Genomic DNA, 72,089 nt, shown 5'->3' on the forward strand with positions numbered 1-72,089 from the left:
AAAAATCTACCCACCTAAAATAAAATATTTATTTTACTATCATCTATTAAACTTACTTAAGGTTAGTCATGGCGTTAATTTAAATGACTTGAATTTTTTTTTTTAAAAATAAAGTTTGTTTTATTTTCAATTAAAAATACTATATATAAATATTGTATACTAAACTATTACATTTTGTAGGTATACATTATTTTAACATGAAATTAAAATTAGATAAAGTTTTTAAAAGTTGAACTAAAGTAATTTATTTTAACAGTATTTCTTATGGGGTTCTATTTTAAATCCATGCCTCCATTCATTTCCATGGAAGGGTGTTGCAGTACAAGTAGTTGGATGTGTTTGGTACTCAACCTATTTCATCACTGAGCTTGAGTAAATACACAACTGTTTTGGGTCTTTGGCCTTAGTAATTTTATAAGTACAGTTTGTGAATAGAAATAGGATTACTTTTAATTGGGTTGGAACATTACTTTTCGTAAAACCCCTCCTCACCCCTCTCCAATTCCCCCCCACTCCTCCCTAACTCCTCCATTTTTTAAATAAGTGTTCCCCATTTCCCAGCCAATCCCCCGTCGCTCGCATATTTTCTACTAAAGTATAGACTAAAGCACAGACTTATGGAGGTCTCCTCACATCTACAGTACTGTAGTACTGCTAACCATACTACAAAAGCAGTTTGTGAGTAGGTAGCTCAATATCTGTCACATTCGGGGGAGCTGCTCAATCCAGGTTAATCCTAACTTTCTTGTTTTCCATTTGGAGCCTTTTAGAGAAATGATAAAGCCTAAAAAATCCACAGTGGTATATTGAAAAGAACATTTCTCATATTTGGCATATAACAGGTTATTGCTCAGTGTCCCAATATAACATGATGGATCTGATTTTGTTTTCTGCCAGAAAAGATCAGCATGTCACTAGTAGGCCTGGGTGGAGCTTGCAGAGTTTCATTCAGTGAAATTCGGCAGAGTTAGGGAAAAACTCCTTCGAATTCTGTGGAATTCTGCAAGCAGGGAAGTATTGCTTGGCCAGCCATAAAATTGTTGACAGGAAATCAAGAAAAAGGTCAGTGTTGGAAAGTGGATTATGGGTAAGAGCAGGTAGGTACCTACACTTACCAATAGGTCACAATCCTCCACTAGGTCCAGTCAAGAACTCAATAAATTAATCCTTGGTAAACCCTTGATAGCTTGGCCCACAAGCAAGCAGTTCGGTTTAATTTAGGAGATAGTTGTGTAAAGCAATTTAATATCAACAAAACAGTAAATAAGTAAAACAGGACAATAAAAATCTGACACAAATTTATAAAAGTAGGATATATGTTTGTCTTTTAAATGACATCAAACTGACAAAAATCCAATGTAAGGGGCCTGAGAGAAATGCATTTTTAAAGATTAAAAGTAAAACTATTGCTTAGAAGCAAATAGCGCTTGAAGGGTTAAAAATAGGTAGCCACCCACAATGTAACACTTTTACATTTACTTTCATAAGTGTTTCTTGGTTCAGGAAAGTGGTCCACAGCACCAGACAAGAGTTCAGAGGATCTGGTTTGCCTCTCGGGGTGTAGGACTGCAGCTCTCACAATGCACCTCTTCAACTTAAGGTGTTGTTTACAACAGTTGTTCCAAACATCTCCAAATTTCTGGATCCTCTTCCGGAGGTCCTTTTCGGGTCCTTGAAGTGTTGACAAACTGTATTCAAGGTTAAAGAAGCTCTGTGCTGCTCCTTGGGAGTTGTGACTACAATTCCCAGAATTCACCTACTGAGGATCCTCAAATGGCCACGTGAAGCTGGTCAGCTGGTCTCTTTTTAGACATTGCCCTACATTCATATTGACAGAGGCGTGTTCCCAATCAATGACTGGATTATGTGTGATCAACCAAGGAAGTTCAAAAATAAATTGGAAATGTAGAGAGTCTATCAAATCAAAACTAAACATTTCCTTGTGAAATTTGAAACCAATCATGATTAAGTTTGGTGTGCAATGTGTAAGGGACCCGGAAATCAGTCTGTTGCCATCAACTGCTTTAACTTTTCAGGTTTATTTTTTTATTATGTATGTATTCCTGTTAGCATATTTCCAAATAATGAAATTCTCTGTAGCTCCTGAATCGACTAGAGCAGACAAATGAATATACACCTTTTGATTATCTGAGTGAGAAACAAGCAGACAACAAAAGCCATTGGAAAGCAAGGTTCCCCAGACTAAGCGATTTGATATATTAGAGTTAAAAGATGACCACCACATTTTAGTTTGCGTTTGTTCTCATTTGGAATGTGACTCTCACTATGTGCATGCCATCTTTATTCGCTAAAAATACACTAAGCACTCATTTTGTTCTATCTTAGACTCTGCTAATTATTACATTAAATTAACATTCAAGGTATACATTTTCTTAAATTAAAGACTACGGGTCTGATTTAGATATTGGGGAGGGATTATTCCATCACAATTGTGACGAACATCCCGTCCACCAAAATCTAAATCTCATTGGATATAATGGGAATAAAATTTCGGCAGACGAGATATCTGTCACCACTGTAATGGAGTAATCCCTCTGCCAATATCTAAATAAGGCCCTAAATGTAAGCCACCAACTCTTGCTTATGTCCATCGATCTTGACTGTCCCCTGTGACAAAGCCGTTCCAATTCTGACTTTGTTTTGATGTTGTTGATACACCCACAAGGTCTATTTTCCATCATATTTGGCTGGTCGAAAATGTCTACCCATGCACTTAAAACTCAGTCCATGACCAAGATCAAATAAACTAATAATGAATAAAACAGTGAAAGAGCTATTAACAAGACCAATGTTGAGAAATTATCATCAAAGGTAAATGCTTTATTATATAACCAGAAACATATTAAAATGACGAAGGCAAACACAATTCAGGGTTACTTGAAGGTTAAAATGAAATGAAATAGTCCACAAGTCCTTAATTTCCTAAATCAGGTTACCATAATCACGAAACCAAATTAAAGCCACTTCCAGGTAATCGAATGTTAAGAAGGTGGCTTACCACCAACGGTGTGTCGGGGTTTCCCCCACAGGCCTGCTTCTGGCATCACTCAGTGAGCACAGGAACTTTTGGCATTTATTTTTTGCAGACAATCCATATTTGTGTGCAGGGCTGGCTTGAGCGCGGTGCGAGCGGTGCGGCCGCACTGGGTGCTGACCTCATAGGGGCGCTGTGTTTAGCAATAACTTATGAAACCTGCGATTTCAAAACACCTGCTGAAATTTTTCTTGTGCCTCCAGCCTTTAGGAAGCAATTAAAATGTCAAGGTACCTCTTGCGATTAATGTTCTTCCTAGAGCGAGAGATTGGAGGTTAGTCTAGTGGCAGCTTTGACTCTCTATAAAGTAGCATAAAGGGTTAATATGCCTGCTGCAAAAAACAGAATTATGGGCCAGATGTATGAAAGGATTTTGCATTCGCAAACGGTGCGAATGCCCATTTGCAAATGCAAAATGCCATTTTAGAATGTATGAAATACATTCTGAACGCAATTTTAAGGAATCGCCAAAATAGCGATTCCTTAAAATTGCAACCCTGTTTAGAGAGTCGCAAATTGCAACTCTCTAAATCAGAAATTGCAAATAAGGATTCCTTATTTGCGATTCCTTAGCACACGTATGAAGCAATTCCTAAATGTGATTTTGGCATTTAGGAATCGCTAATTACCACCAAGTTGAACTTGGTGGTAACCATGTGCAAAATTTAAAAATGCATTTTAAAATTGTACATGTAAAGCACACATGCCCTTTTGGCATGTGTGCACCTTACATGTCCCCAAAATAAAAATTGGGGTGCAGCAGAGGGGGCCTTAGGCCCCCAGCACCCTGGGGTTTTGCATTTCCAAAATTGTGATTTCTGGTTCAGAAATCGCAGTTTTGGAAATGCAAAAAATTTGCAGATATGGCCAACAGGCCCATAGGTGTGAATGGGGCCAGTATCGCAATTTGCGAATCGGTAATAACATTTGTGATTTTTAAGAAATCTCTATTACTGATTGGCAAATGTGATACATGGCACTTTGCGAGTCGGAAATAGCGTTTTCTTAAAAATCGATATTTCCGCATCGCAAATGGTCTTGATGATACATCTGGCCCTATATTTTATGTGGATAGCTGAGTGGATTAGTAAAGCAAGCCTTTACAAGCGCTTTAAAACAAAATAATGACAGAGGGGCTAAGGAGAGATGAGGGCGTACATTTGCTGGGTGATAGTGAGTGAATCCGAGGAGACGGTCATGGGGTAGAGTCCGCCAAATAAGGCTGTCGCACATGGTGCCATCAGTGCTAAAGCCCGCCCTGTTCGTGAGTAACGCACAATGGCGACGTGTTGTTCTCGGTGTTCACCTACTCCGCGGATTATTGTTTTTATTCTTGAACCCCCATTTAATTTGAGATTATGCATGCAGCCTCTCTGAACGTCGCATGCATTCCTCACTGGCAATTTTGCTCTCTGACTATTTTATTTCAAGTTTTTCATCGCAGGTATTGAGCCTATTTTTCTATCATTCATTATTGTTTTTTACTTCCTGTTTATTTATAATTAAGGCAGTCTGTATGTATTGAGACCTGATGCATTGCAACTGTTCTTTGAGTTAATTACTTACCTGCTTGCTGTGTGCGTCATCGTCTGGTTCCAGTCCCGCAGTCCATTCATGACTTTCGGTGTGTTCCTTGGAAGGTTTATTTGTTTTGCTATTCTTCATCTGTTTCCCCTTCCAAAAACGTTTACTTTTTTGGGTAACTCCTAGTGCACAGTTTCAAGTTTGAACTGAAAATTGTCCCAAAGAGTGATTGTCCTTATTTGCCGACTGAAAGAACAACTAAGCCATTGCCAAGAGCATCTGCCCTTGACACCAAAAGTTATATACTACACAATAAAACAGGACATGACCCATATTTCTAGCTACTCGATCTTGCATGGGTGACCAATTGGTAGTCCTTGAAAAAAATAATCACAGTTTATCTTGATATCAATAAGAAACAGTCACAAGCCCCTTGTTTATTTGTTCTCAGTCAAGCCATTAAACCATGTAGGCTCGTTTTTATAATGATGTTATGATTTCTGCAAACTTAACAAAAAATGCACCAAAGAAATCTTACCCACCTTTCTCAAAAACTGAATTTCTTTTTCCCACGCATGAATGATTCAATTCTGTCTGAAAGATATAGGGGGTCATTCTGACCCCCGCCGGCGGCGGTAGCCGCCGGGCTGGCTGGGACCGCCAGAAGACCGTCCCGCGGTCAGAAGACCGTGGCGGTCATACTGGGTTTCCCACTGGGCTGGCGGGCGACCGCCAAAAGGCCGCCCGCCAGCCCAGAGGGAAACACCCTTCCACGAGGAAGCCGGCTCCGAATGGAGCCGGCGGAGTGGAAGGTGTGAGACGGGTGCAGTGGCACCCGTCGCGAATTTCAGTGTCTGCAAAGCAGACACTGAAATTCAAAGTGGGGCCCTCTTACGGGGGCCCCTGCAGTGCCCATGTCATTGGCATGGGCACTGCAGGGGCCCCCAGGGGCCCCACGACATCCCTCATCGCCATCCTGTTCCTGGCGGTCGGAACCGCCAGGAACAGGATGGCGGTGAGGGTGTCGGAATCCCCCATGGTGGCGCAGCAAGCTGCGCCGCCACGGGGGATTCCCAGGGCAGCGGAAAACCGGTGGGACACCGCCGGTTTTCCTGTTCTGACCGCGGCCAAACCGCTGCGGTCAGAATGCCCTGCGGGGCACCGCCAGCCTGTTGGCGGTGCTCCCGCCGACCCCGGCCCCGGCAGTCCTTGACCGCCGGGGTCGGAATGACCCCCATAGGGTCTCATTATGTCTTTGTTGGTCCATTACACGGACCACCAAAGCCGTGGGGATGAGACCTCCTGCAATATTACGATGTTTCCACCGGGCTGACAGGTGGAAACATCCTATTGACACATTTCTGCTGGTCAGCCTGGCATTGAACAACAGCATTCTCGGAATGTGCAGCCTGAACAGAAGACAGTGCACATTCTGAGGGTTTTGGCAGGGGACCGTGGGCATGGGAAGTGATAGAGCCCCCTGTGGCCCCCTGCACTGGCTTTCTGACAGCCTTTCCATTGCAGTTAAACCACCATGGAAAGGGTGACGGAAAAGGGACTCGTAATCAGCATGGCGGTGCTGCCATGGGTACCATTGTTGCTGCCAACAACTCTGGCCCGTCAACGCTCTGTCAGAATCCATGATCCCGGACTGTGGCGGCAGTCCCCTCGGGGTCCAACTGCCAGGGTTGTAATCTGGAAGTTGTACCACCAGATGTGCGACGGGCCAACCACCACTGTGAGTTTGGCAGTAGTAAGACAGCCAAACTCATAATGAGGCACTTAGGCCCATATTTATACTTTTTGACGCAAGCCTGCGCCAGCGCAGGTTTGCGTCAAAAAGTTTAACGCCGGCTAGCGGCATTCCAACGCACCAGCCTGGTGTCATATTTAAGGAATGACGGTAGCCGACTCTGCGGCCTGGTTAACGTCAAAATAAATTACTCTAACTGGGCAGCGGAGGCATAGGGAAGACTGGGGGTTGTGCTTCAAAGAATGGTGCAAGTCAGGTTAGAGTCAAAAAAATTACTCTAACCTGACTAGCGTAATTTCTTGACACACAAGCCCCATGGAAATGACTCGTGTCTCAGCAAAGACAGGAGTCATGCCCCCCTGCCCAAAGGCCATGCCCAGGGGAATTCTGTCCCCTGGGAATGGCATTGGGCACAGTGGCATGTAGTGGGGCCCAAGTTAGGTCCCCCTATGCCACCTAAAAGAAAAGAAAATTACTTACCTCTACTTACCGTAGATGGGTCCCCCCATCAATGGGTGTCCTCCAGGGGTCGGCGAGGGTGGCAGGGGGTGTCCCTGGGGGCAGGGAAGGGCACCTGTAGACTGCTTCCATGGTCAGAGACCATGGAAATTAGCCCACAGGTCCCTCAATACCTGCCCTGACCCAGGCGTTAAAAAACAGCCCAAATCCGGCAGGGCAAAATTTTTTAAGGCCCGCCTCCTCCTGTGCGTCAAAATGACGCAGGAGGATAAATAAGGCGCACATGCCTTAGAGTCATTTTTTGCACGGGAATGCCTACCTTGCATGTCATTAGCGTAAGGTAGGTTTTCACGTACAAAAAATGACTCAAACTCCATAACTTTGGTGCTGTACGGTTCTGGCGCCAAAGTATAAATATGGAGTTAAGTTTGTGCCGAATTTGCGTTAAAAAAATGACGCAAATTCGGCACAAACAGAGTATAAATATGGGCCCTAGTCTCTCTTCTGGTCACTTCAATCTGCTTCATATGGCAAAAATCTTCAGTTCACTTTTGACTCCATCTTCCAAATCCAACCACAGAAAGAATCTAGATGACACACCAAATCGTTCATTTTCAAAGTGGTTATCCAGTAAGTGGTTCTACACTGATCCTCTTCCACAAGGATGGTGGGAGGACAATAAGTGGGGGACCGTCAGACATATATATCTTCACTTGCATTAATTCAGCATGTTTGCTCTCTGGAGGGAAATGGCTGATCATGTTGTTCTAGTTCTCTCCAAAAATATGTTGTAGTTCATACAAAGACGTACACAAAACATAGAATAACCAAACTACCTGAAAGTAAATTGCTCTTTGGCAGGTGCATCAAGAAACACAAAGACTAAAGCAACCCGAATAGATATTGACGAGCAAAAAAGGAAAATATGTGAATATGTATTTTTATGTCTTTTATGCCCTTACCCAAGGTTTGGAACACTTTTAAAATACATACTTTCCTCCTACTGCAGCAACTTGTGAGTTGTAGAACTCTACTACTTTACATTCTGTTGGCCTGTAGTCCTGCTCAAAATAAAAGCTCTTATTCAGAGATATACTACCTGGACGTTTCACAGCCATTGTACCTGAGCCAGCACCTCCGTCACACTAGCCTTCGCTGGACTACATAATTTAAATATGTGTCTGACTGTCTGAAGTGCTTTGCTACTCAAGCGGCTAGACATGTGCTGAATAAATATTTAATTGATCAATAAATAAATGAATAAGGTTTGATCGAAATACACACATGCCCAGGTGCCGGAAAGCACAAGGACTCACACACACATACAACTAATGTGTGCGCGCACATACAATTATACACATACATGCCTATAATTTCTTACAACCAAAAAGTAACACAATAGTCACAAAGCAATAGAACTGGGCTCTAGTTGTCCAGACTAGCGTAGCCTGCTCGCCTTTTCACTTATTCATAGTGATCATAAAACATGCTGTTAGTAACTTTGGCCCGTATTTATGGGGGATTGGCATGGGGCAGAGCCGCAAGTTTTCTTGTTGCGCTGCCCTAAGCCAATGTGAAAAGGCTGAAATGCACCATATTTATGAAACGCGGTGCATCCCTTTCCTTATCCCCTGTTTTGGTGCACAATTGGCTGCCATGCACCATGGCAGGGTGCCTGCATGGCATGCAGGATTGTTTTTGTGCAGTAATGAGACCTTCCTGAAAAAACAGTCCAGAGAGGCATTTTTCTCTAGCAGCACACGTGAAAAAAGATAAAAAACAAGGAGAAATTAAAATATTTCTCCTCGATATGCCTGCTCTGGGGAGGGGTACGTTTTTGGCGCTATCCCAGCTTTAGATGATTAAGTTTGTTCTGGGGCAGCGTCAAAATCCATGGTTGTTGCATGGGAAAACCCACCGCAATGCTTATGGAACACCTCCTTGGTGCAGAGTAAGGCACCGCAGCAACTTGCACTGTGTTGTTTTACTCCATATCTATGAGGCCATGCAAAGTGGCTATGCGTGGCCTCATAGATATGGTTGAGAGGCTTGAGCCGCTGGAGTGTCTACAGAAGTAAAGCTCTGTGGGTGCAAGCCTCTCATAAATATGCCCCTTTATTCCCAGTCCAGGAATTCAATTTAAAACAACATGCAGGAGTGTTTTACACAGATACAATATCTGTATTCATGAGCGTCGTTCATGTTCACACCCTGGTATAATCCTTTTAACTGCAACAAGCATGTGTTTGTCTTATTCATGTAATACCTAACTAAAATAAGCTATGCACCAATGCATTATGACGGGATGAGAAGCAGATTGCAATCCTTTGGTGTTTTATGCCATGGGAATTTTATCATGCAGCTGCAAAACATCAACATAATAAAATAAACTGAGTGAAAAGCAGCTATCCTATGTATTGCTTGAAAATGAACCAAGTCCTTGGACGGTGTCAAGTGGCAACGTGCCACCACTGTGATGCTCAATCTAATTATCCTTTGCTTGCATCGTATACTCTTTCCCTTTGCACCATGCCCCCACCTTGCTCTCTGACCCACCCTGTTTCACCTTGAGCTCCCTTACTCTCTTTTGTACAGTACCTAGGAACCTGTCCTACCACAACTCTTTAACTGTGTTCTTGCACCGTGCAATTTCCATTTTCAGCAAGCACTCCCCCTTTCACAGTATTAATTTCCTTTCACACCATCCCTTCCCACCTTGCATTCTTTACCTAATAATCAATGCCAACCTTCTTGACACCTTTATTAGGTATAACAAGTAAGTAACAATGCTACAAAAAGTCTTCATCAGTGCAAGCATTCTTACACAAAGAAGCAGTATAAGACAGGTAACTGCTGTATATACTTCCTCACACACTTGGATTCTTTTCACTAAAATACTAAGGGTATCAGAACGTTTAAACCCCTGATGTTATCACCAGAAGTGGTACTATGTGAACTTTGACCCAGATGACATCATTTAAAAGTCAAATAACATGAGGTTTTGCTTGAAGACAAACTCAAAAAGACATACCTGAAGTTAAAAAAACAATTAATCCGATATTCATTAACAGGTAATAACATCTGCTTTACATATCACTCATATATTTGAATGGGTGGGTTTTCTCATGATGTGCTGTGAGTGCTTCAATGGTATTCCAGGGGTGCACATATAAAACATCGCAACTGTAGCCATCACATATACAGATATAGACCCTCATTATGGCCCTGGCGGCAAATCCCGCGTACTGCCACGCTGACGGCTGGCAACTTACTACGGCGGAGGCAGATATCCGTTCACTATAAAATGACACACACACTCCAATCCGACAGAATTCAGCCACAGTCATGAATCCGCCAGTCCAAAGGTCAGTGATAAAGTGGCGGTATCAAAACCCACACTGTTACGCCAACAGAACAACGCCCACCACATTATGACACACGAATCACCACGGCGGACATTCAACGGCAGTAAACCATTGCTGATACATAGCTTGGCAGGTTGGCGATACATACCTTCGGTGCCACAATGGACACCCAAAGACAAAATAACACCACATTGGACAATTCAAACAACACACACCTGACACCCATACACACACCACACCCACAACACTATAAAACACACACCCACGTTGCCCACAACCCCTTACGATTACAAATCATTGGCACAAGACTGACACCAAGACCACTGCAACAACTACGTACACACATCACATACACCCACACATCCATCACACATCCCACTTCACACACCTCAACACATTACCCAACACAACCTCCGCAAAACACATCACACAATACCCATGGCACCTCAAAGGCACCCCTGTTTCACTGATGAAGAGTTAAGGGTCATGGTGGAGGAAATCGTCAGGGTAGAGCAACAGCTATTTGGAGCACAGGTCCAGCAGATCTCAATAGCCAGGAAGATTGAGCTATGGCAGAGAATCGTGGACAGGGCAATGCCATGAGATAGCACCCGAGAACAAGGGACGACATCAGGAAGAGGTGGAATGACCTACCGGGGAAGGTACGTTCCATAGCATCAAGACACCAGCACGCTACACAGAGGACTGGCTGTGGACCCCCACCTCCTCCCCCACAACTCACAGCATGGGAGGAGCAAGTCTTGGCAATACTGGATCCTGAGGGCCTGGCCGGAGTAGGAGGAGGACTGGACTCTGTTAAGTCGACTTTCAACAATTTTCACCCCCTTACCTGCATGCCATCACATACCCTCACCCTCACTCCCATCACTCCACTACATCCAAAACACATCCCACCATCACATCTCACTAATCTCAATGCCAAGACCTGCATGCTATACCAATGCATGGACACCCCTCAAAGCCCTGCACGGACACTCATCACTAAAGCATGCACAGCATAGAGAACTAACAATCCCACCATACACCAACATACATAAGTCAAAGCTGGCAGGGCAACACCAACCATAGAGGAGAAGCCCGGGATGTACAATATGTCATACACATTAACCATACCACATCATTTACATCCCCACAGGTACCCCAGCCACTGTCACTGGAGCGGAGGTGCCAGCACTATCCAGTCCCACAACAGAAGAGGCTCACAGTGATGACAGTAACACTGTGCTTCAGGATCTGGACGATCTATCTGGCCCATCAGGAACCACTGGACATCCGGTTACCCAAGCTCAGTCACAGACCACCACAAAGCCTCCCCCATCAGGAAACAACACCACAGCACACACCCAGCATCCCCAAATGTTTAATCAGCAGTGTGCCCACCTGTACAGGGACCCCAGGCCACACCTCGCACACAAGACAATCAGGGACCTGGGGTCAGTGGCAGTGGTCACACAGTTCAGGGAACAGAGGCACAGGCCAATGAGGACACTAGGAGGACTGCTGTGTGCCAGGGGGAGGACAGTACCAGGGAACCGACTCTCCAGGAGGCATTCTCCAAGATCCTGGGAGCCTATCAACATTCCCAGGACACGATGGGCCAGATCCTAGACAACGTACAGGAGAACAGGCAGCTGCAGGAGGGACAGTATCAGGGAATCAAGGAGGACTTGCAGGCCGTCAGCAACAGCGTGATCTCCATAGCAGGGTTACTGGCAGACATGGCCAACATTATGAGGGAGGCAGTGTCACACCAACAGGACCCTGCCACTAAACAGTCATCTGAACAGGCTTCCACTTCCGCTACCGCTACCGCTACCGCTACCGCTAGTGTCCAGGTGGCCCTGCCACCGGACTCATAGGCCACCACCACCCCTTCCCCTGCAGATGGTGAAGCACCCCCACAAACATTTCCTGCGATCCAGACAGAAGCCAGAGACACTTGCCAAGACCACTGCCAAGAAATGAGACTCCCCTGATGGTCCCCCTTGTGTCCCACTCAGTCACCCTGTCCACCTTGAACTGCCATTGCTCCCCTTCCTATGTCCCCTTGGACAATGTACCTGCGCTACAAACATACTGGAACAATACCCTGGACTTGCCTCCATCATCACCCCATCTCATTGCACCTTCCCCTCTATATATTAGCACTTCAATAAACACCCTTTGATAGAAATCGATTTCGAGTATGTCATATATTTCAAATATGTAATGATTGAAACAGGTACAAACATTGCAAATGAACTGTACATAGAATGAGTATAGAATTAACGACCTGTAGCTGGCTGTTGTGATCACACCAGGAGTATTTGTCAAATCACCAACATCTGCAAAATGAATAGCCAGAGGGAACAGTAAGTGGGCATAGAAGTGGGAAATATCAGCATGCCAATGCCACACGGAATACAACCATATAATTGATATGTAAAGTTACACTGTCTCACCTGTGTGTCATTGAAAGTACTGACGGATTACAGATGTTCTGTTTTCCTCATCCTCATCCTCTGCTTCCTCATCCTCACTGTCCACAGTGTTCACTGCTGCTAAAGGGGCATCTCCAGTCTCATCCTCCTGCAGAAAAGGTACATGGCGTCTGAGGGCCAGGTTGTGCAGCATGCAGCATGCCACTACTATCTGGCAGACCTTTTTGGGTGAGTAGCAAACAGGTCCACCTGTTAGATAGAGGCACCAGAACCTGGCCTTCATGAGCCAAAGGCTCTCTCAATTATCCTTCTGGTTGGCCCATGTACCTCATTATAACGTTCTTCTGCCCTTGTCCTGGCATTCCTTATAGGGCTCAGCAGTCATGATAGGTTTGGGTAACCAGAGTCACCTGCAAATACTGAGGGACAACATTTAGCCACACTCTATCCTTCATGGCCAACACCATCGCCATACACCAACATGTACTGGGTGGGACCCAGGGCTCACCTGTTAGCCACACCCTGTGCCTCTTTAGTTGGCCCATCACATTTGGGATGCTGCTATTCCTCAGGACAAAGGCATCATGCGCCGACCCAGGATACTTAGCATTGACATGGGAGATGTACTGGTCCACCAAGCAGACCATCTGTAGATTCATGGAGTGGAAACTCTTACGATTCCTTAATACATGTTCATTCTGGGGGGAGGGGGCAAATGCAACATGTGTTCTGTCAATCACACCAATTATACTGGGGATATGTCCCATTGCATAAAACTCTGCCTTCACAGTGGCCAAATCCTCAACCTGGGGGAATGCAATGTGGCTGCACATGTGTTTGATCAGGGCAGACAACACTCTTGTCACACTATTTAGAACATTGGCTATGACATTCCTGCTGCCAAGCCCACTGTTACTTGGAAAGAAACAGTTGCCAGGAAATGGAAAGCTGATAGCACTTGCACAAGAGGGGGGCTCCCAGTGGGGTGACGGATAGCTGATAGCATGTCAGGCTCCAGTTGGGCACACAGCTGTGTGATTGTGGCCCTGTCCAGTCTAGGTTAGTATTATGTGTGTGTCCTCCACTGTAGCCAAGTCCACCAGGGGTCTGTACACAGGGGTATGTCCCTATCTCCTATTCATCCGCAGCGGTAGGAATCTAAGGGACAAAAGAGGGAGGAGGCTGTCACAAACTGAACAATGGAGCCACAACAGTAGCCTGCAATCTGTAAACATGTAATGTATCAGTGTGATTTGTCCAGTATGTGCCTATTTCTCCTGTGACACAGTATTATTCCAGAGGCCTGCCCCCCCCCCCGAAATGGCATTCACCTGTCCTGTGTCGAGGGACAGGTGGAAGTGAGGTAATGCCGCTGACATTGTGCGCCATGGCGGGAGGCAGTCGGGAACTGCAGTGCAATTCATCATTGGTTGAAATTAGGCCCTATGTGGGACAATGGCCAATAGTAATCTATGCCGGCAGTGACGGTATGCACCACTGCGGACGTGTTTGTTATTTTCTATCTGATTCCTCACTTGTTTTCTAACCTTCCATAGGAGAGGACCTACACTGCATGTGCTGCTGTGACCTGTGTCTGGAACCTACCATGGTCCGTGTGGCCAGGGAAAGGGCCCCAGCCTTCACTTCAGAGGTATTGGAGAGACTGGCGGATGGGGTCCTACCCCAGTACAGGCTGCTGTATGGGCCTGCAGACCAACAGGTGAGTACACTGTGGGCACGATGCATGTGGCATGAATGTATGGAGGTGTGTGTGTGAAAGCATCATGGAAGGGAGGAGGGATGCCCTCTTGGCTGGGTACACATTGAGTGCTGGGATACGTGTGTGCCAATAGTGATGGAAACGGGTATGGTGGGTCATTTGTGTTACTATCTGGACTGTTGGGCTAATGGCGTTCTTCTGTCTGTATTGCCTCTGCAGGTCAGCGCCCATCGAAAGATGGGTATATGGCGTGCCCTCGCCAAGGAGGTGCGGGCTCTCGGGGTCTATGGCAGGCGGAGCACCCACTGTCGGAAACGGTGGGAGGACCTGAGACGCTGGGCACGGAAGACCGCGGAGGCCCAGCTGGGGAGGGTCTCCCAACGAGGAAGGGGTGCCCGTCGAACCCTGACCCCCCTGATGGCCTACATACTGGCGGTGGCCTATCCAGAGCTGGATGGGTGCTTGAGGGCATCACAGCAGCCACAAGGGGATGAGTACAGTGGCCATCATTGAAGCTCACGGCTGGAGGGGTGGTATCCAGGTGGTGGTTGTGTGTCAGTGGGTGCCCTTAGGCCTGGCCAGACATAGCAGTGTAGGTCCTCTGGTGGCTAAGGTTCTGAAGAGGAAATACTGCCTATCTAGCTGGTTAGCATCCACTACTGGTCAGGGCTGCGTTGGTCCCAGGTGTGCTGCAGTTGGCAGCGTGCACAGCTCCTCATGCGTTGGTGGTTAGCGATATCACTGGTAGTGCAATGCATAGTGCGTAGGCCTGTCCCCTGTGTGTGAGGGTGCTGTGTACGCCAACGGTGGTGTTGGAGCAGTCATTGACACAGTGTATCCTTTGTCTCTCTCCCCACCTTTCTTGTTTTGTCATCATGTCCTTATGTGAATTAGCATCACCTGGAGAGAGTTGCATCCCACAGGACCCAGGAGGTAGAGTCCACCTACGCAGAGGGCACCAGTGGGACGGAGGGTGAGGAGAACACCACGGCAGAGACTGGAGGGGACCATACAGACTCTGATACCTCCTCCGATGGGAGCTCCCCGGTGGTGGCAGACACCTTGGTGACCACCCCAGCTACAGGTTCAGCCGCCACCCCCTGACCCAGCACCGCCCTCCCAGCAGCCCCTCAGCGAGTTGCCAGTGCCCGCTCACCCATGAGCGTGAGCATCTTCTTTGCCCCAGGCACCTCAGAGCCTTCCCCAGTGAGCCCTGCTGCCCTGAGTGAGGGGGCTATTGAACTCCTGAGATCCATCTCTGTATGGCAATCAACCATTGTGAATGCCATCCAGGGGCTGACAGCCCAGATGCAACAATCTAATGCATTTCTGGAGCGCATTCACAGTGGATTGGCGGCCCGACAGAGATCGATCCAGGCTCTGGCCCCCTCTCTGATGGCAGCCATTGTCCCTGTTTCTACTGTCCCCCCTCCAACTTCCACTTCCCAGTCCCATTCTCCTCAACCCCAACCCATCCCAAGCACACAGACAGACAAGCGTGCACATAAGACAACACCCAAGTGTCACAGGCACACACAAACACCACACTTCATCCCACAGGCACTCACACAAACACCATTCATTTGCAGACACCACAACATCCACTATTTCCACTGTCTCCCCCTCCTCCTCCTCCACATCCCACCCAGTTACCTCCACATTCACACCTGCATGCACTACATCATCATCCACTACCTGCAGCATCACCACACCAAGCAGACTACACACCTCACTGGCAGACACCTCCACAACATCCATGCACACGTCCCACCGTGTCTTCCCCCCCCCTAAAGTACACAAACGCAGGCACTCAGACACCCATCCACTTCACAACAGCATACAACCCATGCATCTGCACCCAAATCCAGCAAACATCTTCAACAGCCACTCCCTCACCCTCCACTCCCATTTCTTCTCCCTCCTCCCTCCCCAATGTCCCTAAAAGCCTTTCCCAACTTGACCTCCTCACCCTCACCCTCTCCCCCTTCCCACCCTGCACGTATGGCCAGGGTACCAAGAACCCAGCCAAGCACCTCAGCCAAACAGTCCATGGGCCCAGTTCCATCAGCACCTACTTGTGGTGGAAAGGATTCAAAGCCACACATACTGAAGGGGAAGGAGCTTGCACCAGCCAGCAGAAAGGGGAAGGAGCCTGCACCAGTCAGCAGAAAGGGGAAAGAGCCTGAACCAGCCAGCAAAAAGGTAAAGGAGCCTGCACCAGCCAGCAGAAAGGGGAAGGAGCATGCACCAGCCAGGGAAATGGGGAAGGAGCCTGCACCGGCAGCTGTCACAGAGCCCGCACCACCAGCCGTGGTTGTGCAGCCATCAGTGAGTGCAGGGGCTGAGCAGGTGCCTCCCACTACCACCATCATCACAGTGCAGCCATCGGAGGGTCAGGGGCTGAGCAGGAGCCTCCCACTAGCACCACCACCACAGTGCAGCCGTCACCACCGGCGGACGCTATATGATTCAGCCTCTGTGGGCTGCTGGGCAGCATGCCCCCTCCAGAACCAGTGGGGGAGACACCCACTCCAGAGACTGTGGCCTTGCACTCCCCAGGACCAAGCAATGGGCATGTTTCCCTCTCCAGAATTAGTGGGGAAGGCATCCACTCGAGAGACTGTGGCTTTGCACTCCCCAGGACCAAGCAATGGGCATGTTGCCCCCTCCAGAACCAGTGGTCTTGTTTCCACATCCGGCAGAGGTGCCCCCCTCCTTCTGAGGTGCCTGCCTATTTGCCAACTGATGCCCCTGCAGTGTTCTCTCCGTATTGGTGCAGTGAACAAGTGGGGCCTTGGGCTTAGCCATGTGCCCATGTGGCCCCTGTGAACTGAGGACTGGGCAGTGTCCCTTGTTATGTACATTTGTGCGTATCTGTTTCATTGCCAAATCAAATTATAAATTTTGATGTTGATCTTATTATAATCACTTTAGTCAATTCCTGTTGTCCTTGCTTTATTCAGCAGATTTACAGGGATAAATTGTTTTTGTAGTGCATCTGGTTGTGTGTATGGTGCATGTGTATGGGGTGTGTGTTTTGCGTATGTGTGTCACTATTGTTTTTCTCCCCCCATCCCTTGTGTGCTAGGTCGCTGTACTCGCCGTCGTCATCTTCGCCAGCCTTCGTGTTCGTGGTAGAGCATAACGTAGAAAATCATCCAAAAGACTTGCAGTTCTGGTTCCATGGCTGCATGGTTCTCCAATGGTCAGTCCTTTCACTTCTGTGCTCTGTTTCCACCAGCCTTTTGATGGCATTGGTACCGCCCCGGAAATGGTGGTGGATTGGCATGTCATAATATGGTAGGCGGTACTTTGTCTTCCACCTGGCTGTAGGCGGCTACTGCCATGGTGGCTGTTGTTTCTGCCCTGGCGGTCAATGTGATATATTGGCTGTCTTTTGGCAATATCAATGCCATGGTCATAATTTGGCGGTACTTACCGCTTGCCTGTTGCCGTTATTACTGCCACTTTATCACCGACTACCAGGTCCTAATGAGAGCCATAGTCAACTTATGCCAGAGAGTAAATTGCCCACCGCACCACATGCTCAAGCAAAGCATTTATGGATGGCTCCAAATGTATAAGCATAGTTCCAAGTAACAAGGCTCAACCGTTAACATCCAAACACAGTTGCCCAGTTCTCAGGAACTGGCATCCATGCATAACTATGCACAGCTTGATAGACCTGGCATCCTTGGCATGGTTTACATTAACTTTTTTGCCCTATGTTTCTGACTTCATTTTTAGTGGCTTTTAGGACTCTGGGCACTTTACTACTGCTGACCAGTGCTAAGCCTGACTTCTCTGTGCCAAGCTACTTGGGGGTCAGCACAGGTTAAATTAGGGTGTGTATTTGATTGACTAGGATTGTGGTCCCTACTTGGACAAGGTGCATACCTCTGCCAACTAGAGACCCAATTTCTAACACTGGTGGCAGCAGTGGGAATGGAACTTGTATCAGTGCAGTGCCTTACAGTAATTTGGTGTATACTAGTTCTCACACCTAGACCAATAATCCCTGATTCCCATTGGCATTGTTTCCTGCTCTCTTGAATTTGCTCTTTTGATTTTCAACTCTCCCTAATTTAGATTTTAATTTTTACCCCTACATCATGTCTCTGGTTGGAGGCTCTGCATCTGCCCTGCAAGGATGGAGTTTGAACTGGCCAAGCTAGAATATTACACAGTGGCCCAGCTATAGGAGTTCTGTAGGAGGTTCAGGCTGCCTGCGAGGCCCAAACAGGCAGAATTGCAAAAGGCACTAACAGCCTATTTGGAAGCCCATGCTGTAGCAAATGAGACATTAAAGGAGACTCTGGATGCAGTGGATGTGGAAGATGATTTGGAACAGGATCTGGATGGAGGCCTTGGGCTGCTGTCTGGAGGGGAGGAGAGACACATACTCCCAAGAATGAGAGCCCCCTCCAGGGCAGGAAGCAGTGTGTCATCCAAAGGCCTGTCCCCAGAGGGTTGAGGGACAGTAGAAGGAGAGAAAGTTTGCACTGGAGCTGGCCAAGCTCAAATTGGAGGCACAACAAAGGCAACATGCCTTAGAGGAGAAAAGACTTGGCATGGGGATAGAGGAAAGCCAAAATAGATTGACTATTGAAGAGAAAAAGTTGGTGTTGGCTCAGGAGGTGAACCTGAAAGAGCTAGACATCAAGGCCAAGCAGGTGGAGTCCAGCAAAGATGGTGTCAGCAATTCTATTGTATCTTCTAAGGTCCACATGCCTAAGAATCTGCTATCTGATTTTGTGTTGGTGATGACACAGAAAGATGGTTGGAGGCCTGTGAGATTGCCCTACAAATGCACAAGGTCCCTTAAGCATATTGGAGGGCTGGGTTGTGGGGACACATCCCTAGTGAAGGGAGGCTGCTCTCTATGCCCTGTCAGGAGTGACAAGATGAGGTATCCCTCCATGAAGGATGCTCTGATCAGGAAGTTTGGTCTGACCTCAGAGAGATACAGGCAAAAGTTCAAGGAAAGTCAAAAGCTTTCACACCAGACCTGGGTAGATTGTGTAGATTATTTTTGCAAGGCACTGGATGGTTGGGTGAGCGGCAGTGAGGTACAAGATTATCAAGGGTTGTACAATTTGTTTGCAACACAACACCTGTTCAGTCTTTGCTTTCCAGGTCTGTGCCAGCACCATTTTGATAGCAAACTTACTGATCCCAGACAGCTTGCCAAGGACGTGGACCGCTGGGGTAGCACTTGGGTACCTAAGTTGGTACCTGGGGAAATCACGGCAAGGGTGGGCAGGGTCCTCACCAGATGAAGGCTGGGGGCAGGGGCAAAAAGAGTAAAGAGTTCTCCAAAGGGCCCCAAACAAGTTCTGTGGGACAGGGTTCCTCTTTCTCTCCTGAGAAGAAGAAAAATTTGCTCCCTGAGAGTAGGTCTGCTGGAAGGCTCCCGTGAAGTGCTTTGAATGTCATCAGGCAGGGCACTACAAGGGAGATACCAAGTGTTCCAAGCGGGCACAACCCCCCACCAATGGGCAGTTGTGAAATACATTTACAAGTCTCTTCTAGTAAGAGGCTGAATTTCTACAAGCTAGAATACAAGGATTCAGATTATGCTTCAAGATAGCATTTTATTGGCTGCAGTGGTCACTTCCAAAGAGTATCCAAATGGAACTCTTTGGCCAAAGCAACTGACTTTTCCCTTAGCCTTTGATGTATTTTATTGCAAAAAAAACCTCCCTACTTTACCACCCTATACATGAGTCACAATTTCCAGACACCTTCAAGCAAGCATTTCCTGTAGCACCTTTAAACCACAAGGACAGGATGTTAAAACACAGAGATAACATTTCTAGAACATAGGGCGGTTTAACACATCTACAAAGTTTCACATCTGCAACAAATGAAATTAAACAGGTGATGAAGGCATACAATTTTTGTTCGTAGCACAGAACAGATGGACAAATGGAGCCCTCACGCCAAGTTAAGAAATCCATTTTTCACACAGTCACTGAGATTGACTAGTGTAGCACTTGGGGAAGAGATGTCCATAGATAGTGCTGGGGAGGCAGTGCGGTTAACTCTAGTGTCCCTTGGTGATGGAGAGATGGTCCAGAAGGCCCACATGCCTGACAATACTAAAATGTACAAACAGTGGGTGATCACCAATGAACAGAGGGTGGAGGCTCTGATGGACACAGGAGCCAGTATGACCACCATTAGGTGTCACCTGGTGTCCTCAGAGAAGGAATGCCCTAACACATTCCACCAAGTTGTTGCTGCTGACAAGCATGACAGCCACTAGCCAGTAGCTTAGGTTCACTTTGAGTGGGGGCAGGGTTTTCAGGTCTGCTGAAGGTAGTTGTGAGTCCATCTAGACCTGTGGATTGTCTGTTGGGCAATGACCTTGAACACACCATCTGGAAAGAGGTGGAGCTCAGGTTACAGTTGGAGATGATGGGGTTACCTGAGTGGGTGTGCCTGACCACACCATTCATGGCAGTCAGAGAGGTTGGTAAGAGGGGTCTGGAGCCTGAAACTATGGCCCTGGATACTGTCAAAAAGAGGAAGGGCAAGGGGCATGGGAAATCTTCACCTGAAATTCCCATAGGCTGACCTTGAGGGTGACACCCTAGTACCTACAGAGGAAGATATAGCTGAACTGGAGAACCTGTCTGAGTTGTCCAACTAGCAGCATGAAGGGAGGCCCACCAGGGAGGGGTGCTGCAAGGTGAAGAGGGAGTGCCCTTCTCTTGTCGGTCTTCGGCAGCAGGTTAAGGCCCAGGCAGCAAGTGACGCCTCTGGCAAGCACCTCATTTATTGGGACAAGGGTCTCCTGTATAGCGAGCCTACGGATCCTGAGCCTGATGCAACAAGTGTGATGCGGTCCCCCAGTGCTACAGATCCTTCCTACTGGGTCTAGCTCATGTTGTGCACTGTAAGGTCATTTGGGGCAGGGCAAGACCTTTGACAGGCTTGTCAACCACTTTTACTGGCCTCAAATGAGGTAAATTATAGCTGCATACTGTAGATCCTGTCATACCTGCCAGGTGAGTGGAAAGTCATGGGGGAAGTGCAAGGCTTCCCTGCAACCTTTACCTGTCATTGGTACTCCTTTAGAGGGGGTTGGCATTGACACTGTGGAGCCTCTGGATCCCAAGACAGCCATGGGCAACAAATTTGTTCTGGTTTTAGTGGACCACTCCATTTGGTACCCTGAAGCTATCCCTCTAAGGACAGTGAGTGTGCCCTTCATGGCCAAGGCACTGATGGGGATCTTCAGCCATGTGAGTTTCTCCAAGGCTGTGGTATTTGACCGGGGTGCCAACTTCATGTCCCATTACATGAAAGTCATGTGAAAGGAGTGTGCCTTATAGGTCCACCACTTCTTACCAACCCCAGACCATTGGGTTGGTTGAAAGGTTCAACTGCCTCCTGAAAGGCACTATTAAGGGTCTACTCAAACCCACGAGGCATAAGTGGGACTCCCCCCGCCAGGCCTGTTGTTCGACTTCTACTTTGATTTTTGTTATTTTGGTCTTCTTTTGTTCATTAAATTAAGTTCTATTTTCCTAACCAGGTGTGTTATCTTTTTATGTGGAGTTTTTACCCTTTAAAGTTTGCAGAAATCCTTTACACATTGCTTCTTAACTGAAGCCTGACTGCTCTGTACCAAGCTACCAGAGGGTGAGCGCAGGTTAATTTAGCTTGTGTATCTGACTTACCCTGTCTTGGACTGCGGTCCCCACTTGGACAAGATGCAAAATCTGCCAACTAGAGACCCAATTTTTAACACAGTTTCAAACACAGGGGCAAACAATTGTGACAAAAAGACATTACCAATAAGTTGGTACTTGCATGATGACTTAGAATAGCTTGGTTTGCACACAAAATAATGTATTTTCAAAAAGTACTTGTCAGGAATAGGGCTATTAATTTGGGGTGGAGGTACCCCTATAAAGGTAACAAATCCACTCAGGGTAGGTCAAAACACATTTCTGAAAAAATCTCTGATCAACTTCTGGCAGCTATGGCACACAAAGAAGGCAGTTCCCAGAGAACCTTAAGCACTACCGACCTATGGGAAGGGATTTCCCAAGGGGCCAACAACACCCTTTCAGATTTTGAGTCCATCCTAAATGGGATTGTAAACTCTCCAGCTCCCTTAGAACCTACATTCATGAAGCCCAAATAGGTACCCTGTCCTTTTTAAAACCATTGTTCCTCTGGTAAGACAAATAATGGCTCCTTTAATGAAGGAATTGCCTCACTCTCAGCACTAAAAGCTATAAAAAAGACTTATCTTTAAAAAAACTAAACTGAGCTCTCATGACCCTGTCAGCTGTAGGCCTACCTCACTTTTGCCTTATATAATCAACTAGCTATAAAAATAGTGACTAGACAATTATAACTCTTTGAGGAAAAAAACATCCACCCAGAATCCACCTAAGCGAGTTTCAGACCAGGTTTTTGTATTGAACATGTCAGACTTTGCTTATCTAAGATGGTTGATTATTAGCTTATCCACTGCTTTTGACACCACCTATCATCCTCTTCTCCAATGGCACCTTCAAACTTTACATTTCAAATGCAAATCACTGCCTAGCTTAACTCTTTCTTGTTAGGCCAATACCAACAAGTTCAAGAGGCACATTGAAAGTCCAATGACATCCCCTTTCAATGGGTGTGCTACTGGGCCCTGGTCACTCCTTACTGTTTTTTAATTTATATATTACACCACTTGAAACTCTACCTTACCAGTTCTAGGCTAAAACCTTTCTTTTATGCACATAAGACACAACTAGTCATCATTGTGAATGAAGATCCCTTCAATCCAACCATTGGTGTCCAAGCTATGTTAAACTTGTTGCTTCCCGTAAGAACCACAATTTCCTCAAACTCAAACCATCCAAGACTGGCACTGGCATGATACTTAACAGCATCAATCTGTGGAAAGTCCTGGTGATTGTCCCATTGAGGCATATTCAGTGTGCAACCTAAGGGTCTTGACTTACTCTAAACTAAACGTGGAGAATTAAATTGATTTCATCCTTAAACCATGTTCATATTATGCACTTCCTTGCCTTCCCATACAGGCTTATGTTAGCTAATGCTTTTATCCAAAAATGTCTGGGTTAGAGTAGTTGTCCATATTTGTGTATTTCTTGAAAATCAATGAGCAGGTTACAAAAAATCCAAAATTCCCTGGTTAGAGCGATATTTTACATAAAATTAACTCACTCTCAGACTACTTGTGGCAGCTTCATTGGCTCTCTTGGAGGAACCCTATTATCTTCAAACCAGCCTGCTTGATGTTTAACCTCTTTCATAGTATTGCCCCAAATACTTGTCTTGCAAATTTGCAAACCTTATTCCATCTACAAATAGCCACTTCCTTCACAAAACACATTTGACATTCCGAGTATCAAGTTCCAAAAATGGGGCGGTAAGGCTTTCAAACTACAAGGAGACAAGTTTTCAAAACACATTCCTCTGGAAATTAGAGCCCATAGAACAATCTTAAATGAAAACTTAAAAACAGGGCTCTTTACAGTCTATTCCACTATGAATACCTGAAAAAGCACAGCCAAGTTACAATGGGCCATGAGACTCCTCTCTGAGTGATAGCTGCACCATATATGCTACCAAAAACAAAATAATTAAATACATTTTGAAGTAAACAACACAAAACAATAATAAGCAACAAAATAAAAAAAATTAGATAAAAATACCAAGATCATCAGAATAAGTTAAGGGGAACCAGAACTAAGAATTTTTAAAGTTGCATGTCAAAAAGTGTCAATAAAACATAAAGAACTAGTCAAATGTTATTGTTCCCAGTTGGCCAAGACCTACTTCCAATTTCGAGCTCACTGTAATAGATCAGAGTTCAGCTAAACCAAATGGGCCATCCCAGTCATTTTTTACCTTAGGGTATGGCTTAGAGTTTGGCATACACGGTACTCCACAAAAGTCTGCCTGCTCTATTGCAATATTTGAGTCATCGGGACCATGGTGGTGGAGCCCTCATTATCTCTGCTCAGAAAAAACTTGGCTATCAGAGTAAGGGCAGCAGCTCACCCATCCTGTTTGAGTGGACAGATTAATGTCCTTTATTGTCGTACTTCATGAAATAAAAAAAATAATGAACTCCACACCCTGGGGATAACTCCCAAGGTGGGGCAGCATTAGTTTTTTTTGTTTAATGTAAATAAACTCCTGCTTTGAAAATGTGTCTCAGAAAAACGAGAACGTGTGGTGTGATGCTGCCTAAAAGACAATAGGTGTTCACCAAACTTTCAGTGTACCTTAAGAGGAGCCACCAGGGCGGTGACATCCATGGAGGCATAGAGATCACTACAGGGCTGGCAGGGATCTTATACTTTGGCAGGAGGTAGTCCACCCCGGGTGGCGAAGGAGATTACTTCAGCCATGATGATGGAAGTTTAAATCTGATTTAAATTAGTTTCTTGAATTGAAGTCAAAATCGTTCAGCAGAGCTGATGAGGGTTACTCAAAGTTGGATATGCTGCCAGCTAGCTCCCTCTGATGCTGTTGAGTTTGGTACAAAAAGCTCCAAGCAAAACAAACATGGAATTCGTGGACACCGAGGGTGCTTACTGCCCCACCCTCCTGTCCAAGGGTTCACCATCAGATTAGGGCCTGATGTGCAAACTTTCTGGTTGCAAAAAGTGGTAATAATTTGTGACTCATCATTTAGTGATAGAAATTTAGGAACATATTAAAGAGCTCCTAACACCATTTGAACTCCACATTAGTGTAATTTTGTTACACTAATGTGGCGATAGACAAAAAAAGCGTGCCATATTTACAAAGAGGTGCAATGCATGCATTGTGCCACTTTGTAACCCTTTGTGATACACTATGCCTGTGCTAGGCAGAATGTATACAAAGGGGCATTCCCCCATTGGGGGGGGGCCTAAAAAATGGCACAAAGAAATCTAAAAGATTTCTTTGTGTCATTTTGTTTGGCATTTTTAATGCTTGCTCAGAGCAGGCATTAAAACAAGGCTTCCATTTCTTACAATGGGCCTCTGGGTGCTTTGCAGGATTAGCATCAGAATTTTTTACGCTAATCCTGCAAAACTCTGGACTAGCATAAAAAATTCAGAATCTAGTCCCCTAACTATCGCCATGTTGCACCATTTTTAAATACGGCGCACACATGGTGGCATTAGGGGGTCGCTAAGGAGCGGAAGAAAAGTGGTGCTGCACAGAGTGCAGTGCAATTTTTCTTAAATATGCAATCCTTTCTGTGCCACTAAATAAGGAATCATATGTTGAAGCCTTTCCCTGGTTTACTGCTAAACCTGCCTCCAAGCTTTTACCAAAGAAATAAAAACCAGTGTTACAAATTGGAGTTTGATCAAACATGCTGGCTTTCTGAGAGAGGGACTTTTATATTTCCTCCCTTTGCTATTTCCTGGTGCTGGCGTGTGTTCTCTGAGCCATAGATCGCAAGTGCAAAGCCACAGGTCGCAAATGGAAACCAGACATAGTAGCTGCTACACCTGGTGATCCCTAAAGGATGTCAATGCAGACACAGGGAATAGACAAAATGTGCAAGAGAAATGCAAGAAGACCCATTTGTGGGAAATAAGCAACTGCTACCGCTACACGTACTACCTGTTAAATGTATTTTTTCAAATTAGCAAACATATTATCAACAAATGGAAAATGAAATAATAAGATATTCCAACAATGGTTCAGGTCTGATTTCATAAGGTGCTATTTTCCGTGGCTTCTTGACAGTAGAATACAAATAATGGATTTCAGGAATGGTTTAAACAGGGCTCTGCCCTGTTAAGGTTCAGTGAGTCTGCTATTTTTCACACGCCCGATTACAATGAATTATTGAATATAATGGTGAATGCTTTATTTGATAAGTAAACACTGTCTTTAGAACAGAATTTGGGAATAAAATAAACAAGCATTTTCAATGCAACGGGGCTCGCATTTGCTCGAGTTGGAGCTATTTGCGTTGTAAACCTCTAACCTAACTTTTCTTCCCAAACAAATTAAAAGAAAAAAAAACAGCGCGATTGCGCTATGTAAAATGCAGCGCGATTGCGCTGAAATTGAAAACGAAAAAACAGAGCGCGATCGCGAATTGTAAACCCCAGCGCGATCGCACTGCGCAGAAAATTAACAGATAAAGTAGTCCAGAAACCAGGCTCAAAACATCGAGACTCGTATTTTTCTAGTAGTTTACCGGTGCTGTGTAGGCGGGCTAAACACCGGAAAAGGCATGACGTATGCATGCCTTTCACAAATGAAAGCAAGCAGATTTTAAAGAGCAAGCCCAGGAACCAATGAAAGAGACTGACGTGACCTGGGCGTGGTTTGAAGCCCAAAGAGAGATTACTTTATGGACGGAGCGCTTTGCGCTCGCCCATAATAAAACCAGTTGAAACTGCTCATATCCATCCGTCCATGTCTAGCAGCTATGTCGGTTGTATGACATGTGACACTATTAGCCAGTTATATAATTATAGCCACAGACTATTACATTGCCAACCCTCCAGGAGGCCCTAACCTTTTACGTGGGCCCAGCCAAGAGACAATGAATATCTCTAAGATATAGGATACTCAGGGGGCTCTTGCCACATTCTGCAAAGGAGGCCTGTCATTTTGTGTTACGCCACTGCATTCTGGGACTTGAGATTTTTCTTTTACTTTTATATATATTGCAGGCAGGGGCGGAGTTAACAAAACTTGAAAGGAACACACTGAGGAAGAGCTCCTTTCACCGAATATGTATTCTATATCCTGGTGAAAAAGGGGCGGGAAAGATCCTCAGCATAAGTACACAGTGGCCAGAAATAATACTGCACCGAGGTTTCCTGAAAGAGGGTCAGGTACAAGATAGAACAGTGCCAGAGGCAAGCACCAGTGCACAACAACCAGACCTTCCTGGGGTTCCCGGATAAAGGGAGCTTCGGCCTCGAGGTCAAGAGGCATGGCCACTTTGAAAAGCTGGGGCCCACTGTGCTGCAAGTGTGCACGTGGACGTGTGGCTGCGAGGGACATCCGTAGGCCGGGGCTCTCTGGGCTGGGTGTGGAGGTGAGAGAGTGCAACTGCCAGAATCGAAGATGAAATTGATCCAGGAAGAAGAGAATCCGATATCTGTGGCTGAGATGAGGCACAAGGGATGAGGCTACCATGTACAGAAGGGGCTAACCAGTCCTTGCCAAAATATTTGAACCAAATGCCGGTGCCTACCTGGCCTGACTCCAAAGACACTCAATTGAATCTGGCCTTCATTCAGAAAACACATTTTACAATCCCAATCTGAAAAGAGTGAAACAGAAAGGATTGAAGCTACGTGCATATGTGTCGAATAGAGTTTACTTACAAGAGAAGTACTCGTATGTATTAGTGGAAGAAGTTGCATGCACATAACTAAAACTATATTGGACCGAAATTATATAGGTGGCCCAAAATATAATACCCCACTCTATTACAGTGACCTTGATCAGGTTTAGAGTGCACTGGATAATAGAGTGGTAATATGGGTGCAAATGTAACCCCTTAGCTGCCAGGCCTTTTCCCCCTCAGGTGCCAAGCCTTTTTTTGGCTATTTGGGGCAGTTCGCGCTTAGGCCCTGATAACTTTTTGTCCACATAAGCTACCCACACCAAATTTGCGTCCTTTTTTTCCAACATCCTAGGGATTCTAGAGGTACCCAGACTTTGTGGGTTACCCTGAAGGAGACTAATAAATTAGCCAAAATACAGTGAAAATTTCGTTTTTTTTTTAACAAATGGGAAAAAATGGCTGCGGAAGAAGTCTTGTGGTTTTTTCCCTGAAAATGGCATCAACAATGGGTTTGCGGTGCTAAAATCACCAGCTTCCCAGCTTTCAGGAACAGGCAGACTTGAATCAGAAAACCCAATTTTTCAACACAATTTTGGCATTTTACTGGGACATACCCCGTTCTTATGACTTTTTGTGCTTTCAGACTCCTTCCAGTCAGTGACAGAAATGGGTGTGAAACCAATGCTGGATCCCAGAAACCTAAACATTTCCGAAAAGTAGACAAAATTCTGAATTCAGCAATGGGTAGTTTGTGTAGATCCTACAGAAAATAACAACTGAAATAAAAAAAAATTGAAATTGAGGTAAAAAAAAAGCAATTTTTCCCTACATTTTACTCTGTAACTTTTTCCTGAAATGTCAGATTTTTAAAATAAATATACTGTTACGTCTGCTGGACTCTTCCGGTTGCAGGGATATATAGGGCTTGTAGGTTCATCAAGAAACCTAGGTACCCAAAGCCAATAAATGAGCTTCACCTTGCAATGGGTTTTCATTCTATACAGGGTATACAGCAATTCATTTGCTGAAATATGAAGAGTGAAAAATAGGTATCAAGAAAACCTTTGTATTTCCAAAATGAGCACAAGATAAGGTGTTGAGAAGCAGTGGTTATTTGCACATCTCTGAATTCCGGGGTGCCCATACTAGCATGTAAATTACAGGGCATTTCTCAATTACATGTCTTTTTTACACACTGTCTTACATTTGGAAGGAAAAAATGAAGAGAAAGACAGGGGCAATAACACTTGTTTTGCTATTCTGTGTTTCCCGAAGTCTTCCAATAAAAATGGTACCTCACTTGAGTGGATAGGCCTGATACTCTTGACAGGAAAGGCAACATGGACCCATCACATTTTTACATTGAAATCTGATGTGTTTTTTGCAAAGTGCCTAGATGTAGATTTTGGCCTCTAGCTCAGCCGGCACTTAGGGAAACCTAGCAAACCTGCACATTTTTTAAAACTCGACACCTAGGGGAATCCAAGATGGGGTGACTTGTGGGGCTCTGACCAGGTTCTGTTTCCCAAAATCCTTTGAAAACTTCAACATTTGGCTAAAAAAACATTTTCTCCTCACATTTAAGTGACAGAAAGTTCTGGAATCTGAGAGGAGCCACAAATTTCCTTCCACCCAGCGTTCCCCCAAGTCTCCAGATAAAAATTATACCTCACTTGTGTCGGTAGGCCTAGCGTCCTCAACAGGAAATGCCCCAAAACACAACGTGGACACATCACATTTTCCCAAAGAAAACAGAGGTGTTTTTTGCAAAGTGCCTACCTGTGGATTTTGGCCTGTAGCTCAGCTGGCACCTAGGGAAACCTACCAAACTTGTGCATTTTTCAAAACTAGACACCCAGGGGAATCCGAGATGGGGTGACTTGTGGGGCTCTCACCAGGTTTTGTTACCCACAATCCTTTGCAAACCTCAAACTTTGGCTAAAAAAACACTTTCTCCTCACATTTCGGTGACAGAAAGTTCTGGAATCTGAGAGGAGCCATAAATTTCCTTCTAACCAACGCTCCCCCAAGTCTCCCGATAAAAATTATACTTCACTTGTGTGGGTAGGCCTAGCGCCCTCAACAGGAAAGGCCCCAAAACACAACGTGGACACATCACATTTTCCAAAAGAAAACAGAGGTGTTTTTTGCAAAGTGCCTACCTGTGTATTTAGGCCTCTAGCTCAGCTGGCACCGAGGGAAACCTACCAAACCTGTGCATTTTTTTAAACTAGACACCTAGGGGAATCCAAGATGGGGAGACTTGTGGGACTCTGACTAGGTTCTGTGACCCAGAATCCTTTGCAAACCTCAAAATCTGGCTAAAAAAAAACACTTTCTCCTCACATTTCGGTGACAGAAAGTTCTGGAATCATAGAGGAGCCACAGATTTCCTTCCACCCTGCGTTCCCCCAAGTCGCCCAAGAAAAATGATACCTAGCTTGTGTGGGTAGGCCTAGCGCCCGCAACAGGAAATGCCCCAAAACACAACGTTGACACATCAAAATTATCAAATACAGAACTACCTCTTTTTGGGGGAGAGGCAACCTGCGTTTTTGGTCCTGGGGTCAGCAGAATCTAGGGAAGCCTACCAAACCCAGACATTTCTGAAAACTAGACACCCGAGGGAGTCCAGGGAGGTGTGACTTGCATAGATCCCCCAATGATTTCTTACCCAGAATCCTCAGAAAACCTCAAATTTAGCTAAAAAAATCACTTTTTTCCCACATTTCTGTGTGGGATCACCGCACCGAGACTAATTTCCTACCACCTAACGTTGCACTCAGTCTCCCAGTAAAAATGATACCTCACTTGTGTAGGTGGGCCAAGTGCCTGTGACAAGGAAGAGCCAAAAACATGTCGAAATTGAGGGGGAACCAAAGCGGGTCCAAAAGGGCAGTTTGAAAAAAAAAAAAATTTTAGGGTGACAAGTGCAGCAGAATTTTTATTGTTATAGATGGGACAATGTTGGGTGGTAGGAATGTTGTGGATTCCTGCAGATTCTGGAAGGTTCCATCACAAAAATGTGGCAAAAATGTGTGATTTTCAACAACGTTGGAGGTTTGCAGGGCATTGTGGGTAAGAAAATGGTGTGGGGTGCATGTGAAGCACACCACCCTGGCATCAACCAGATGTTTAGTTTTCAGATGTGTCTGGGTCTTGTGGATTTTTCTACAAGACAGCGTCCCAAAGTCAAAAAAGTGCACCCGTCACCATTCCAAGTTGCACGATTTTGAGAGTTACCAAGCTCTCATGGCCCAAATGTAAAACCAAACCCCAAAATAATTAAATGTCTTCTTGCTTGCCGTTGTATAAAATGTTTTACTGTGCAGGGGACAGCTGAAAGACTGTTACCCTCTTCAGTTGGGGTGGGGACATAACCAGGCCCATACTGGTTGGTAGCCACCACCCAACTATTTTTTTTAATTCCATGCCATCTAGTAGACTTTCTACCCCCCCCCGGGTGTGGATCGGGGGTAATTGCCCCATCTGCCCACTGGTGGGCAGAACAGCTTTGGCCCCATTTATTTGGGGTGGTGGTATGGCCATACCCCAAACCTCTTCTTTTGTAAAAAAAAAATCTTCCCTGTTCTCTGGTGGGCTTTCTGCCCCCCTTGGGGGCAGATGAGCCTTCCAAAAATAGGTCTATCTTCCCCCAAGGAGGGCGATCTGGCCAACAGTATTGTGCCCCAATGGGGAGCGACCCTTGCCCAAGGGGCAGCCCCCTCAAACAAAACACACACATACACACACCAATCCCTGGTGTCTAGTGGTTTCTGCCCCCGGGGGGGCATAAATGGCCTAAAAACAATTTGGCCCCCTAGGGTTCGCTCCCTACACATAAAGGAAAAAAAAATAATGATCACTGGTGTCTTGGGGTTTTCTGCCACCCGGGGGCAGATCGGTCTAATTATATTAGGCCAATCTGCCCCCGGGGGGGCAGAAATGGCCTAAAAATTATTTTCCCCCCTGGGGAGCGGCCCTTGGGCAAGGGTCCGCTCCCCTTATGTTCATTCCCCCCCAAAAAAAAACCCTGGTGTCTAGTGGTTTCTGTCCCCAGGTCGGGCAGAAATGGCCTAGAAACAACTTGCTCCCCCTCAGGGAGCGACCCTTGCTGAAGGGGTCACACCCTAAACATAAAAGAAAAAAAATCCTTAGTGTCTAGGGGGTTGTCTGCCCCCGGGGTGAGCAGAAATGGCCTAAAAACAATTTGCCCCCCCCAGGGAGTGACCCTTGCTGAAGGGGTTGCTCCCTATACATAAAAGAAAGAAAAAAGTTTTTTAAAAATCCCCGGTGTCTAGGGGGTTTTCTGTTCCGCCTGGGGGCAGATCGGCCTAATTATAGTAGGTCGATCTGCCCCCGGGGGGGCAGAAATGACCTGAAAATGATTTTCCCCCCAGGGAGCGGCCCTTGCCCAAGTGGCCGCTCCCCTTATGTCCATTAGCCAAAGAAAACCAATTCCCTGGTGTCTAGTGGCCATTTCTGCTGCCCGATCGCATCCCCCGAGGGCCGGTACATGGACGTAATGGTTACGTCCATGGCGCCACAGGACGCAGCCATGGACGTAACCATTACATCCATGGCGATGAAGGGGTTAGATTGTATTTGAAATATTGACCTGGACCTCCGAGGATTGATTGTAGAGGCCCAGATCCACGACCAGCACCTTGAGACCCTCACAGGTGAGTAGTAACGTTTTACAAAAAATGATTGATTTGATTGAGGATTTCCCTCAGCTATCAAGGCGATGAACAGGATAATGCTTTTGGAGCACTTTGTGGACATAGAAGTGCAGGAAATACAGGTCACAGAATGCATGATATGCACTCACACATAAGGGGTCATTACGACCCTGGCAGACGGATGTAATTTGGGGAAAGGTGCTACCAACAGGCTGGCGGTACCTTTTCCCAAATTATGACATTGGCAGTTTGGCTCAAGCCAAACCACCAATGTACCACTCCGTCCTCCAGGGTGGTAACAGACTCTGGGCTGGAGACTTCGGTCTCCAGCCAGGCGGCCGTCACAATCCCACCCTCGGGATTATGACCACGCCTACCGCCATGGCTTTCTTGCAAATCTGCCGCCCCAAAAACCATGGCGGTAGGCACTATCAGTGGCAGGGAATTCCTTCCCTGGCACTGATAGGGGTCTCCCCCGCCCCCTTTCCCAGAGCCCTCCCCTGCCCTCCCACTCCCGACCCCCCCGACATCCACACACCCACACGTGCACACATACACACTCATACACACACGCATGCACCCCGCAACACACACTAACATGCATTATAGCACAAGTGCATTCACAACACACAACATACACGTACACTCACATTCATTCATTCACACACTCATTCCACGTGACTCATACCCGCATTCACGCATATAAAAACACACACACACACCCACACACAACACCCACACACAACACTCCCCACACCCCTCTCCTGTCGGAGAACCCGATTTACCTGCTTGCAGGGGGTCCCCCGGCAGGAGACGGGGCGCAGCGCTGCTGCCAGTAGCAGCGTCCATCAGCAGAACACCACCAGGCCGTATAATGGCTCATGATACGGTAGGCAGTGTTTTGCTGGCATGGCGCTGCTGCTGGCAGCAGTGCCACCTTACCGCCGTCCACCGCCATGATGGTCAACGGAATACCTCCAGCCTTCTGGCGGTATTCCGTCGATGGTCATAATGCGGTTGGCGGCTGGTAGCCACGGCGACGGTATGTTGGTGGCCGTCGCCGTGGCGGTAGGCGGCATTTGCTGCCTGTGTCATAATGAGGCCCATGGAGTATAAGCTGCTCTCTTGTGAGGTGGTTTCATGGGTAACAAAATTCTCAAACTTAGCAGGTATGTACTCACACCACTTGCTAACCCTAAATTAATCATACCTGCCCAGGAAAAATCCTGAATGTAATTTGAAGACACTCCTGTCAGAAGCTCTACTGTATAATGTGTTGCAGTTATAAAGACCATAAATGAATACTTCAGATTCAACCTCCATTTAGCAGAAACCCACAATATAATATGGAGCACATGCAACACATACATTTGTTGAGAATGCATATCTAAACAAACAGGTATTCTAAACTCCATTCAAAAGAGCCTATATAAAATGGAGTCTGAGCTGGTTTAACTTGAAAAGGGCTATGCACAGACCTGAGCTAACAGGACATAAAGTTTTATCGATCTCAAGCTCAAAAAGCATCTGGATATGGCTGACATGGAAGTTTAATACTTAGGAAAATATGCTGTTGCAAGGTCTTATGTAAGACCCGGGGAGAATGCCAACATCAATGATATTCGGCCAAAGTGATCAGAAGAGATTATATGAAGCACTGAAACAGCAGATGAACAGATACCACATGACACCCCAGGAGTAGCCGATAACCTCATATCATGAAAATCTATATGCATCATAAAAAACTAGCCGAAACAAAAGAAATTGAGAAATACCTAAACAGACTGATGAATGGAGAAGTGCTGGAGCTATGTTGCTGGTACCACTGTCCCAGGAAGAAATACAAAAAGCTATGAAAGACATGTCTAACGGCCATGCTCTGGTGCTGACAGTCTGACTGTACATCTTTGTAAAGAATATATAAAATAATTGACTTCCCATATCCTGATGTTGGTAAGGGAGACAGTTAGCGGGAAGACTCCCAACCACCCTTAGAGAGTCTGTGTTGGTCTCTCTTCTGAAGCTCCATTAACCCACAGACTCCTCCTCTTCCTATAGTACTTTATCCTTACTCAGTATCAACGCAAGCATACTCCCAAAACTTTTTTTCCCATCCCATCATCCAATACATAACTGGTTTATTACTTGCTGAACAGTCTGACTTCATGCCTAGAAGGTCAACTGAATATAATACAGATTATCTTCAGCCCTATCTCACAGACAGTCCCAGATACAATCTGTGGTAGTTTTTCTTGATGTCAAAAAGCCCTTTGATTCTATTGAGTGGGATTACTTGCTGACATGAGTAGAAATAGGGAATACATTTATTAAATGGATGACATTCTTGTGAGGATATGGTGAGAATACAGATTAATGGGCAAATGATTAACACTATACATATGAGGAAGAGAATGCAATGGGGCTGCCCGCTCTTAAAGTTACGTTCCGAGAAATCTCAGGATGGAAAATAAACTTTAATAGCTATTTATATCACATACGTTTTAAAGAATGGTTAACAGGATACGTTCATTTGTATTATATATAATGTGGGTCATTACAACATTGGCGGTAAATCCCGCTTACTGCCGTGCAGAAGACCGCCAACACACCGCCGCGGCTGTGGAATTCCACCACAGCTATTACAACCCACAGCTCGGGATCCGCCAAAATCTAGACACCCACACAAGTCCCCCACACCAAAGGTCAGTGATAAACGGTCGAGAACGAAATTTCCACCGTCACGCCAACAGGAATACGTCCACACTATCACGGCCCACGAATCCACGCAGCGGTCTTTCAACCGAGGTAAACCATTGGCAGTACACACCGCCGCACTCAAAATACACACACATTTACAAAACACTACCACATTGGACAATTTCAAATACACACACCTGATACACATACATACACCACTCCCACATACCCACACCACTATAAAACACCCGCCCACATCACCCACAAACCGTTACTACCTAAAATATTGACGAAGGCCAGAGAGACAGCACAGCAAAGACAACACCACCATACAGAGGCACACAACACCATCACACATATACATCCACGCACAAAACACCACACACCCCTAAACATCACCCCACACATCACAACACACACCACCTCACACTTCACCCACACCACCCCATGGCACCGCAAAGACACCCCAGGTTTTCTGAGGAGGAGCTCAGGGTCATGGTGGAGGAAATCATCCGGGTAGAGCCACAGCTATTCGCATCACAGGTGCAGCAAACCACATTAGCTAGGAAGATGGAGCTATGGCGCAGAATCGTGGACAGGGTCAACGTAGTGGGACAGCACCCAAGAACACGGGATGACATCAGGAAGAGGTGGAACGACCTAGGGGGGAAGGTGCATTCTGTGGTATCCAGACACCACATCGCAGTTCAGAGGACCGGCACATCCTCCCCCACAACTAACAACATGGGAGGAGCAGGTCTTGGCTATACTGCATCCTGAGGGCCTCGCAGGAGTAGCAGGAGGAATGGACTCTGGTAAGTCAAATCTTAACTATTACATCCCCCACCCTACCTGCATGCTAACACATACCCCCACCCTCACCCCCATCACTGCAACTCCTCACAAATGTCCCACTATCACAAACCACACATCCCAACACCAAGCCCTGCATGCAACACCAAAGCATGGACACCCATCACCAATGCATGTCCACTGCACACACCCACACAGACCCCTAAACAATGAGCACACAAGGTCCTACACAGGAATGCAAGCACTGGGGTACAGGGTCACCCACCCATTACACACAATGGCACACACAGATGCAATAATCATGCAGGACCCCTATCCAACGTCATTGGACAGGAGGTTCCAGACATGTCCACTCCCCCCACAGAAGAGGCCCACAGTGATGACAGCAGCTCTGTCCACCTGGATCTAGATGACCAGCCCGGCCCATCTGGGACCTCGGGACAGTCGGTTCCTCTCACACTGGCACAAGCCACAACAGAGCCTCCCCTCTCTGGAAACACCATCACAGCACCCACCCAGCAGGCCCATACCACTGTCCCCAGGACACATCAAGCAGCAGTGTGTCCACCACTACAGAGAACCCAGGCTAACCCACAAACCCAAGAACAGCAGGGACCTGGGGGCAGTGGTAGTGGGCACACGGTTCAGGGGGCAGAGGCCCAGGAACACAGGGGAACTGGGAGGGCTGCTGTGCGGCAGGGGGAGGACAGGCCCAGGAAACCCACTCTCCACGAGGCCCTCTCCAACATCATAGGACCCTACCACCATTCCCAGGAGACGATGGCAACGGTACTGGCCAAGTTTCAGGAGACCCATCGGCTGCAGGAGGAACAGTATTTGGGGTTCAGGGAGGAACTCAAATCCATCAATACCACCCTGGTCACCATTGTAGGGGTGCTGAAGGAACTCGTGAACACCAGGAGGGACACTGTGGCACAACAAGGGGCCCCTGACACTAGCCTGGACGACGAATTGCCCACCACCTCTGCCGGCACTAGTGGACAGGAGGCACCGCCACAGGACCACAACACCAGCACCCCACCCCCTGCAGATGGAGAACAACCCCGCAAGCGGTCCCTGGGATCCAGGACAAAGACAGAGAACAATGCCAAGAACCCCGCCAAGAAATGGGATCACCCTGATTGTCATCCTTCTGTCCCACTTTGTCACCCTGTTCATCCATCAACTGCCCCAGCTCAACTTCCTATGCCCCTCTGGACAATGCACCTGTGAGACAAATAGACTGGACTCCGCCATGGACATTTCTCCACCATCACCCCTGACCATTTTACAACCCCCTATACTATTTTGTACTTGAATAAACACCCTTAAATCACAAAACTATCTGGAGTCAGTCTGTGCTTTCACAAATGTGTATTTGCAATAACTGAGGGAAATAGCAATATCCATTGTATTGTCAACATACCTATGTCACACGGCTCTAGTGCATGAGGGAACATAGCAGAGATCACACAGTGGGACCCATATCTGTGAAATCGAAAGGGAAAGTGACAAATCAGGGTCCATACACTGGGTGAAAGTGACAGACAGATGAGAGGCAGAACAAGTGTATGAGATGTAGCAGCCTGTGATGTCTTCTTACCTGTGTATCACTGGGAGTATTGATGAATCACTGTGTTTCTGTTGTCGATATCCTCTTCTTCTGCTTCCTCTTCTTCACTGTCCACAGGCTCCACAGCTGCCCCAACACCACCTTCAGGACCATCCTCCTGCAGAAAAGGCACCTGTCTTCTCAAAGCCAAGTTGTGCAGCATACAGCAGGCCACGATGATCTGGCACACCTTCTTTGGTGAGTAGAATAGGGAACCATCTGTCATATGGAGGCACCTGAACCTGGCCTTCAGGAGGCCGAAGGTCCTCTCTATCACCCTCCTAGTTTGCCCATGTGCCTCACTGTAGCATTCCTCTGCCCTTGTCTTGGGATTCCTCACTGGGGTCAGTAGCCATGACAGGTTGGGGTAGCCAGAGTCACCTGCAAATGTTGAGGGACAGCTGTTAGACACACACTAGCCCTTAGGGACAACCCAGACAACTATTCACACTGTATAGGGTCCATGTCCTCACCTAATAGCCACACACGGTGCCTTTGGAGTTTCCCCATCACATAAGGGATGCTGCTATTCTTCAGAATGTAAGCGTCATGCACTGAGCCAGGAAATTTGGCATTCACATGGGAGATGTACTGGTCGGCCAAACACACCATCTGCACATTCATCGAATGGTAACTCTTCCGGTTTCTGTACACCTGTTCACTCCTGCGGGGGGGACCAAGGCCACATGTGTCCCATCAATGGCACCTATGATGTTGGGGATATGTCCCAAAGCATAGAAGTCACCTTTCACTGTAGGCAAATCCTCCACCTGAGGGAACACGATGTAGCTGAGCATGTGTTTCAGCAGGGCAGACAACACTCTGGACAACATGTTGGAGAACATAGGCTGGGACATCCCTGATGCTATGGCCACTGTTATCTGAAAAGACCCACTTACCAGGAAATGGAGTACTGACAGCACCTGCACTAGAGGGGGTATCCCTGTGGAATGGCGGATAGCTGACATCAGGTCTGGCTGCAACTGGGCACACAGTTCATGGATTGTGGCACGGTCCAGTCTGTAGGTGACTCTTCCATTGTCGACAGGTCCACCAGCGGTCTGTACAGCGGAGGATGCCAACATCTCCTCACCTGCCCCAGTGGACATGCTCTATGGAGGAGAACAGTGAGCAGAGGGTCAGCCAACACTGAGGTAAGAAAGCACAACTTCGTTGCACAAAATTTTCAGTCCGCTATTGGCCTGTCTTAGTGGGTATACAAGGCCTAGATATGTGTGACGCAATTAAAAATCATGCCATGTGGCCCCCTGAAATGGCGGCTGCCTGAGCTGTAAGGTGGGACAATCTGATATGAGGTAACTGCGCTGGAATTGTAAACTGTTGCAGTAGGCGGTCGAAGACCGCAGCGCAATCCTGCATTGGTTAACATTGGGGCCTATGGGTCCCAGGAGCTAATGACGATGTACGCCGGCGGTGACGGTACGTACCGCCGCGGACGTCACCGCCATTTTATATCCGTTCACTCACTTGATACCTGATCTTCGACAGGAGAGGACCTACACTGCAAGTGCTGCTGTGACCTCAGTCTGGAAGAGACAATGGCTCAAGTCTCTGGGGAAAGGGACCCTGCCTTCACCACGGAGGAGTTGGAGAAACTAGTGGATGGGGTCCTCCTCCAGTACACGCTACTCTACGGTCCTCCAGAAAAACAGGTAAGTACACTGTGAGCATGCTGTATGGGCACTGCCTGTGTGGAGTGGTGTGGATGTAAGATACGGGGGGAGAATGAGGTGTGCATGAAACGACAGTGAGTGTATGTGCGTCATGGCAAGGGTAGGAATGTGGGCCAATGACTGTGGCGGTCCAGACGGTTATATCTTCTCCTTTTCCCTTGTACTATTCCTGTAGGTCAGCCCATACCAGAAGAAGGATATTTGGCGTGCCATCGCCAAGGAAGTCCAGACCCTGGGGGTCCACCACAGACGGAGCACCCAATGCTGGAAAAGATGGGAGGACATTCACCACTGGAGCAAGAAGACGGCGGAGGCCCAGCTGGGGATGGCCTCCCAACGTGGCAGAGGTGCCCGTCGCACCATGACCCCCTGATGTTCCGGATCCTGGCGGTGGCGTACCCAGAGTTGGATGGGTGCTTGAGAGCATCACAGCAACCACAAGGGGGTGAGTACACTCTCATTCAGCTGAATCAGCGCGCATTGGAGGTGTCTGGGTGGGGGAGGTGGGCTGTCGGTACCACTAGGCCAGGGTCAGCTTTGTAGGCAAGGTTCCTTCGTAAGGCAGGCCATTTGGCACCCCACCCCACCAGTGTTAAGAGCCAACTACACCTAGTCAGGATCCTGTGACGTCCATGTGTGCAGCAATTGGGCATAGGCCTTGTACCCCATGGTCCTGTGATTAATGATCATTGTGATTAATGAGGGAACTCTAAGTGCATGGCGTAGTGCAGAGGGCTGCTGTGTCTGTAGTGTCCGCCAACTGTAGCGGTATTGCATGCACTGAACATGCCTTTCTTCTGTCTTCCCCCCCTTTATGTGGTCTCCTTGTTCTTTTATGCAATAGCATCATCAGGCGGGGGGGCAGTGGCACCGGAGCAGGAGGGAGCTGCATCCCACATGGCCCTGGAGGGCGAGACAATGGACTCTGAATTCATCAGTGGGACGGAGGGCGAGGGGAGCTCCACGGCGGGGACAGGAGCTGGGACCAGCGAGACAGACTCCTCCTCTGATGGGAGCTCCATTGCAGTGGTGGGCCCCTCTCTGCCCCCTGCATCTACAGGTACAGCCGCCACCCCCCACCAGCTCTGCCCTCCCAGCAGCCCCTCAGCGTATGCCCCGTGGCCGCCCACCCAGGAGGATGGGCATCTCCTTCGCCCCAGGCACCTCAGCCCCTGCCAGCCCTGCTGCCCTCAGTGATGAGGCCATTGACCTCCTGAGATCCCTCACTGTTGGGCAGTCTACCATTCTGAATGCCATCCAGGGTGTAGAGAGGCAGTTGCAACAGACAAATGCATACCTGGAGGGCATTCATTCTGGTCAGGCAGCCCAACAGCGAGCTTTTAAGACTCTGGCCTCAGCACTGATGGCAGCCATTGTCCCTGTGTCCAGCCTCCTCCCTCCAACTTCCTCCACCCAGCCCCAATCCCCTGTACCTCAGCCTATCCCAAGCACACCATCAGACCAGCATTTACACACCTCAACACACAAGGGTAGCTCTGGTAAACATAAGCACCACACATCCCACAGGCACTCACACAAGCATCATACCCATGCACACATACAAACATCCACTGACTCCACTGTGTCCCCCTCCTCCTCATCTCCCTCCTCCCCTCTGTCACGTCTCTACTCACACCTGCATGCACTACATCTTCAGCCACTACGTCCATCACCAGCACGCCCATCACCACACACTGCTCACGTGCACTCACCACCCCCACTTCCATTCACACATCCCCTGTGTCCTCTCCCAGTGTGTCTGTGAGCCCACCTCCCAAAGTACACAAATGCAGTCACACACCCACCCAACAGCCATCCACCTCACGACAGCCTCCAGCCCATGCGCCTCCAACCAAAGTCAGCAAACGTACACCTCCTACAACCACTACCTCTTTCTCCACTCCCAAACCACCTCCATCTACCCGTCCCAGTGTGTCTAAAAAACTTTTCCTCTGAAATGTTGACCTCTTCCCTACACCTCCCCCACCCCTCCTGTCCCCTAGGGCACGCCTTTCCAGGTCCCAACCCATCACCTCAGCCACCACATCACCGGGAACAGTGGTGCCAGCAGTAACCGCTGCCAAGGACACCGCCGCCACCAGCACCTCTTCCCAGGACACCACTGCCACCAGCACCGCTGCCAAGGACACCGCCGCCACCAGCACCGCTGCCGAGGACACCGCCGCCACCAGCACGCTCACTGAGCCACTCACCAGCACCGCAGGCCCATGAGCGCCGCAAGCACCGCCGCTACTGAGGCCGCCACAAGGACCGCCAGCAGCCACGCCGCATCATGTGTCAGTGGCACCATTGCTGACATGGCTGCCATCCCCAGTGGTCAGTCGTACGAAGCTGGTGGTCCGTTTCAGGGGCCTGGATAGCTTTCATGTAGGCCCACCGTCAGTGGAGAAAGGCATCCACTACCTCAGTCTTTGGCAGGATGAAGCACTCTGGGCACAAAGCCCCCTCCAGAACCAGTGGAGAAAGGCATCCACTACCTCTGTCCTTGGCAGGATTAAGCACTCTGGGCACAAAGCCCCCTCCAGAACCAGTGGAGAAAGGCATCCACTACTTCAGTCCTTGGAAGGATGAAGCACTCTGGGCACAAAGCCTTCCAGATCCAGTGGAGAGTTATATCCACTACCTCAGTCCTTGGCAGGATGAAGCACTCTGGGCACAAAGCCCCCTCCAGAACCAGTGGAGAAAGGCATCCACTTGAGAGACTGTGGCTTTGCACTCCCCAGGATAAAGCAGTGGGCAAACCACCCACTGTAAAGACTTGTGAGACTGTGGCTTTGCACTCCTCAGGATGCAGCAGTGGGCAAACCACCCACTATAAAGACTTGTGAGACTGTGGCTTTGCACTCCCCAGGATGCAGCAGTGGGCAAACCATCCAATGTAAAGACTTGTGAGACTGTGGCTTTGCACTCCCCAGGATACAGCAGTGGGCATGGAGCCCCCTCGTGGATCTGGTGTTGTGCACTCATCCGGCTGAGGTGCCCCTATCTTCCCTTCCCCCTGAGGTGCCTGTTTTATTTCGATCTGATGCCCCTGCAGTGTTCTCTCCGTTTTGGCCGGGTATCTTGTTTGGGCCTCGCCCATGCATTTTGGGCCCAGTGGTCCACGGACTATGTATGTGCAGTACATGGACTTGAATTCTTGGTGTATATATTTGTTAATAGTATATATATATTTTATGAGTACTGGATTTTTATTGATTACAATTGTTCAACTCATTTCCTTTTGTCCTTGAATTCTTCCGGGGGGGGTTGGGAGGTGTAAATGTAATGTATCAACATGTACTTGTGTGTGTGTTGTAGTGAGTGAGGGTGGGGGTGGGGGTGTTTCACGTTGTGTGTGTGTGTCACTCTCTTTTCCCTCCCCTGTGTCGTAGGTTTAGTAGTCACCGTGGTCTTTGCCGGTGGTGTTCGTGCTCCTGGTAGAGAAGCAGGAAGACAGTGGCAGGTAGAATATAGAGTTCCGGCTCCATGGCGTCCTGGTTCCTCGTAGGGTGTGTAGAGGTGAGCGTTTCCCCTTCCAAGTCCTGTTTCCGCCATGTTTTTGTTTGCGGTGAATCCGCCCCGGAAAAGTTGGCGGATTGGCCTCTCATGATACTGTGGGCAGTACATTGTCTTCCGCCTGTCTGTTGGTGGTGACCGCCATGCTGTTTGTTTGTACCACCGTGGCGGTTGGAGTGTTAAAGTGGCTGTCTATGTTGGCGGTTTCTGCCACGGTCGTGATTCCATTTTTTTACTGCCGGCCTGTTGGCGGTTTTACCACTGCTTTAACACCGACCGCCAGGGTTGTAATGAGGGCCAATATTTTTTAAATAGTATTGCAACTATCTAACATTTAAAATGTATTGTATTTAAATGTAACTATGTTTGATAATTTTATTTTTAATATTCATTTAAAAAGTATTGGTATGTAAATAAGTTTAATTTATTGTAATAAATACTTTTGGTTTAAATATTTTTTAACATTAGATATTTTGTAAGGCAATATTTTGGATTCAATATTTTTGTTGCTTTAATTATAAGTAGTGTTGATATTATGGTTGTCTATATTTTGACTTCAAAATTACTGTAGCTCAATGTTTTTGTCGATATTCAGTAGTACAAGCTCCCATCTGCACATTTTTTTGCATATTGAAAAGTCTTATGATCAATTTGGCTTTGGATGGAATCTAGGCTCAGGAACAATTTCAATTGCACCAGCTTAATTTGCAAAATTGTGGGAATTTCATGTTGCGTTTGCTACTCGAAATTCCGAAAATTACACGCTTACATCATGTTGCATAATTAAGCGTTGCATGCATCAAACTTCTGCAGGGATTGTTCAGGAATAATGATAGGAGACAGAATACGAGTGGCTATTGCTCACGCTACATGTGCTTTGCAGTATATTATTACAGCAAAATCTGCCCTTGCATGAAAAAAATTACACAAGAATGCATTGTGTGCTAATACACAGCACTTAGTGATGGATTTGCATTTTGCTTACTTACGTGCAATTTTTTAAAATGTTCTTTAATTATGCATAATAATCCCTAAGTGAATTTCTCACATCCCTACTGAAAAGCAACCCACATAAAAATTGTCTACCCTATATATCATATGAGCAGTGAAGAATGGCAGTGACAGATTTTGAACAGCACATTCCACTTGGGGTAGGCCCTATATTCTTATATTTGGATCCATGGAACGCCGTTAACATCCTTAAGATCCTGGAGCAGGTTAGAGTTAGCAACAAATCAACTCGAGCAATTGAAGAGCAGGATAAATCAACAGGATTAGTTTCAAGATTTTTCACAAATAACAATTTTTTTCACTTGTAATTTTTAGTGAGTTTGCCTGCAACAAACACACACAATGTTAGGAATTTCTGCAGTTGTTCTTGCAAATACATCAATTTCCTTTTTAAAATTATCTAACTCTGTGCTAGAATTAGAGATTTCATTGTTTTACAACCATATCATGCTCCTGAGTTGGCTGGCCTTTGAAGCCCAAAGTATTGCATCTGAATGTCATCTATAGCAAAACTGACTTCAGAATGAGTACCTCTTAATGGCATATCATTTAGTTTTTGAAGCTGAAGAGCTGTATTTTTTTTTTACAAAATACAATCTTCTTATAAATATTATATTGTGGTGCACAGACAGCATACACATGTGATGTAAAGTGTTGTCACAAATGTGTTCCAATAAGCAATTAATATCCTTGAAGGTTTGTGAGTTTTCCTACTGGACAAGGATCAATTTTTGGAGTAGTTTATTTTTTGTTTCAAAGTTCCTCTGCTGTATTTGTTTAGGAACAGTCTAAAATTGTCAATAGACTGTTGCCTTATGTTGCACATGTTTCTACATTCCCACTCAAAAACTAGTGCTAGAAATTGAGTGTCTGTTGGCAGAGGTATGCACTCTGTCCAAGCAGGAACCACAATCCTAGTCAGGGTAGGTCAGATTTACTCTAAAAATTAACCTGTGCTCACCCTCTGGTAGCTTGTCACAGAGCAGTCAGGCTTAACTTAAAATGCAATGTCTGAAGTATTGGTGCAACACCTCAAACAGTAAAACAGTGAAAAAAACACACAAAAATGATTCACACCAGGTTACAAAAAATTGCTTAATTTAATAAATAGAAAACCAAAATGACAAAAATCCAATAAATAGATCTAGAGATAGGCAACTTTAAACAATTAAGTGAAAATAACGCAAAGAAATGCAAAGCAAAAACTGTGGCTATCTGGTTCTGCCGGGTCGGGAAAAGGTCACAAGTTCAGGCTGCACGCAGATACCCACCTGAGTCAGCTGAACACAGTACCTTAAATCCTTGTGTGCTATTTGCTCTGCATTGCTCTGCGAGGCTTTGCATCGTCCGGCGTCGGTTCAAAGAAGCTGTGCAGCTAATCTTTACGGGGCTTAGAGCTGCTTTGCATTGATCCTGGGGAGCTGTGCGGCGAGACTTTGAGGGGCTTGGGGTTGCTTCATATTGATCCAAGGGAGCAGCGTGGCAAGGATTTACATGGCTTGGGGTCACTGTGCATCAGTTCTGATGGACTGGCAGCTGCCTGGCAAGGCTTTGCAAGGCTACATGCTGCTCGGTGTTGATTCCAGAGGCTGGCAGCTGCATGGCAAGGCTTTACAGGGCTTTGAGTTGGTTCTGATGAGGACCACAGAAGTCAAAGCACCTTAGGGTTACTTCCAAGGGTCCAGGACAGGGGTGGCACCACTAAGCAGGCTAGACTTACAGATGGCAGAGTCCAGGTGCTGTAGCAGGTGAGTTGGAAGTCTCTTGTGCCCCTCAGACTTCAGAAAACAGAAGGCAAACCAGCAAGTCCTTGGAGGCACTTTGGCTCTGGAATGGAGAGATGCAGGATCCAGTCCTTCTCACTCCTAGTGGCAACAGGGTAGCAGGTAGCATATCATCATCAGTAAAACAGGAGTCCAGCAGAGTAGCAGTTCAGCAGCATAGCAGCCCTTCTTCCCGAAAGAGTATCCACAGGCCCAGAAGTGTACTTAGTTGGTGATGTCAGACATTTTTATACACACTGTGGGGAAGGCATCAAGGAGGGCCTTTGACATACATACACAAGGTCACCCCTAACCTGCCCTGGCTCCAGACACACTACGGGGGCTATGCAGCTCTTTGTGCGGAGACATACAAGTGTCAGCTCCTCCCACCTATCCTTCCTAGGATGATCCCTCAAAATGTTACTGGCCCATTAGGTTGTGAATGGCCCATCAATCACACCTCAGCTCCCTTGGTGAGTGACTGTGTAGAGGGAATACACAAATCCCAAATGCCACCCACACCATACTTGCATTGGAGACAGGCAAGGGCACACAGGATTTAAGAGTAGAATAACGCCAGATTTCGAAAAGTGGCATTTTTAAAGTTGTAATTATAAATCTAACTTTACCATTGAAGAGGATGTATCATTACAAGTCCATAGTACCAAACATGACTATTATTCTACATCTTAATTAGAATTACACCTAACACAGGTATCAAGGAATCTCCAATGGTATCCCATGAGTAGTGAAAATTAATTTGGGACATGTAAAACTGAAAAGTATATGTTCTGCCTTTTACTTACACCGTACCCTACCTATGGGCTATCTAGGGCCTACCTTAGGTGTGACGTACATGCAATACAAGGGGAGTTTCAAGGCTTAGCAAGGGGCTATGCCAAGTCAACATAGCAGTGAATCTGCACATAGAGACTCTGCTGTGACAGGCCTGAGACATGTTTAGAGGGATACTTAAGTGGGTGGAACAATCTGTGCTGCAAGCCCACTAGTAACATTTAATTTACAGGCATTGGGCACATCTATTGCTCTTTTCTAAGGAATATAAGTAAATTCAATATGAAAATAGTTGATACAATGTTACTATGTTTAGGGACATGAGCACATGCACTGTAGCGCTGGTTGTCAGTGGTAAAGTGCCCAGAGACCTAACTCAACAAAACCAGGTCAGCCAAAACTTATGCAAAACAAGCAAAAGGTTTGCTGGAAGACCCCCCTAAACTTCATTACTTATATCTTCTTCTGCATTCTCTAGGCACTCAGTTTTCTTTTTCAAATGGTGTACCTTCATTGAGCCTGTGTACCTTCATTGAGTCTGTGTCAATTGCAAACACTAACTCACTTTCCTGTAAGTAACTATCTTCAGTACTGGAAGTATGTTTCCACTTCCCCCTGGTGTCTAGTGGCCATTTCTGCTGCCCGATCGCATCCCCCGAGGGCCGGTACATGGACGTAATGGTTACGTCCATGGCGCCACAGGACGCAGCCATGGACGTAACCATTACATCCATGGCGATGAAGGGGTTAAATTGTATTTGAAATATTGACCTGGACCTCCGAGGATTGATTGTAGAGGCCCAGATCCACGACCAGCACCTTGAGACCCTCACAGGTGAGTAGTAACGTTTTACAAAAAATGATTGATTTGATTGAGGATTTCCCTCAGCTATCAAGGCGATGAACAGGATAATGCTTTTGGAGCACTTTGTGGACATAGAAGTGCAGGAAATACAGGTCACAGAATGCATGATATGCACTCACACATAAGGGGTCATTACGACCCTGGCAGACGGATGTAATTTGGGGAAAGGTACTACCAACAGGCTGGCAGTACCTTTTCCCAAATTATGACATTGGCGGTTTGGCTCAAGCCAAACCACCAATGTACCACTCCGTCCTCCAGGGTGGTAACAGACTCTGGGCTGGAGACTTTGGTCTCCAGCCAGGCAGCCGTCACAATCCCACCCTCGGGATTATGACCACCCCTACCGCCATGGCTTTCTTGCAAATCTGCCGCCCCAAAAACCATGGCGGTAGGCACTATCAGTGCCAGGGAATTCCTTCCCTGGCACTGATAGGGGTCTCCCCCGCCCCCTTTCCCAGAGCCCTCCCCTGCCCTCCCACTCCCGACCCCCCCGACATCCACACACCCACACGCGCACACATACACACTCATACACACACGCATGCACCCCGCAACACACACTAACATGCATTATAGCACATGTGCATTCACAACACACAACATACACGTACACTCACATTCATTCATTCACACACGCATTCCACGTGACTCATACCCGCATTCACGCATAAAAAACCACACACACACACCCACATACAACACCCACACACAACACTCCCCACACCCCTCTCCTGTCGGAGAACCCGACTTACCTGCTTGCAGGGGGTCCCCCGGCAGGAGACGGGCTGCAGCGCTGCTGCCAGCAGCAGCGTCCATCAGCAGAACACCACCAGGCCGTATAATGGCTCATGATACGGTAGGCAGTGTTTTGCTGGCATGGCGCTGCTGCTGGCAGCAGTGCCACCTTACCGCCGTCCACCGCCATGACGGTCAACGGAATACCTCCAGCCTTCTGGCGGTATTCCGTCGATGGTCATAATGCGGTTGGCGGCTGGTAGCCACGGCAACGGTATGTTGGTGGCCGTCGCCGTGGCGGTAGGCGGCATTTGCTGCCTGTGTCATAATGAGGCCCATGGAGTATAAGCTGCTCTCTTGTGAGGTGGTTTCATGGGTAACAAAATTCTCAAACTTAGCAGGTATGTACTCACACCACTTGCTAACCCTAAATTAATCATACCTGCCCAGGAAAAATCCTGAATGTAATTTGAAGACACTCCTGTCAGAAGCTCTACTGTATAATGTGTTGCAGTTATAAAGACCATAAATGAATACTTCAGATTCAACCTCCATATAGCAGAAACCCACAGTATAATATGGAGCACATGCAACACATACATTTGTTGAGAATGCATATCTAAACAAACAGGTATTCTAAACTCCATTCAAAAGAGCCTATATAAAATGGAGTCTGAGCTGGTTTAACTTGAAAAGGGCTATGCACAGACCTGAGCTAACAGGACATAAAGTTTTATCTATCTCAAGCTCAAAAGCATCTGGATATGGCTGACAGGGAAGTTTAATACTTAGGAAAATATGCTGTTGCAAGGTCTTATGTAAGACCCGGGGAGAATGCCAACATCAATGATATTCGGCCAAAGTGATCAGAAGAGATTATATGAAGCACTGAAACAGCAGATGAACAGATTCCACATGACACCCCAGGAGTAGCCGATAACCTCATATCATGAAAATCTATATGCATCATAAAAAACTAGCCGAAACAAAAGAAATTGAGAAATACCTAAACAGACTGATGAATGGAGAAGTGCTGGAACTATGTTGCTGGTACCACTGTCCCAGGAAGAAATACAAAAAGCTATGAAAGACATGTCTAACGGCCATGCTCTTGTGCTGACAGTCTGACTGTACATCTTTGTAAAGAATATATACATACAGAGGCACACAACACCATCACACATATACATCCACGCACAAAACACCACACACCCCTAAACATCACCCCACACATCACAACACACAACACCTCACACTTCACCCACACCACCGAATGGCACCGCAAAGACACCCCAGGTTTTCTGAGGAGGAGCTCAGGGTCATGGTGGAGGAAATCATCCGGGTAGAGCCCCTGACACTAGCCTGGACGACGAATTGCCCACCACCTCTGCCGGCACTAGTGGACAGGAGGCACCACCACAGGACCACAACACCAGCACCCCACCCCCTGCAGATGGAGAACAACCCCGCAAGCGGTCCCTGGGATCCAGGACAAAGACAGAGAACAATGCCAAGACCCCCGCCAAGAAATGGGACCACCCTGATTGTCATCCTTCTGTCCCACTTTGTCACCCTGTTCATCCATCAACTGCCCCAGCTCAACTTCCTATTCCCCTTTGGACAATGCACCTGTGAGACAAATAGACTGGACTCCGCCATGGACATTTCTCCACCATCACCCCTGACCATTTTACAACCCCCTATACTATTTTGTACTTGAATAAACACCCTTAAATCACAAAACTATCTGGAGTCAGTCTGTGCTTTCACAAATGTGTATTTGCAATAACTGAGGGAAATAGCAATATCCATTGTATTGTCAACATACCTATGTCACACGGCTCTAGTCCATGAGGGAACATAGCAGAGATCACACAGTGGGACCCATATCTGTGAAATCGAAAGGGAAAGTGACAAATCAGGGTCCATACACTGGGTGAAAGTGACAGACAGATGAGAGGTAGAACAAGTGTATGAGATGTAGCAGCCTGTGATGTCTTCTTACCTGTGTATCACTGGGAGTATTGATGAATCACTGTGTTTCTGTTGTCGATATCCTCTTCTTCTGCTTCCTCTTCTTCACTGTCCACAGGCTCCACAGCTGCCCCAACACCACCTTCAGGACCATCCTCCTGCAGAAAAGGCACCTGTCTTCGCAAAGCCAAGTTGTGCAGCATACAGCAGGCCACGATGATCTGGCACACCTTCTTTGGTGAGTAGAATAGGGAACCATCTGTCATATGGAGGCACCTGAACCTGGCCTTCAGGAGGCCGAAGGTCCTCTCTACAACCCTCCTAGTTTGCCCATGTGCCTCACTGTAGCGTTCCTCTGCCCTTGTCTTGGGACTCCTCACTGGGGTCAGTAGCCATGACAGGTTGGGGTAGCCAGAGTCACCTGCAAATGTTGAGGGACAACTGTTAGACACACACTAGCCCTTAGGGACAACCCAGACAACTATTCACACTGTATAGGGTCCATGTCCTCACCTAATAGCCACACACGGTGCCTCTGGAGTTTCCCCATCACATAAGGGATGCTGCTATTCCTCAGAATGTAAGCGTCATGCACTGAGCCAGGAAATTTGGCATTCACATGGGAGATGTACTGGTCGGCCAAACACACCATCTGCACATTCATCGAATGGTAACTCTTCCGGTTTCTGTACACCTGTTCACTCCTGCGGGGGGGACCAAGGCCACATGTGTCCCATCAATGACACCTATGATGTTGGGGATATGTCCCAAAGCATAGAAGTCACCTTTCACTGTAGGCAAATCCTCCACCTGAGGGAACACGATGTAGCTGCGCATGTGTTTCAGCAGGGCAGACAACACTCTGGACAACATGTTGGAGAACATAGGCTGGGACATCCCTGATGCTATGGCCACTGTTATCTGAAAAGACCCACTTACCAGGAAATGGAGTACTGACAGCACCTGCACTAGAGGGGGTATCCCTGTGGAATGGCGGATAGCTGACATCAGGTCTGGCTGCAACTGGGCACACAGTTCATGGATTGTGGCACGGTCCAGTCTGTAGGGGACTCTTCCATTGTCGACAGGTCCACCAGCGGTCTGTACAGCGGAGGATGCCAACATCTCCTCACCTGCCCCAGTGGACATGCTCTATGGAGGAGAACAACGAGCAGAGGGTCAGCCAACACTGAGGTAAGAAAGCACAACTTTGTTGCACAAAATTTTCAGTCCGCTATTGACCCGTCTTAGTGGGTATACAAGGCCTAGATATGTGTGACGCAATTAAAAATTATGCCATGTGGCCCCCTGAAATGGCGGCTGCCTGACCTGTAAGGTGGGACAATCTGATATGAGGTAACTGCGCTGGAATTGTACACTGTTGCGGTAGGCGGTCGAAGACCGCAGCGCAATCCTGCATTGGTTAACATTGGGGCCCATGGGTCCGAGGAGCCAATGACGATGTACGCCGGCGGTGACGGTACGTACCGCCGCGGATGTCACCGCCCTTTTATATCCGTTCACTCACTTGATACCTGATCTTCGACAGGAGAGGACCTACACTGCAAGTGCTGCTGTGACCTCAGTCTGGAAGCGACAATGGCTCAAGTCTCTGGGGAAAGGGACCCTGCCTTCACCACGGAGGAGTTGGAGAAACTAGTGGATGGGGTCCTCCTCCAGTACACGCTACTCTACGGTCCTCCAGAAAAACAGGTAAGTACACTGTGAGCATGCTGTATGGGCACTGCCTGTGTGGAGTGGTGTGGATGTAAGATACGGGGGAGAATGAGGTGTGCATGAAACGACAGTGAGTGTATGTGCGTCATGGCAAGGGTAGGAACGCGGGCCAATGACGGTTATATCTTCTCCTTTTCCCTTGTACTATTCCTGTAGGTCAGCCCACACCAGAAGAAGGATATTTGGCGTGCCATCGCCAAGGAAGTCCAGACCCTGGGGGTCCACCACAGACGGAGCACCCAATGCTGGAAAAGATGGGAGGACATTCACCACTGGAGCAAGAAGACGGCGGAGGCCCAGCTGGGGATGGCCTCCCAACGTGGGAGAGGTGCCAGTCGCACCATGACCCCCCTGATGTTCCGGATCCTGGCGGTGGCGTACCCAGAGTTGGATGGGTGCTTGAGAGCATCACAGAAGCCACAAGGGGGTGAGTACACCCTCATTCAGCTGAATCAGCGTGCATTGGAGGTGTCTGGGTGGGGGAGGTGGGCTGTCGGTACCACTAGGCCAGGGTCAGCTTTGTAGGCAAGGTTCCTTCGTAAGGCAGGCCATTTGGCACCCCACCCCACCCCACCAGTGTTAAGAGCCAACTACACCTAGTCAGGATCCTGTGACGTCCATGTGTGCAGCAATTGGGCATAGGCCTTGTACCCCATGGTCCTGTGATTAATGATCATTGTGATTAATGAGGGAACTCTAAGTGCATGGCGTAGTGCAGAGGGCTGCTGTGTCTGTAGTGTCCGCCAACTGTAGCGGTATTGCATGCACTGAACATGCCTTTCTTCTGTCTTCCCCCCCCTTTATGTGGTCTCCCTGTTCTTTTATGCAATAGCATCATCAGGCGGGGGAGCAGTGGCATCGGAGCAGGAGGGAGCTGCATCCCACATGGCCCTGGAGGGCGAGACAATGGACTCTTAATTCATCAGTGGGACGGAGGGCGAAGGGAGCTCCACGGCGGGGACAGGAGCTGGGACCAGCGAGACAGACTCCTCCTCTGATGGGAGCTCCATTGCAGTGGTGGGCCCCTCTCTGCCCCCTGCATCTACAGGTACAGCCGCCACCCCCCCACCAGCTCTGCCCTCCCAGCAGCCCCTCAGCGTGTGCCCCGTGGCCGCTCACCCAGGAGGATGGGCATCTCCTTCGCCCCAGGCACCTCAGCCCCTGCCCCTGTCAGCCCTGCTGCCCTCAGTGATGAGGCCATTGACCTCCTGAGATCCCTCACTGTTGGGCAGTCTACCATTCTGAATGCCATCCAGGGTGTAGAGAGGCAGTTGCAACAGAAAAATGCATACCTGGAGGGCATTCATTCTGGTCAGGCAGCCCAACAGCGAGCTTTTAAGACTCTGGCCTCAGCACTGATGGCAGCCATTGTCCCTGTGTCCAGCCTCCTCCCTCCAACTTCCTCCACCCAGCCCCAATCCCCTGTACCTCAGCCTATCCCAAGCACACCATCAGACCAGCATTTACACACCTCAACACACAAGGGTAGCTCTGGCAAACATAAGCACCACACATCCCACAGGCACTCACACAAGCATCATACCCATGCACACATACAAACATCCACTGCCTCCACTGTGTCCCCCTCCTCCTCGTCTCCCTCCTCCCCCCTGTCACGTCTCTACTCACACCTGCATGCACTACATCTTCAGCCACTACGTCCATCACCAGCACGCCCATCACCACACACTGCTCACGTGCACTCACCACCCCCACTTCCATTCACACATCCCCTGTGTCCTCTCCCAGTGTGTCTGTGAGCCCACCTCCCAAAGTACACAAATGCAGTCACACACCCACCCAACAGCCATCCACCTCACAACAGCCTCCAGCCCATGCGCCTCCAACCAAAGTCAGCAAACGTACACCTCCTACAACCACTACCTCTTTCTCCACTCCCAAACCACCTCCATCTACCCGTCCCAGTGTGTCAAAAAAACTTTTCCTCTGAAATGTTGACCTCTTCCCTACACCTCCCCCACCCCTCCTGTCCCCTAGGGCACGCCTTTCCAGGTCCCAACCCATCACCTCAGCCACCACATCACCGGGAACAGTGGTGCCAGCAGTAACCGCTGCCAAGGACACCGCCGCCACCAGCACCGCTTCCCAGGACACCACTGCCACCAGCACCGCTGCCAAGGACACCGCCGCCACCAGCACCGCTGCTGAGGACACCGCCGCCACCAGCACCGCTTCCCAGGACGCCGCCACCACCAGCAGGCTCACTGAGCCACTCACCAGCACTGCAGGCCCATGAGCGCCGCAAGCACCGCCGCTACTGAGGCCGCAACAAGGACCGCCAGCAGCCACGCCGCATCATGTGTCAGTGGCACCACCGCTGACATGGCTGCCATCCCCAGTGGTCAGTCGTACGAAGCTGGTGGTCCGTTTCAGGGGCCTGGATAGCTTTCATGTAGGCCCACCGTCAGTGGAGAAAGGCATCCACTACCTCAGTCCTTGGCAGGATGAAGCACTCTGGGCACAAAGCCCCCTCTAGAACCAGTGGAGAAAGGCATCCACTACCTCTGTCCTTGGCAGGTTTAAGCACTCTGGGCACAAAGCCCCCTCCAGAACCAGTGGAGAAAGGCATCCACTACTTCAGTCCTTGGAAGGATGAAGCACTCTGGGCACAAAGCCTTCCAGATCCAGTGGAGAGTTATATCCACTACCTCAGTCCTTGGCAGGATGAAGCACTCTGGGCACAAAGCCCCCTCCAGAACCAGTGGAGAAAGGCATCCACTTGAGAGACTGTGGCTTTGCACTCCCCAGGATAAAGCAGCGGGCAAACCACCCACTGTAAAGGCTTGTGAGACTGTGGCTTTGCACTCCCCAGGATTCAGCAGTGGGCAAACCACCCACTGTAAAGACTTGTGAGACTGTGGCTTTGCACTCCCCAGGATGCAGCAGTGGGAAAACCACCCAATGTAAAGACTTGTGAGACTGTGGCTTTGCACTCCCCGGGATACAGCAGTGGGCATCTATCTTCCCTTCCCCCTGAGGTGCCTGTTTTATTTCGATCTGATGCCCCTGCAGTGTTCTCTCCGTTTTGGCCGGGTATCTTGTTTGGGCCTCGCCCATGCATTTGGTTTTGATGAGGACCACAGAAGTCAAAGCACCTTAGGGTTACTTCCAAGGGTCCAGGACAGGGGTGGCACCACTCGGCAGGCTAGACCTACAGATGGCAGAGTCCAGGTGCTGTAGCAGGTGAGTTGGAAGTCTCTTGTGCCCCTCAGACTTCAGAAAACAGAAGGCAAACCAGCAAGTCCTTGGAGGCACTTTGGCTCTGGAATGGAGAGATGCAGGATCCAGTCCTTCTCACTCCTAGTGGCAACAGGGTAGCAGGTAGCATATCATCATCAGTAAAACAGGAGTCCAGCAGAGTAGCAGTTCAGCAGCACAGCAGCCCTTCTTCCCGAAAGAGTATCCACAGGCCCAGAAGTGTACTTAGTTGGTGATGTCAGACATTTTTATACACACTGTGGGGAAGGCATGAAGGAGGGGCTTTGACATACATACACAAGGTCACCCCTAACCTGCCCTGGCTCCAGACACACTACGGGGGCTATGCAGGTCTTTGTGCGGAGACATACAAGTGTCAGCTCTTCCCACCTATCCTTCCTAGGATGATCCCTCAAAATGTTACTGGCCCATTAGGTTGTGAATGGCCCCTCAGCTCCCTTGGTGAGTGACAGTGTAGAGGGAATACACAAATCCCAAATGCCACCCATACCATACTTGCATTGGAGACAGGCAAGGGCACACAGGATTTAAGAGTAGAATAACGCCAGATTTCGAAAAGTGGCATTTTTAAAGTTGTAATTATAAATCTAACTTTACCATTGAAGAGGATGTATCATTACAAGTCCATAGTACCAAGCATGACTAATCTTCTACATCTTAATTAGAATTACACCTAACACAGGTATCAAGGAATCTCCAATGGTATCCCATGAGTAGTGAAAATTAATTTGGGACATGTAAAACTGAAAAGTATATGTTCTGCCTTTTACTTACACCGTACCCTGCCTATGGGCTATCTAGGGCCTACCTTAGGTGTGACGTACATGCAATACAAGGGGAGTTTCAAGGCTTAGCAAGGGGCTATAAATGCCAAGTCAACATAGCAGTGAATCTGCACATAGAGACTCTACTGTGACAGGCCTGAGACATGTTTAGAGGGATACTTAAGTGGGTGGAACAATCTGTGCTGCAAGCCCACTAGTAACATTTAATTTACAGGCATTGGGCACATCTATTGCTCTTTTCTAAGGAATATAAGTAAATTCAATATGAAAATAGTTGATACAATGTTACTATGTTTAGGGACATGAGCACATGCACTGTAGCGCTGGTTGTCAGTGGTAAAGTGCCCAGAGACCTAACTCAACAAAACCAGGTCAGCCAAAAATTATGCAAAACAAGCAAAAGGTTTGCTGGAAGACCCCCCTAAACTTCATTACTTATATCTTCTTCTGCATTCTCTAGGCACTCAGTTTTCTTTTTCAAATGATGTACCTTCATTGAGCCTGTGTACCTTCATTGATTCTGTGTCAATTGCAAACACTAACTCACTTTCCTGTAAGTAACTATCTTCAGTACTGGAAGTATGTTTCCACTTCCCCCTTGATAATAATACAAAAGTTTTCTTTTACTAAGTTGCACCTTTTGACAAAAAAAAATTCACAGTGAATTAATCAGTTTATTTAAACTTCTCATTCTCTTCAAAATGTGAATAAATTGCCTTCTCTTTAATGCAAAGGCTGTGTCTACTAGATGTTCCGATGCTGTTCTGGTTTTTACCATTTTCATGCTTCTCATAATATTAGACACTACTTTTCTATGAGAGAATTTCTGTCAAAGTTTTTAAACCTTTTTTTTTAAATCTGTTTGCATGGGCTCTTGTTTTTCTGGCATATTTCTTTTCTGAAAAATTATGCAATTTTCTTTTCAGTTGAGATATTTTCCATAGTAATATCATCTGCAGAATAAAGTTTACATGATGTTCATATTTCTTTAAGAATTACTTGGTTTGAATATTATTTTAATATTATTTTCTTTAACTGTATTTGTTTCAATTTTGGAGACTTTGTTGTAGTACTGTTGATTTGTCTTCTTTCTCTACTGCTGCTTAATTGGCATTTTCAATTGACTGCAAGCCCCACAGAGAAAAAAAAAACATCATTTATTTCTGCTTCTTAAAGAGTACTTACAAATACATCAATGTGTGTAGAAGGATTAAGCCAAAGACTAGGCTCTGTGTTACTACATTTCAATATGAGAAACATTCTGCATAGTACAGTTTAATCACAGAGTGATCTGATCTCGCACTACCCTCTAACAGCAGTCTCTCTAAGTGACAGTTCAAAATAGCTCATCTTTTGTGTACAAGAACCTTTGTACTTCCTGTGTTACATGGTTTTACAAAGAGCAAGCTGTCTACTGATATCTGTGAACAGTGTAAGGGGTTTGTGTAAAACACCTCAGGCAAACAGTAGCGCCCGTGCTACTACATTTTATCAGAGGAAAGATGGGGAATAGTAAAGATTCATTGAAAAGTTGACGTTTGTAATATCATTCTATACCATGGGTACTCACAAACTTTTTCTCGGGGGCCAAAATTGCAGTATGATTTGCGGCCGAGGGCCGCACTGAAGTGACAGCGGGGGTGAGGGGGTAGGGCTTAAAGGGGGCACAACCACCCGCCCCCTTTTTCTAAAAACATTGCTAAACAATGCTGCATTTTGAATCCAGGTATAACTACAAACCTACCCCAGTAACACACACAGTGAACACACACACAGCGCCATCTGCACACAGCGCCATCTGCTCTCACCCCTACCCCAGTAACACACACAGCGTACACACACAGCGCCATCTGCTCTCACCCCTACCCCAGTAACACACACAGCGCCGTCTGCACACAGCGCCATGTGCTCTCACCCCTACCCCAGTAACACACACAGCACCATACACGCACAGCGCCATCTGCTCTCACCCCTACCCCAGTAACACACACAGCACCGTCTGCACACAGCGCCATCTGCTCTCACCCCTACCCCAGTAACACACACAGCGCCATACACACACAGCGCCATCTGCACACAGCGCCATCTGCTCTCACCCCTACCCCAGTATCACGCACAGCGCCATTTGCACACAGCGCCATCTGCTCTCACCCCTACCCCAGTAACACACACAGCGCCATACACACACAGCGCCATCTGCACACAGCGCCATCTGCTCTCACCCCTACTCCAGTAACACACACAGTGCAGACACACAGAGCCATCTGCTCTCACCCCTACCCCAGTAACACACACACAGTGCACACACACTGCACCATCTGCTCTCACCCCTACCCCAGTATCACACACAGCGCCATCTGCTCTCACCCCTACCCCAGTAACACACACACACAGCGCACACACACTGCGCCATCTGCTCTCACCCCTACCACAGTATCACACACAGCGCCATCTGCTCTCACCCCTACCCCAGTAACACACACACACAGCGCACACACACTGCGCCATCTGCTCTCACCCCTACCCCAGTATCACACACAGCGCCATCTGCTCTCACCCCTACCCCAGTAACACACACACACAGCGCAATCTGCCCTCACCCCTACCCCAGTAACACACACACTACATTAAAAACAAATAAATAAATAACCAAAGAGCCTTACCTGCCTCAATAAAGCACTGTAAAGATGCCACAAATGTACAACGGCAGGCAGGCGGGCGGGCGGGCGGCAGACGTGGAGACAGTGACAGGAAGCAGACAAAAAAGCCCCGTAAAAGTTAGCTGCGAGCGCTAACTTTTAAGGGGCTTTGGCTTCCCACCACTAGCCAGGATCGTCAAGGAAATGTCATAACTAATGGCCGCAGTACGTAAACATAGAGGAGGGCCGCAGGAGCATGCACGAAGTAGCCACTATTGCGCATGCTCCCGCGGCCCTCTTCTATGTTTATGTACTGTGTCCATTATTATATGCCGTTTCTCGGATGTGTCCGCGGGCTGCCAAGATAGGTCCGTGGGGCCGCTGGCGGCCCGCGGGCCGTACTTTGAGTAACGTTGTTCTATACAGAGTGATTAGCTCACTTGTATCAGAACATTCCCTCTCTACTAATAGATCTGTAGAGGCTATAGTTAAGTTGTAAAAGAGTTTGTGATTACTTCACCCCTGCACAAAAGTGTCTCTTCTGAGAGAACATGGCTTATGAATAGGGTTACAGACACCGAGGACTATACTGATACCTATGAAGAGAGCAAAGTTAGTGTAGTTGGTTTTTGACAAGCATTAGGACCTCACCTATCAGATTTAATCAGGCCACACTATGGTTGTTGTACTTTTTCATGGAAGAGTAACTCCTTGTTATACAAGCGCATACAGAGTGAATGGTCCACATTTATAAGTGCATCATCTCTCCTGACAGCCTTGTACAGATTACACAATTGGTGTGAAGGGTTAAGAAACAGACCCATGTGTCTTAACAGATGTTTTCTCAGACTGCACAGTGTGTTTATTTCATATCAGAAAGAGACATGTGTGTACTGACAGTTCTGGAGAGGATAAGGGATGTATGTTGAAGAATCTATGCAAACACTATTACTACACTTTGACAATCCACAGGTTCTGCGTGGTTCAATTTCAGGAGAGAGGGGCTTCTTTTCTTATACATTTATATGGGCTAAATGCTTCTTTTTATGACAATATAGCATCTCTGGTGAGATATCTCTTCTCAGTGAGGAATGGTTGTAAGAGGATTTACTGAGAAAGTAATGCTCTCTAAAGATGTTTTTGTTACTGAATAGTATAGGAAGACCACCCTCTCTAATGTTTCCTCTGAAGAAAATAAACAGTCTACGTAGAAGCAGTCAGAGAAAAAATAGACCTGTGCACACCATTTCAGCATGCTATACATTCTGCATGGCAGAGATTCATCAAACAGTAACAGTAAAGGGTTAGTGTACAAACTTTTGGAAAACGTTAGATCCTCTGATTCCAGATTCAAATTAGGTGCACATTAGTTGTGGTACTTTTTAATGAAAGATCAACTCCCTGTTATACAAGCCCATACATAGTTCATTGTTCAGATTTATATTAGCACACCATCTGTCCTTACAGCCCTGTGCAGGTCAGACAGTGGATTTGAAGGGTTTGGCTTTCTCTTCACTAAGACCCAGCTCTAGGCGAACATGGATAGGCAGTACACTGTGGGCAAGGAAAGGCCTCTGTGCCAACACCTCTTCCCAGAGCAACAGGGATACATTGTAGTGTCTTGGAAGGCATTAGCCTGTTTGTTAACACATGTCACCAGGTTGAGAAGTATCTATGGTAGGCTTGAATAAAAACCTACCTCTCTGCTCATATATCTTCCCATGCTGACAGGCATACATAGTAGGCTGTGGGGAGGCAGTGATCTTTCTGCTGAATAAGTTTACATGGTAGAATGTGGAGATAGACTGGCCCTTCTCCTGTGACATGTCTCTTGGATGATGGGCGTGTAAATTAGGGTGTGAAAAAGAGAATATCTTTCTGGTCACAGCTCTTCCCAATATATTAGATGTACAAGTAAGGTGTGAGAGGTAAATTACCTCTATGCTAAGAAGTCTGTCTTACATAACACTTATAAAGACTAGGGTATAACACTCTTCTCTGTCAGTCAGACTTCTCCACAGAATAACCCATGTATGTAGAAGGCTGTGGGTAGAGGCTTCTCTCTCTGCTTATATCTCTCTTCAAGGTGATCAATTTCCATAGTAGGGTAAAGAAATAGACTATCCTCTCTGCTGACAATGGTGTCTTGGAGAACTGCTGTGCATATTTAAATATCAGGACTGACTCAGCTTTCCCTCAAGTATCTCCCTATGAGGACAGGCATGTGTAGTCGAGTGTAGACCTCACTTGTGAAACATATTTCCAGAGTCTCAAGCATACGTGGTAAGGTGAAAAACAATTGCCCACTTTGCTAACACATTTGCCCATCAATCACACCTCAGCTCCCTTGGTGAGTGACTGTGTAGAGGGAATACACAAATCCCAAATGCCACCCATACCATACTTGCATTGGAGACAGGCAAGGGCACACAGGATTTAAGAGTAGAATAAAGCCAGATTTCGAAAAGTGGCATTTTTAAAGTTGTAATTATAAATCTAACTTTAGCATTGAAGAGGATGTATCATTACAAGTCCATAGTACCAAGCATGACTAATCTTCTACATCTTAATTAGAATTACACCTAACACAGGTATCAAGGAATCTCCAATGGTATCCCATGAGTAGTGAAAATTAATTTGGGACATGTAAAACTGAAAAGTATATGTTCTGCCTTTTACTTACACCGTACCCTGCCTATGGGCTATCTAGGGCCTACCTTAGGTGTGACGTACATGCAATACAAGGGGAGTTTCAAGGCTTAGCAAGGGGCTATAAATGCCAAGTCAACATAGCAGTGAATCTGCACATAGAGACTCTACTGTGACAGGCCTGAGACATGTTTAGAGGGATACTTAAGTGGGTGGAACAATCTGTGCTGCAAGCCCACTAGTAACATTTAATTTACAGGCATTGGGCACATCTATTGCTCTTTTCTAAGGAATATAAGTAAATTCAATATGAAAATAGTTGATACAATGTTACTATGTTTAGGGACATGAGCACATGCACTGTAGCGCTGGTTGTCAGTGGTAAAGTGCCCAGAGACCTAACTCAACAAAACCAGGTCAGCCAAAAATTATGCAAAACAAGCAAAAGGTTTGCTGGAAGACCCCCCTAAACTTCATTACTTATATCTTCTTCTGCATTCTCTAGGCACTCAGTTTTCTTTTTCAAATGATGTACCTTCATTGAGCCTGTGTACCTTCATTGATTCTGTGTCAATTGCAAACACTAACTCACTTTCCTGTAAGTAACTATCTTCAGTACTGGAAGTATGTTTCCACTTCCCCCTTGATAATAATACAAAAGTTTTCTTTTACTAAGTTGCACCTTTTGACAAAAAAAAATTCACAGTGAATTAATCAGTTTATTTAAACTTCTCATTCTCTTCAAAATGTGAATAAATTGCCTTCTCTTTAATGCAAAGGCTGTGTCTACTAGATGTTCCGATGCTGTTCTGGTTTTTACCATTTTCATGCTTCTCATAATATTAGACACTACTTTTCTATGAGAGAATTTCTGTCAAAGTTTTTAAACCTTTTTTTTTAAATCTGTTTGCATGGGCTCTTGTTTTTCTGGCATATTTCTTTTCTGAAAAATTATGCAATTTTCTTTTCAGTTGAGATATTTTCCATAGTAATATCATCTGCAGAATAAAGTTTACATGATGTTCATATTTCTTTAAGAATTACTTGGTTTGAATATTATTTTAATATCATTTTCTTTAACTGTATTTGTTTCAATTTTGGAGACTTTGTTGTAATACTGTTGATTTGTCTTCTTTCTCTACTGCTGCTTAATTGGCATTTTCAATTGACTGCAAGCCCCACAGAGAAAAAAAAAACATCATTTATTTCTGCTTCTTAAAGAGTACTTACAAATACATCAATGTGTGTAGAAGGATTAAGCCAAAGACTAGGTTCTGTGTTACTACATTTCAATATGAGAAACATTCTGCATAGTACAGTTTAATCACAGAGTGATCTGATCTCGCACTACCCTCTAACAGCAGTCTCTCTAAGTGACAGTTCAAAATAGCTCATCTTTTGTGTACAAGAACCTTTGTACTTCCTGTGTTACATGGTTTTACAAAGAGCAAGCTGTCTACTGATATCTGTGAACAGTGTAAGGGGTTTGTGTAAAACACCTCAGGCAAACAGTAGCGCCCGTGCTACTACATTTTATCAGAGGAAAGATGGGGAATAGTAAAGATTCATTGAAAAGTTGACGTTTGTAATATCATTCTATACCATGGGTACTCACAAACTTTTTCTCGGGGGCCAAAATTGCAGTATGATTTGCGGCTGAGGGCCGCACTGAAGTGACAGCGGGGGTGAGGGGGTGGGGCTTAAAGGGGGCACAACCACCCCGCCCCCTTTTTCAAAACATTGCTAAACAATGCTGCATTTTGAATCCAGGTATAACTACAAACCTACCCCAGTAACACACACAGTGCACACACACACAGCGCCATCTGCACACAGCGCCATCTGCTCTCACCCCTACCCCAGTAACACACACAGCGTACACACACAGCGCCATCTGCTCTCACCCCTACCCCAGTAACACACACAGCGCCGTCTGCACACAGCGCCATCTGCTCTCACCCCTACCCCAGTAACACACACAGCACCATACACGCACAGCGCCATCTGCTCTCACCCCTACCCCAGTAACACACACAGCACCGTCTGCACACAGCACCATCTGCTCTCTCCCCTACCCCAGTAACACACACAGCGCCATACACACACAGCGCCATCTGCACACAGCGCCATCTGCTCTCACCCCTACCCCAGTATCACGCACAGCGCCATCTGCACACAGCGCCATCTGCTCTCACCCCTACCCCAGTAACACACACAGCGCCATACACACACAGCGCCATCTGCTCTCACCCCTACCCCAGTAACACACACACAGTGCACACACACTGCACCATCTGCTCTCACCCCTACCCCAGTATCACACACAGCGCCATCTGCTCTCACCCCTACCCCAGTAACACACACACACAGCGCACACACACTGCGCCATCTGCTCTCACCCCTACCCCAGTATCACACACAGCGCCATCTGCTCTCACCCCTACCCCAGTAACACACACACACAGCGCAATCTGCTCTCACCCCTACCCCAATAACACACACACTACATTAAAAACAAATAAATAAATAACCAAAGAGCCTTACCTGACTCAATAAAGCACTGTAAAGATGCCACAAATGTACAACGGCAGGCAGGCGGGCGGGCGGCAGACGTGGAGACAGTGACAGGAAGCAGACAAAAAAGCCCCGTAAAAGTTAGCTGCGAGCGCTAACTTTTAAGGGGCTTTGGCTTCCCACCACTAGCCAGGATCGTCAAGGAAATGCCATAACTAATGGCCGCAGTACGTAAACATAGAGGAGGGCCGCAGGAGCATGCGCGAAGTAGCCACTATTGCGCATGCTCCCGCGGCCCTCTTCTATGTTTATGTACTGTGTCCATTATTATATGCCGTTTCTCGGATGTGTCCGCGGGCTGCCAAGATAGGTCCGTGGGGCCGCTGGCGGCCCGCGGGCCGTACTTTGAGTAACGTCGTTCTATACAGAGTGATTAGCTCACTTGTATCAGAACATTCCCTCTCTACTAATAGATCTGTAGAGGCTATAGTTTAGGTGTAAAAGAGTTTGTGATTACTTCACCCCTGCACAAAAGTGTCTCTCCTGAGAGAACATGGCTTATGAATAGGGTTACAGACACCGAGGACTATACTGATACCTATGAAGAGAGCAAAGTTAGTGTAGTTGGTTTTTGACAAGCATTAGGACCTCACCTATCAGATTTAATCAGGCCACACTATGGTTGTTGTACTTTTTCATGGAAGAGTAACTCCTTGTTATACAAGCACATACAGAGTGAATGGTCCACATTTATAAGTGCATCATCTCTCCTGACAGCCTTGTACAGATTACACAATTGGTGTGATGGGTTAAGAAACAGACCCATGTGTCTTAACAGATGTTTTCTCAGACTGCACAGTGTGTTTATTGCATATCAGAAAGAGACATGTGTGTACTGACAGTTCTGGAGAGGATAAGGGATGTATGTTGAAGAATCTATGCAAACACTATTACTACACTTTGACAATCCACAGGTTCTGCGTGGTTCAATTTCAGGAGAGAGGGGCTTCTTTTCTTGTACATTTATATGGGCTAAATGCTTCTTTTTATGACAATATAGCATCTCTGGTGAGATATCTCTTCTCAGTGAGGAATGGTTGTAAGAGGATTTACTGAGAAAATAATGCTCTCTAAAGATGTTTTTGTTACTGAATAGTATAGGAAGACCACCCTCTCTAATGTTTCCTCTGAAGAAAATAAACAGTCTACGTGGAAGCAGTCAGAGAAAAAATAGACCTGTGCACACCATTTCAGCATGCTATACATTCTGCATGGCAGAGATTCATCAAACAGTAACAGTAAAGGGTTAGTGTACAAACTTTTGGAAAACGTTAGATCCTCTGATTCCAGATTCAAACAAGGTGCACATTAGTTGTGGTACTTTTTAATGAAAGATCAACTCCCTGTTATACAAGCCCATACATAGTTCATTGTTCAGATTTATATTAGCACACCATCTGTCCTTACAGCCCTGTGCAGGTCAGACAGTGGATTTGAAGGGTTTGGCTTTCTCTTCACTAAGACCCAGCTCTAGGCGAACATGGATAGGCAGTACACTGTGGGCAAGGAAAGGCCTCTGTGCCAACACCTCTTCCCAGAGCAACAGGGATACATTGTAGTGTCTTGGAAGGCATTAGCCTGTTTGTTAACACATGTCACCAGGTTGAGAAGTATCTATGGTAGGCTTGAACAAAAACCTACCTCTCTGCTCATATATCTTCCCATGCTGACAGGCATACATAGTAGGCTGTGGGGAGGCAGTGATCTTTCTGCTGAATAAGTTTACATGGTAGAATGTGGAGATAGACTGGCCCTTCTCCTGTGACATGTCTCTTGGATGATGGGCGTGTAAATTAGGGTGTGAAAAAGAGAATATCTTTCTGGTCACAGCTCTTACCAATATATTAGATGTACAAGTAAGGTGTGAGAGGTAAATTACCTCTATGCTAAGAAGTCTGTCTTACATAACACTTATAAAGACTAGGGTATAACTCTCTTCTCTGTCAGTCAGACTTCTCCACAGAATAACCCATGTTTGTAGAAGGCTGTGGGTAGAGGCTTCTCTCTCTGCTTATATCTCTCTTCAAGGTGATGAATTTCCATAGTAGGGTAAAGAAATAGACTATCCTCTCTGCTGACAATGGTGTCTTGGAGAACTGCTGTGCATATTTAAATATCAGGACTGACTCAGCTTTCCCCCAAGTATCTCCCTATGAGGACAGGAATGTGTAGTCGAGTGTAGACCTCACTTGTGAAACATATTTCCAGAGTCTCAAGCATACGTGGTAAGGTGAAAAACAATTGCCCACTTTGCTAACACATTTGCCCCAGCTGCTAGCAGTGCATTGTGGAGTAGGGAGAGCCACTGTCATCTGTGTCAAGACCTGTCTCTTGTATGGTTTTTTTTTAGGTTTAAACTTTTTTTTATTTTTTTTAGTTACTTCAAACCATAACAATATTTTTTGTTACAGATACAATTTAAAATGAGATGCAATGTAGGTGCCACTGTGTTTTATAACAAAGTGCACATGAGTCAAGGGAAAATGCCTCCCCCATCCCACCCCACCCCACCCCCAATAACGATTGTCCAAGACACTGACGTAGATGTCTCCGTTAACAGGGCAGTAACTAATAATTGATTTATGGATGTATCAAATGAGTGCCATAGCCAAGAATTTAACCAGTCTGCAATTTAATTGTGGGTCATTAGGCGTATGCCTCGCTATTATAGCTCCCCTGCATTATTAACTGCATCTGTCATTAACAGCCTTTTTTAGTAACTTTGATCGAAGAGTGCGCAAATTAGGGCAAATACAGACGTGTTGGATGAAGTCGTCATTTTTGGCTTTACATAGTCTGCATTCCGTGGATCCACTCTAGGCCCATGTTGGCCGGCTTCTCAATGCTGGTGCCCAGCCAAAGAGCATGGCCATTAGTCTGCGTTTTATGTGCACAACATAGGGAATCCCGAGATATTCTGCTGATTTCAAGGCATCATAACTTTTAATCAACATCCACGCATGAGATCGAGCGCTGAAGTTGATTGTGTCTGTGTGTGGTGGCTTGAGTATAGTTTTACAGCTTTGTTTACAACCCTTTTAAAAGTATTGTATGCCGTATTTGTGGCCCATAGATTGGTCAAATCCAATTGTTTAATTGAATTTACCAAGTATTTACGATCAGCTGAAAGTGAATCACTGTACAGGGTTGCCCATAGAGCACCCTTTAGTGGGCCATCTTGTGTTTGCCATATCTTGAACCAACAAACATTTTATAGGGATTGATCTTCTGTCCAGATCTTGTTTTTGAGGCCAAATTCCAGGCAGATTTGTGCTCAAGGCGGGGAGGATGCTCTCGTATAATTTTAGTTGTTTGGTGTTTGTTTTCAAATGGGACCTGTTTGAAAATATTGGAGTCAAAGTTTGGGTTGAAATTAGCAATTGCGGCAAAGCTTGGGAATTTTGGTATGTTTTTGAGTTACTGGTGAATAAATGACTGGATGAAGGTCAAGAGGTCCAATTTGGAAGTTTTATTAATGTGCGTTTTACGCATGTTTGTGTTCTTTTTCTTTCAGGGTGTGTTCGTGTTTGACTAATATACAGGGCATTTGCGACTCATTAGTGTAGTGTTGGGAGTGTGAAAACACTTTAAATCGTTAATGTTAAGGTAGGTAGAAATTGAATTGCACTGTGGAGACATTTTTGTTGGGGTTATGATTTACAATGTTGAAGATTTAAACGAGCATAATCCATATTGATAAAAAGAGAGATGTAGGTGGAATGTTATGAAGTGAAAAGATTTGTGTGCAAGGACGAGGAGTGGGGAACCTTCGTAGGGCAATACAATCGAGTTGTTTGTGTTTCAATGAACTATTGATATATTTTGATTAATAGTAGGTGAGGTTGCCTGAGATTTATGTGAGGTTTAGTTTCATTTACAAGTGGCACTTCTATTGGTAACTAAGTAAGTCACATGATTAAGGGAAATATGGCACGGTATGAAGTAAATGAGGATGTAGAAACCTCTTTTCCTTTTATTGTGGTTTTATTTTTACATTATAGAAATAATGAGCTAATGACAGGTCACATCAAGTCTGATGTCAGGAGTGGAAGACTCCGTTTTGCAAGAAGGTGGAGGTAATTTTCGATTTAAGGTGATCAGAGAATTATATTCTATGGAGATGGAGATGCTTGTAGAGAGGTAATACCTACGTAGTAGGGAATGATGTAAGTCTGTGATGCTGTGAGACTTCAGTATATGACAATGAAAGTGCAATAGGATGTCCAACTAATTAGTCAGGATGTTCTCATTTGTGACAATATATCACTACAGTATGTGATCTAAATAATATGAAAAGTTTGCTTTACGTGTGGTTTGATAATGGAACATGACTATCTGTAAATGCCTGGGAAAATGAACCACATGTTTTATTTTAATTTCGTAGGGCTAGGTTCTAAATGTAACTACTGTAATAGTATTGTGTGCTTACAGATGTTATAATGTGAGAGTAAGATCATATTTGCTGTATGGTTGAAAAGGTGATCTCCATGTTGTATTTTAATTCGTGTTTTCCGCCCTAAAGAAGCAGCATTCATCGCAGCGAAACACGTGTGAGCTGAAAGTTCTTGGGCTTATGCATTTAATGACAACTGCAATTTTCAAGAAAAGCTGGAAACTTTGGGTGTCATTTAGTAGATGTAAAAGATGTAAAGGTAGTAAACAACAGTCTAGGACAGTGATTCCCAACCTGTGGTCTGCGGACCTCCAGGGGTCCGTGACACATTACCAGGGGGTCCGCAGGCCTGGGGAGGAAGGAACCTCTCCAGCTGGGGCCTCTGTCAAACGTGCATATTTTCATATTTATTACTTCCTTTGTACGGCAGTTATAAAAGAACGTTAACGTTCCTTGTACATCCAGCAGCTTTCAAAATAAAAGCATCAAGATAACTCTGTATCAGGCAAAGAACAGTATTTTATGTGCACAGCATGGGTTACTGCTTTTGCCACGGAGATTCATTTGTTACTGTGCAGTTCCTAAATTACAATAGTAATCTAGCACTGAGCAATGAACTGCCATCAAAGAGCTGCATGAAAACTGTATGGTACATGTTAGAAAGTTCTGTTTTTTCCCCAGTCTTTCATTTTCCCTATGCTGCTAAAAAGGTTTTGCTTGCCAAGAAGTACATTCTTATTATTAAAGTCAATACTAACCACTGTGTTGTGTTCTGCATCCTGAGTTTGTGCTTCTCCAGACCAAGCACTCTTAGAAAATGCCTAACAGTGTGGATGACATGGGAATCCTATAACATGTTCTCCCCTGTAAAGTTCTCCGAAACCCTACACTGGTATGAGAAGTGCTATAAAACAAATCCCTGGCACTGATAGTGCCTACCGCCATGGTTTTCGTGGTGGTAAGTTTGGCACGAACACCATGGCGGTAGGCCAGGCTGTAATCCCGAGGTTGGGATTGTGGCGGCCGCCGGGCTGGAGACTGAAATCTCCAGCCCAGTGGCCATTACCACCCTGGCGGTCGGTGTGTTAAAGTGGCAGTCTTGCATGGCGGTTACCGCCAGGGTCATATTCCCATTTATTTTACCGCCGGCCTGTTGGTGGTATTAACACCGCTTTAACACCGACCGCCAGGGTTGTAATGACGGCCTAAATCTGTTAATATTATTTAATTTTCTAAGCAGTTGTGGACCCCCTGATGATGCTTTGCAGACCCCCAAGGGTCCATGGACCACAGGGTGGGATCCACTGGTTTAGGCCGAGCTGAGTACTGTTGATCATCTCTAGAATTTCCCACCTGGTTATCGGCAACCAGCGGGAGTTCACTTTTGTCTGTGGTATAAAAAAGGGTATGAACCCTCCAGTGTTTACCTGAGCACCGGTGAACTGTCTGAATTCTTCTGGAATGTCCTTGTACTGAGCCCACCCACAATAATCAGCAGTTCTTTTCTTTCGAGTCTGAAGCAACAGTGTTGTTTTCTTCTGTTTCAGATGTTGGAACAAATCAGACAGGTCTTCTCCAGGGATGACCAGTGTTGAAGTGTGCACAGTAAATAGGGAGCAGAGGCCAGGCCATCCGGGGACGAGCTGAGCATAAGCAAATTCTCCACACTGCCAGTAATAGTCCATCAGCATGGAGGTGTCCCATTGCATGTCTGGTACACACAGTATTGCTCCACAATATTCAATTGTGCCGAGAGGAATTGTCCCTTTGCCTCTGAAACATAATGAATATAGTGTGAGTTTCCGTACTGTTAGAAGTTGCCTCTTCCCTTCCAACCACCTGTACCTATCTATTTCAGTGTACCAGATTTCTTGGTTTGGGTATCTATGCTGGCATTTAACCCTCCCCCATGAGACTCATTTCCCCTTGTATCACTGAGATAGATGGCCCTGCAGAGGAACTTTATGTCTGGGTTCTACTTGTTATTAAAGAATGCTGCCCCAGACACTCAGGGCCACCCTGGGACCACAGACGGAGATGGAAGTGAACATGTTTTTGCACGGGTGCAGTGGTTTTGCTACTTCCAAGAACCTTTTTTCTGGTAAGTTTTTGGGGTCAAATAGTGTCCTCCCCTATTGTGCCCTGCCTGTTCATCCTGTCTAGCTGGGTTTAAATGTCACTAGGCTCGGTGTAAAGATACAGTGAGGTGGGATTGGTCTCATATCCAGTGATGTTTATAACTATTCTGTGGGGTTCTACCCTGTCTGATTGTATCTTGGCCGTGATTGTACGAAGGTGCAGGTGAATGAGACATTTTGCTTTTTCGGGGACTACTTCCTGAGATAGATAAAACCTTTCTGAACCTACAGCATGTGGTATCAGAGAACAGACGTAGCAACGTCTGGTCGATGTCTGGGCACCCACAGGAGTCTTGTGCTGATACCATGTGTTGTATACAAGTGCGCTGTGTAGTGCATGTGAAATACTAACATTAGGTTCAGTGTAATTGTATGTGATGTGGGAAAGGCCCCTCTGCAAGCATTGTAACAATGTTGAAATAGGCTCTGTGTGACTAGAAAGGTTTCTGGATATGGATGTGGCCATGGCCACAATAAACAAAGGGTGTACAAGGGTATAATAATACATAACTTTTGGGATTTTGCATGTCTTGGGATGGTTTTCTGGGGAAACATCTACGGTCTTCGCTCTTGCTAAGCGCTGTGGTGCTGGGGGTGTCTTATTTGGGTAAGAGTTTGCAGTAGAATGTCCATAGAAAAACAGTCTGTAGACTCTCTTTGCCCGCTTGGGTACTGTCAGAGTTCTTTAAGTTGTTGCTGAGGAGGTGTCAGGCAGCTGAAAAGGTGGTATTGACTTGTTGTGCAATAGCTGTGGGTTGTAGGTTAGCTTAGAAAAACATACATTGTCTTAAAATCTCTGAATATTCTTGTGCCTTTCCTCTTCATTTATATCCTGTGTATTTATTTCGAACGTATTTGGGGCAACTGTTTTTAGGGAGTGGTGAGTGTTTTTAGTCATAGGTCATAAGAGTTACATTTTGTGGGTCTTCTGGACCTCTCTTCTCATCATGGCAGGGGAGAGTGCTTCTGCTGGGAAATTTTTGTGGGGTATTCCTTAACTATCTTCCTTAACGTGCGTGCTCATGTGTTATACTGATGCAGGTGGAACCTATTGACTTTCATGTGCACGGAACGATATGAAAGTAAGGGTGTGTGTCGCAATTTGGGAGTTGTAGATGTTTGAAACATGTCCTGAGGACATGTGTATGCCCCTCTAGTCCCTGCACGGGGTGGGCAATGAGGTTCTCCCTTACTGGAGTTAGGTGTTTTGTTTATGCCCTCTTTCTGGAAATTGTAGGAAGGTAGCCTCTTTCTAGCCTTGTTACCCCAACTTTTGGCCTGTTTGTGAGTATATGTCACGGTGTCTTTACTGTCTCACTGGGATCTGCTAGCCAGGGCCCCAGTGCTCATAGTGGAAACTCTATGTTGTCAGTGTGTTTGATATGTGTCACTGGGATCCTGCTAGCCAGGACTCCAGTGCTCATACGTTTGTGGTCTATATGTGTTCCCTGTGTGGTGCCTAACTGTATCACTGAGGCTCTGCTAGCCAGAACCTCTGTGTTTATGATCTCTCTGCTTTTAAAATTGTCACTGTAGGCTAGTGACTAATTTTACCAGTTCTGATTGGCACACTGGAACACCCTTATAATTCCCTAGTATATGGTACCTAGGTACCCAGGGTAATTGGGGTCCAGGAGATCCCTATGGGCTGCCGCATTTCTTTTGCCACCCATAGGGAGCTCAGACAATTCTTACACAGGACTGCCACTGCAGCCTGAATGAAATAACGTCCATGTGATTTCACAGCCATTTTACACTGCACTTAAGTAACTTATAAGTCACCTATATGTCTAACCCTCACTTAGTGAAGGTTGGGTGCAAAGTTACTTAGTGTGAGGGCACCCTGGCACTAGCCAAGGTACCCCCACATTGTTCAGGGCAAATTCCCCGGACTTTGTGAGTGCGGGGACACCATTACACACGTGAACTACATATAGGTCAATACCTATGTGTAGTTTCACAATGGTAATTCCGAACATGGCCATGTAACATGTCTAGGATCATGGAATTGTCACCCGACTACCATTCTGGTATTGGGGGGACAATTCCATGCATCCCAGGACTCCAGCATGGACCCCGGGTACTGCCAAAATAGCTCTCTGGGGTTTTCTCTGCAGCTACCGCTGCTGCCAACCCTCAGACAGGTTTCTG

Source organism: Pleurodeles waltl, chromosome 3_1, assembly GCF_031143425.1.
Source record: "Pleurodeles waltl isolate 20211129_DDA chromosome 3_1, aPleWal1.hap1.20221129, whole genome shotgun sequence".
NCBI classification, from domain to species: domain Eukaryota; kingdom Metazoa; phylum Chordata; class Amphibia; order Caudata; family Salamandridae; genus Pleurodeles; species Pleurodeles waltl.